This window comes from Salvelinus fontinalis, chromosome 9 (genome assembly GCF_029448725.1).
Source record: "Salvelinus fontinalis isolate EN_2023a chromosome 9, ASM2944872v1, whole genome shotgun sequence".
Classification (NCBI taxonomy): Eukaryota; Metazoa; Chordata; class Actinopteri; order Salmoniformes; family Salmonidae; genus Salvelinus; species Salvelinus fontinalis.
In genome coordinates this window covers 11,753,590-11,825,678 of record NC_074673.1, presented here as the reverse complement: position 1 = coordinate 11,825,678, position 72,089 = coordinate 11,753,590, and the positions used below count along the sequence as shown (strand labels likewise).

Here is a 72,089-nt window from a genome sequence, read left to right as displayed (position 1 = left end):
TCTGTATCCAATTTTCAAAGAAAATAGATTAAAAGCGAAACGAGTAGCTCTCGTCGTGGATAAACTATATATTGATAACCAGTTGTTCAGAGACACAAAGATTACTCCATGGTTATTTTAAAAATTACAAAGTTCTCATAGGTGAGGAAAATAAACACAATTCAAGCCCGGTTACTGATTGTAACAATACAATACAAAATATAGCTTTTCTATAAATCTTCACATATAACTAATTGAACACAAGCACTATTTCTACATAGTGAAGATAAAAACTAAGTAAACAGAAGGCACAGTATGTGTGGATGGTGTGGTGTGTGTTTATTTTTATTTGTTATGTTTGGAAAGTTGAGTGAGTGAGTAATGAAATAGTTGCATATCCCAGAGCCAGTGTATTGCTGTAGGCCGGGTATGAGAGGGCTTTCAATGTTGTTCAAATGATGGATATACTTTTATAATGAATTATACGTCTTATTTATTTATTGTCCTATCATGGGGAACTCCATTTTTAAAATAAATTATATCTAATTATTTATTATCCTATTTTAATGGTACGGTCCATGGCCCTATACCCTAGACACCCACATGAATGGCCCAGATACTAAGGAGAAGTCCCTAACTGTTTTATGTGCATGCTGTAAACGGTCTGTATGCAGCCAAAATAAGGACAGGGACCATGAGCAGCACTGCCCCCTCAAGATTCTGAGTCTGCTTGGCAGGGTTGGTCCTGCAAAGCCAAAGCCCCCTAAAGGGAGAGCATAATAAACAAGGAAATTCTCAAAGCTGCTAATGAGAACCTTGACGACCTTGTACCTAGCCGGTGGGGATTCCGGTGGGGTGCCCCCACCCAGGCAGTGGCAGTGCTGGCAACACTAGCTGCAGTAACCCATGGGGAGGGGGTCACACTCGGACATTCAGAGAGGGGGTATATTATTGTGGCCCTGGTGGCACGAAACCAATCGGACTGCATGGAGATGCTTGGGAACATGGTCAAAATGGATGACCGTATTGTGGGTGTTTCAGAAAGAAGGTGTACATTTGACCTCCATCATCTAGGATGTGACAATGGTAAATAAATCTCTACATTTATGCTCATTTTTTGCGCGGTCTTGCAGGCCTTCTCATGCAGCTGCAACTGCAAGTACATTTGTAAATCATGACCCATCTTGAGTTGGGCTCTGGGATGGTGCAATTGTTGAGAGGGTGAGCTTATGGTTGTGTGGGGGTAAGGGCTGAATGTGTGTGGGTGTATGTGTGTATCCCACAACTGTTGCGAAGGAAGAAGTAAAAGATGTTAGGGACTATAGAGGATGATTCACAGCAATATGTAATAAAAATCGAGGTGAGGGCGATGGAAATGCATTTGGCAATGGATCTGCTTCGGTTCGGTGGATGGTGCTGTGTGCACTTTTCGAAGGATGGATCCCAGTCGGTCCGGGGCTGTGCGATGCGGGGGGTCGGGGGTGGTCTGCCGGGCATTGGGATGACAACCCAACTCGAGATGGGGGCTTTTGGCGGGTGGAATAGTGGGGACCAATTGGAGGTTTGCTTAGTGGAGATGCAAATGTCATGGTACAACTATATAGACACTCAATCATTATGTTACTTTTTAATAGGACGTTTACAAACATATATTTTGATAAAAATAATTGAAAGGTGTGTCTCATTATGGTAAGTGGTGAAATAAGTATAGCCAGTTACAATTGTAATGGCTTAGCAGATAATAAGAAAAGACGATCAGTATTTACCTGGCTAAAAGAGAAGGATTATAATATCTACTGTTTACAGGAAACCCATTCGACAGTTTTAGATGAAGTTTTGTGGAAAAAGAACTGGGGGGGCAAAATATATTTCTCCCATGGGCAAAGAAATTCAAAAGGGGTGATGGTTTTAATTAATAATAACTTTGATCCAAATGTGCAACTTGTCCAAACAGATCCTCAAGGTAGATGGATTATTTTAAATATGTTATTGGACAATAAACATATATGGCTTATTAACCTATACGGTCCGAATAATGATGATCCAAGCTTCTTTGACAATATATATAAGAATGTATCAACTCTACAAGCAACACTTGTAACGGGTGACGCTCTCCTCATCCTCGGAAGAGGTGAGGAGAGAAGGATCTTCAGACCAAAACGCAGGCTCAGGGAAATAAGCCATCTTTATTATAAATTACGATGGCACACGAAACGAAACAAAACACTTTCCAAACTACAAAATAAGAAAACGACGTTGACGCAACCTGAACATAAACTTACATAATTAAACATAAACTTACGTACAGGAAAACAGACGACATCGAAACGAAACAAAACAAACAAACGCTACAGTCCCATGTGGTACGAACAGACATACGGACACAGGAGACAATCACCCACAAACAAACAGTGAGAATGCCCTACCTAAATATGACTCTTAATTAGAGGCAAACGCAAACCACCTGCCTCTAATCAAGAGCCATACCAGGCAAACCAAAACCAACATAGAAACAGATAACATAGAATGCCCACCCAACCTCACGTCCTGACCAACTAACACACAAAAACTAACATAAATAGGTCAGGAACGTGACAGTACCCCCCCCACAAGGTGCGAACTCCGGACGCACCAGCACAAAGTCTAGGGGAGGGTCTGGGTGGGCATCTAACCACGGTGGTGGTTCAGGCTCGGGGCGCGGTTCCCACCCCACCATAATCCATCCTAACTTCCTCCCTCCAAGAATGTCCACCCTCTTTTGACCCCCACAAAATTCCCTTAACAACATATCTAATAGGGACAACACCGGGACAGAGAGATAAATCAAGAAAGAGGGATAGATAAGAATATAGAGATAGATGAAGATAGAGAGGGAGATTAGGATAGAGGGGCAACTCCGGACTGAAAGGCAGCTCCGGACAGAGAGACAGCTCTGGACTGATGGGCAGTTCTGGGTATCCAGCCTTTTCAGGCTGAAGGACAGCTCATGGCTGACTGACGAATCTCGATGCTCATGGCTGGCTGACGGCTCTCGACGCTCATGGCAGGCTGACGGCTCTCGACGCTCATGGCAGGCTGACGGCTCTCGACGCTCATGGCAGGCTGACGGCTCTCGACGCTCATGGCAGGCTGACGGCTCTCGACGCTCATGGCAGGCTGACGGCTCTCGACGCTCATGGCAGGCTGACGGCTCTGGCTGCTCATGGCTCTCTGACGGCTCTGGCTGCTCATGGCGCTCTGACGGCTCTGGCTGCTCATGGCGCTCTGACGGCTCTGGCTGCTCATGGCTCGCTGGCGGCTCTGGCAGATCCTGTCTGGTTGGCGGCTCTGGCAGATCCTGTCTGGTTGGCGGCTCTGGCAGATCCTGTCTGGTTGGCGGCTCTGGCAGATCCTGTCTGGTTGGCGGCTCTGGCAGATCCTGTCTGGTTGGCGGCTCTGGCAGATCCTGTCTGGTTGGCGGCTCTGGCAGATCCTGTCTGGTTGGCGGCTCTGGCAGATCCTGTCTGGCTGACGGCTCTAGCGGCTCCTGTCTGGCTGATGGCTCTAGCGGCTCCTGTCTGGCTGACGGCTCTGTAGGCTCATGGCAGACGGGCGGCTTTGCAGGCTCATGGCAGACGGGCGGCTTTGCAGGCTCCTGGCAGACGGATGGCTCAGACGGCGCTGGGGAGACGGATGGCTCAGATGGCGCTGGGGAGACGGATGGCTCAGATGGCGCTGGGGAGACGGATGGCTCAGATGGCGCTGGGGAGACGGATGGCTCAGATGGCGCTGGGGAGACGGATGGCTCAGATGGCGCTGGGGAGACAGATGGCTCTGGCCGGATATGGCGCACTGTAGACCTGGTGCGTGGTGCCAGAACTGGAGGCACCGTGCTAATGACAAGCACCTTCCTACTAGTGCGGGGAGCAGGGACAGGGCACACTGTATTCTCAAAGCCTACTCTATCCCTGATGCGTGGTACCGGCACTGGTGACGCCGGGCTGAGGACAAGCACATCAGGATTAGTTGGGGGAGAATATACAGTGTGTACAGGGCTCTGGAGACGCACTGGTAGCTTAGTGCGTGGGGCCGGAACTGGAGGCACCGGGCTAGATACACGCACTACAGGGAGAGTGCGTGGAGGAGGAACAGGGCTCAGGATACGCACTGGTAGCCTAGTGCGTAGTGTATACACTGTAGGTACTAGGCTGGGGCGGGGAGGTGGTGCCGGAAATACCGGACCGTGGAGGCGTACTGGCACTCTTGAGCATTGAACCTGCCCAACCTTACCTGGTTGAATGCTCCCGGTTGCCCGACCAGTGCGGGGAGGTGGAATAACCCGCACCGGCCTATGTAGGCGAACCGGGGAAACCATGCGTAAGGCAGGTGCCATGTATGCCGGCCCGAGGAGACGCACTGGAGACCAGACTCGTTGAGCCGGCCTCATGACACCTGGCTCAATACCCAATCTAGCCCTCCCAGTGCGGGGAGGTGGAATAACCCGCACTGGGCTATGCACTCGTACAGGAGACACCGTGCGCTCTACTGCGTAACACGGCGCCTGCCCGTACTCCCGCTCTCCACGGCAAGCCTGGGAAGTGGGCGCAGGTCTCCTACCTGCCCTTGGCCCACTATCTCCTAGCCCCCCCCCAAGAAATTTTTGGGAATTACTCACGGGCTTTTTTGGCTTCCGTGCCAGACGCGTTCCCTCATAGCTCCGGTTCCTCTCCCCGGTAGCCTCTGCTCTCCTCCGTGCCTCCAGCTCAGCTTTGGGACGGCGATTTTCTCCTGCCTTAGCCCAGGGACCTTCTCCATTCATTATTTGCTCCCATGTCCAGAAATCCTTTCTCTCCTGTCCTTTACTCCGTTTAGTTTCCCTTTGCCGCTTGGTCTTAGCGTGTTGGTGGGTGATTCTGTAACGGGTGACGCTCTCCTCATCCTCGGAAGAGGTGAGGAGAGAAGGATCTTCAGACCAAAACGCAGGCTCAGGGAAATAAGCCATCTTTATTATAAATTACGATGGCACACGAAACGAAACAAAACACTTTCCAAACTACAAAATAAGAAAACGACGTTGACGCAACCTGAACATAAACTTACATAATTAAACATAAACTTACGTACAGGAAAACAGACGACATCGAAACGAAACGAAACGAAACAAACAAACAAACGCTACAGTCCCATGTGGTACGAACAGACATACGGACACAGGAGACAATCACCCACAAACAAACAGTGAGAATGCCCTACCTAAATATGACTCTTAATTAGAGGCAAACGCAAACCACCTGCCTCTAATCAAGAGCCATACCAGGCAAACCAAAACCAACATAGAAACAGATAACATAGAATGCCCACCCAACCTCACGTCCTGACCAACTAACACACAAAAACTAACATAAATAGGTCAGGAACGTGACAACACTAGACTCTATTATTATAGTGGGAGATTTTAATACGGTCTTAAATACCTCTATGGACCGGAAAGGAAATCACACTACAAACTATCACCCTCAGGCACTTAAGGAAATCAGGAATGTCATGGATGTATTGGAATTAGTGGATATATGGAGACTTAAATACCCTGACCTAGTGAGATATACATGGCGGAGGCTTAATCAAGCTAGTCGCCTTGACTACTTTCTTATATCATTCTCTCTGGCACCAAAAGTTAAAAAGTGTTTGATAGGGGACAGAATGCAGTCGGACCATCACATAATTGACATATATATTACTCTTACAGAATTTCCACGTGGGCGAGGATATTGGAAATTTAATCAAAGCCTACTAGATGATAAATTGTTTAGAACTAGGACAGTAGAATTTATAACTGACTTTTTTAGACATAACATAGGTACAGCAGATCCCCATATTGTATGGGACACTTTTAAGTGTGCCTTTAGAGGCCATGCAATTCAGTACTCATCTATAAAACAAAAGCAATTTCGATCAAAAGAGTCCATATTAACAAAGGAAATTGAAGGACTAACAGTACAGTTAGATAACAATAAAAACGGTACCATAGAGGCACAGAATAAGTTAGAGGAAAAACAAAAAGAAATGGAGGAACTTATTCAAGAAAGATCCAGTGTAATATATTACAAAAATAAAGCGAACTGGATGGAATATGGGGAAAAATGCACCAAATTCTTTTTCAATCGTTAATATAGAAATGCTACCAAAAAAAACGTATTAAAACTTGTTACAAATGATGGAGTCACGCATGATTCACCAAATGATATTTTGAAAGAGGAAGTAAAGTACTTTAAGAATATATTTTCGTTTCAGGCTCCTCCATCTCCACTAACTGAAACTAATTGTATGGATTTTTTCCCTAATAATAATGTAAAATTAACATCTGTACAGAAAGACTCATGTGAAGGCCTAATTACAGAGGAGGAATTACTTGATGCAATTGGGGTCTTTAAGGATGGGAAAACTCCAGGACTGGATGGCATACCAGTGGAAGTATACAAACATTTTTTTGATATACTCAAAGGACCATTATTAGCTTGTTTTAACCACTCCTATATAAATGATAGATTATCAGACACGCAACAAGAAGGTGTGATATCATTATTACTGAAACAGGACCCAAGTGGTATATATAAAGATCCAGTCCATTTAAAAAATTGGAGACATCTTACACTTCAGTGTTGTGATGCAAAAATCCTAGCAAAATCCTTGGCGCATAGAATAAAAAAAGTTTTGTCAGATATTATTCATCCTAATCAGACAGGTTTTTTACATGGACGATACATTGGAGATAATATAAGGCAAGTACTGGAAACAATGGAACACTATGAAATATCGGGGACACCAGGCCTGGTTTTCATAGCTGATTTTGAAAAGGCTTTTGATAAAGTACGACTGGAGTTTATATATAAATGCCTAGAATATTTCAATTTTGGGGAATCTCTTATAAAATGGGTAAAAATTATGTATAGTAACCCTAGGTGTAAAATAGTAAATAATGGCTACATCTCAGAAAGTTTTAAACTATCTAGAGGAGTAAAACAAGGTTGTCCACTATCGGCATATCTATTTATTATTGCCATCGAAATGTTAGCTGTTAAAATTAGATCAAACATTAATATTAAGGGATTAGAAATCCAGGGCCTAAAAACTAAGGTGTCATTGTACGCTGATGATTCATGTTTTCTTTTAAAACCACAACTAGAAACTCTCCACGGCCTCTTAGAGGATCTAGATACATTTGCTATCCTCTCTGGATTAAAACCAAATTATGATAAATGTACCATATTACGTATTGGATCACTAAAAAATACACATTTTACATTGCCATGTAGTTTACCAATTAAATGGTCTGACGGTGATGTGGACATACTCGGTATACAAATCCCAAAAGAAAGAAATGATCTCACTCCAATAAATTTTTATAGAAAGTTAGCAAAAATAGATAAGATCTTGCTACCATGGAAAGGAGAATACCTGTCTATTTGTGGGAAAATCACCCTGATTAATCATATCACAGTTTACCTATTTGCTTATGGTTTTGCCTACACCTAGTGACCTGCTTTTTAAATTATATGAACAAAAAATATTCAATTTTATTTGGAACGGCAAGCCAGATAAAATTAAAAGGGCCTATTTATATAACGAATATGAATTCGGAGGGCAGAAATTATTAAATATGAAAGCATTAGACCTCTCACTAAAGGCATCAGTCATACAAAAGTTATACTTAAATCCAAACTGGTTCTCTAGTAGATTGGTACGAATGTCTCATCCTATGTTCAAGAAGGACCTTTTTCCCTTTATTCAGATTACACCTGCTCACTGCTTGAAAAGGAAATAATTTCCAAAATATCTTTATTTTTTAAACAAGCCTTAGAAAGTTGGTTGCAATTTCAGTTTAATCCACCTGAAAGGACGGAACAAATAGTACAACAAATCTTGTGGTTAAATTAAAATATAGTAATTGATAAAACAACTGTATTTATCGAAGAAATGTTTAAAAAAGGTATAATTTTTGTGACTGATATCATAAATAGGACTGGTGGAGTAATGTCACACATGCAGCTAACACAGACATATGGAAATGTCTGCTCTACCCAAAATTACAACCAATTAATTGCGGCATTTCCACAAAAATGGAAGAGGCAGGTGGAAGGGGATAAAAGTAAGGAACTTGTATGTCGGCCTTATATTAAAGAACATAAATGGTTAAAGAAAAGTGTGATAAATGAAAACATATACCAATTTCATTTAAGGACCAAAAAACTTACAGCTGTGCCATATAAATTGCAAAATAGTTGGGAAGAGATTTTCGATGTACCCATTCCATGGCACATGGTTTATGAATTGATACGCAAAACAACGCCGGATTCAAAACTTCGAATTTTTCAATTTAAATTATTGTACAAAATTCTTGCAACTAATAGAATGTTATATATATGGGGGATACAATCTTCCCAGCTCTGTAGATTCTGCTGTGAGGAGGCAGAGTCATTAGACCATTTATTTTGGTATTGTCCGCATGTAGCTCGTTTTTGGTCACAGGTCCAGGAATGGTTGAAGAATTGCAACATTTGCGTAGAACTAACGCTACAGATAGCAATACTGGGGGATTTGAAAAGCCATAGTCAATCAATCAATAATATAATAATTATTTTAGCAAAAATGTTTATTTTTAATTTACAATCCGTGGAAGCTATGAGAATAGGAAGATTCAAATCTTTTGTGAAGCATCACAGCACAGTTGAAAAATATATGGCAAATAAAAATCCGAAATGGATGATGTTGGAAGATAGATGGGAAAGGTTGAGTGGAGCTGAAGGGTGGGACTAATAACAAGATAAACAATGTAGGGCATACGGGATCTGTGAAATGTGTATAGGTGCGGAGCTATTGTGAAATAGCACAGTTACAAGTGGAAATCAAACTGGATGGACAACAGAAATAGAGGAAGGACTAAGAACAAACAAGAGAGAACTATTATAAAGTAGACTGTGTCTGTAAAATGTGTATAAGATGTATAAATTGAAGGTAAAAACAGAAATGTTTATCAGTTTACTCCAATTGGGGGATCGGTGGTAGGGTTTGCGGGGAATAATAATAAAGGTATACTCTTTTAAAAAAGTATGTATGTCTATGTAGGTATGTGTATGTATATATGTGTATATGTATGCATACGTGAATGGATATATATATTTACCCAAAAAAATATGGGGGATTGGAAATGATGCAGACAATTACATTGGAAGCAACATTCTTTCCGCAATATTAAGCTGATCCATCCCCCCAAATAAAAAATAAAAAAATAAAAAAATTAAAAAAATGGAACTAGCCAAATCCACCACATCTCCAAGCTTACGAGATTGTGCCCTCGTTAACACACAAGCAGGAAAAACTTGTGGAAATGCTTGAACCAATTTCTCATCTGCAATTCTGATTTCTGGGTTGTCAACTACCTCTAACACAGGAGTAATGTTACCACCAGCAATATCATTCCCTAGTAGCAATGTGACTCCTTTTACTGGCAGTGTAGACACTACACCAACACGGAAACATCCTGATACCAAGTCTGACACTAAGTGGACCCAGTGTAATGGTACAGGTACTGTTTTTGTCTCTATCCCCTGTAATATGACATGCGAGCCACAATATGTTTCAGGAGACCAGGGTAAAGCATCAGTAATGTTTACTGACTGCGCCGCCATGGTGTCTCGTAAGATTTGAATGGGCTTTTTATCAGTGTCTTCTCCAGTTAAGGAAACACAACCGGCAGAGATAAATAGAGCATAGACAGGATCCGGTTTCTCAAATGCTGAATCAATACCTCGGGCCAACGAACGAGACAAATTTGACTAAACCCAAACTTTTCATTGTTGGGGACGGTGATTGGGACTGTTTATTTTTCAAAACCGGGCAGTCTGCAATCACGTGACCCTTTTGGTGACAGTAAAAACATTAACGGATTTCATGGAAAGGCTTAGGGTTGTCAGAGGAAAAGCGACCTGAACGAGGCACTGATGACGTAATCAGTCTACCTTCAAAACGAGGCGCACCAAAGACAGTCGTGTGTGTCAAAGCGTTCTCATCTGCCAACACTGCTGCCTGGGCCAATGTCGCCACTTTCTGTTCATTTAAATAAACTACAATTCTATCAGGGAGGTTGCTTTTAAAATCCTCCAACAGCATCAACTCCCGAATATCAGCAAAGGTGTTAGCTTTGCTGGCTGAACACCATCGATTAAACAGAGACTCTTTGTCCCTAGCAAACTCAACAGAAATACGGTGAGAGGGTTTCTTGTGGTTCCTGAAGCGCTGCCTTTAAGCTTCAGGCACCAACTCATAAGCCCTCAACACGGTAGTTTTAACTGTATCCTAGTGTAAACTGTCTTCCAGGGAGAGAGCAGCTACTACTTCCTGGGCTTTCTCAGACAATTTACATTGTAACAGGAGCGGCCAAACCTCGAGTGGCCAATGCAGCGCAGCAGCCACATGCTCAAACGCTGAGAAATAGGCATCAACTTCCGACTCTCAGAATAGAGGGACTAAAGCGATATCTCTACTTACATCGAAGTGTTTGACACGCTGAACTCTGTCTGAGAAGTAGTTGGTGAACCAGGCGAGGCAGTCATTTGAGAAACCAAGGCTGTTGAGTCTGCCGATAAGAATACGGTGATTGACAGAGTCGAAAGCCCTGGCCAGGTCGATGAATACGGCTGCACAGTATTGTCTTTTATCGATGGCAGTTATGATATCGTTTAGGACTTTAAGCATGGCTGAGGTGCACCCATGATCAGCTCGGAAACCAGATTGCATAGCGGAGAAGGTACGGTGGGATTCGAAATGGTCAGTGATCTGTTTTTTAACGTGGCAATCGAAGACCTTAGAAAGCCAGGGTAGGATAGATATAGGTCTGTAACAGTTTGGGTCTAGAGTGTCTCCCCCTTTGAAGAGGGGGATGACTGCAGAGGCTTTCCAATCTTTGGGGGTCTCAGACAATATGAAAGAGAGGTTGAACAGGCTAGTAATAGGGGTTGCAACAATTGTGACGGATCATTTTAGAAAGAGAGGGTCCAGATTGTCTAGCCCAGCTGATTTGTAGGGGTCCAGATTTTGCAGCTCTTTCAGAACATCAGCTATCTGGATTTGGGTGAAGGAGAAATGGGGGAGGTTTGGGCAAGTTGCTGTGGGGGGTGCAGGGCTGTTGACCGGGGTAGGGATAGCCAGGTGGAAAGCATGGCCAGCCGTAGAAAAATGCTTATTGAAATTCTCAATTATAGTGGATTTGTCGGTGGTGACAGTGTTTCCTATCTTCAGTGCAGTTGGAAGCTGGGAGGAGGTGATCTTATTCTCCATGGACTTTACAGTGTCCTATAACTTTTTGGAGTTTGTGCTACAGAATGCAAATTTCTGTTTGAAAAAGCTAGCTTTTGCTTTCCTAACTGCCTGTGTATATTGGTTCCTAACTTCCCTGAAAAGTTACATATTGTGGGGCTATTCGATGCTAATGCAGTACGCCACAGGTTGTTTTTATGCTGGTCAAGGGCAGTCAGGTCTGGAGTGAACCAAGGGCTATATCTGTTCCTAGTTCTTTTTTCTTCTTTTTGGGGCATGCTTATTTAAGATGGTGAGGAAATCACTTTTAAAGAATAACCAGGCATCCTCTACTGACAGAATGAGGTCAATATCCTTCCAGGATACCCGGGCCAGGTTGATTAGAAAAGCCTGCTCGCTGAAGTAATTTAGGGAGCGTTTGACAGTGATGAGTGGTGGTCGTTTGACCGCAGACCCATTACGGATGCAGGCAATGAGGCAGTGATCGCTGAGATCCTGGTTGAAGACAGTAGAGGTGTATTTAGAGGGCAGGTTGATATCTATGAGGGTGCCCGTGTTTACAGATTTGGGGTTGTACCTGGTAGGTTAATTGATCATTTGTGTGAGATTGAGGGCATCTAACTTAGATTGTAGGATGGCCGGGGTGTTAAGCATGTCCCAGTTTAGGTCACCTAACAGTACGAGCTCTGAAGATAGATGGGGGGCAATCATGTGTGTGTGTATGCATGTGTCTGTGCCTATGTTTGTGTTACTTCACAGTCCCCGCTGTTCCATAAGGTCTATTTTTACCTGCTTTTTAAATCTGATTCTACTGCTTGCATCAGTTACCTGACGTGGAATAGAGTTCCATGTAGTCATGCCACTATGTAGTACTGTATGCCTCCCCATAATCTGTTTTGGACTTGGGGCCTGTGAAGAGACCTCTGGTGGCATGTCTTGTGGGGTATGCATGGGTGTCTGAGCTGTGTGCTATTATTTGAAACAGACATCTCAGTACCTTCAGCTTGACAACACCTCTTATGAAAACAAGTAATGATGATGTCAATCTCTTTTCCACTTTGAGCCATGAGAGATTGACATGCATATTATTCATGTCAGCTCTCCGTGTACTTTTAAGGGCCAGCCTTGCTGCCCTGTTCTGAGCCAACTGCAATTTTCCCAAGTCCCTCTTTGTGGCACCTGACCACACTACTGAACGGTAGTCCAGATGCGACAAAACCAGGGCCCGTTGTAGTGTTGTTAAGAATGCAGAAAAACACTTTATTATGGACAGACTCCCCATTTAAGCTAGTTGTATCAATATGTTTTGGCCATGACAGTTTACAATCCAGGATAACTCCAATCAGTTTAGTCACCTCAACTTGCTCAATTTCCACATTATTCATTACAAGATGTAGTTGAGGTTTAGGGTTTAGTGAATGATTTGTCCCAAATACAAGGCTTTTAGTTTAGGAAATATTTAGGACTAACTTATTCCTTGCTACCCATTCTGAAATCAAATAAAAGACTTAATCAGTTATCTTCCTCAAATCAAGGGGATGCTGATGCAATCTTTGCAAAAAGGAGAGAATGTGGAGTTAACCGTGACTTAGCATGCCCCGGAGCAAGATTCGTTTCCATAGAAATTTAACTGGCTAAAAGGTGGAGCCACTTTTGTATGACCTGTTATCCCAAGTTGAACTCAAGAGTTGACCAAACTTACCTCGCTAACTCCTCAAACCTGCTTTTCATCATGTCCCAGAATCTGTTCCGAAGTACAATTTCAACTGTCCCAAACTGAAGATGAACCATCCCAAATTAAATACTTTGTTTATTTTTATGTTTTGATATGCCAGCATGGGTCTACTCTAGGACAGGTCAATCACAATGATTTACAAGGCTAATAGGAGTACAACAAACAGAACAATAGGGCTGTCAACTGAGCCAGAAATTCACATTCAAACATGTGCCCCTAAAAAGGCCAACATTGAAATAATATTCTAATCTATTTAGCATAAATGTACATGTAACTGAATAAAGGAAACACTTGAGTAAATTAGTTATATTAAGTATATTGAAAGGTGGTGCATCCACACAGGTGTGGTTCCTGAGTTAATTAAGCAATTAACATCCCATCATGCTTAGGGTCATGCATAAAAATGCCCAGTTGCCCATTATTTAGATTACCACGGCTAGAAGTGATTTAGATAGAGGGGTCTCAAAGGATCATAGGGTGTGTGTGTCTTAGTCACCAGATCTCAACTCAATTGAACACATATGGGAGACTCTGGAGTGGAGCCTGAGAGCGGTTTCCACTACCATCAACAAAACATCTCATGGTGTTACATCCCTCCAATAGAGTTCCAGACACTTGTAGCATCTATGTGCAGTAAAGCTGTTCTGGCTCGTGGTGCCCAACACCCTATTAAGACACTTTATGTTGGGGTTTCCTTTATTGTGTCAGTTACCTGTAATAAATAATTAGCCTACATCTCACAGTGTAGCCTAGGTGATATGTGTTTACAGCCTCTCATGTCCTAGTAGCCTAGCCAAAATCAGACCATAGACATGTTGAGGGAATTATTTTATAAACAATTCCTTATGCCATTGAAACCAGCATTCTCACATGTTCTAATAAGTGCGCATTGCTGCACTTATAATGTGAAGAAATAATAGTTTAATCAACATTTTAGGCTAAACGTTCTGATCTGTTGCATCAGCCTTATTGCTTTAGAATTTTGGGGGGGATGTACAATGGTTGTATGAAATTTGTATCTATCGTCCCAGACTGTTTTGAACCGCCACTGTGGTGCAAAGCCACATAAAGCCAGAAGCTGCTTTATGTGGAGAACGACTGCCCCCTCTCATTGACACCACGGGAGTTCATGACCGAAGACAATCATTGTACCAGTGCGCTATTGAGTCTTCATATAGGAATTAATGGTGTCACGTGATCGATGGTTTTGTCCACTCATACAGTCATAGGCTTAGATAGACTAGAGAACAAGATAACAACAGTTTGTCATCTGTTATACAAGCATTTTTCATCATGAATCTTGTTCTGGAGGCTGCCCTGCACACTAGCTGGCACAGCCACAAAGTCATAAAATCTGATTTTAAACCTAACTCTAACCTTAACCACACTGCTAACTCTATTGCCTAACCTAAACCTTAAATTAAGACCAAAAAGCACATTTTTGTTTTAATAAATTTTTACAATATAGACAATTTTGACTTTGCAGCTGGCCTAATTAAGAGGAAATCTCTCAGTTCTGCCTCCAGGATAAGACTCATAACAATAAACGTCAACCTACATATCTGGAACAGACAGACTCACATCATGATCTCTTCTCTCTCTCAACCCTCTAATGTTCTTGTCTAAATGACTAATATATGACACACTTATTTTACCACAAATGTGAGCTTGGGGTGATTACGTATAATGAAATCTATTAGGCAAACAAACGGATATAGGACCTGAAGACATTGTGTGCAGCATGGCGTTGAGGAGTGAATTCCTTCACTACTTTATAATGAAAGACAGCATACAGTCAGAATTGAACAACGTCCTGTGAAAGATAATAATGGGAGATAAACCAACTGGGACAGACACACCCAATCCTAGCAACACACGTAAGGGTATTTAGGTGAGTACACCCTGAGCATTATGAAAAGTCCTTCAAATGTGTGGCCTGAAAATGTATTGATATATTAGTCGATGTTCATGTTAATTTAAGCAAAACAACAACTAACATATGGGAAGACAGTGTTTGGTGGGCAGAGTAAACAATAGAACCCTCACCATTCCAAATATTGGCTGATAACACCATGCTATGGGCCAAAAGAGAAAATAATCACCAGGTAAAAGCCCCAGGCTTCTCCCGAGGGGGACAGGAGTTCAATCTCCCCCTGAAGGAGAACAGTGCTCTTGGGTTTCAAACCATAACAGTCCTAAGGGGCCGGGCAGGACCACCACCAGCACAACTGGCACTAGTCATGATACAGCACTGGTCCTGTCTGTAGACTAAATTCCTGATGGGCTGAATACAGTCAAAACACAACCAGAGACCAGGGAGAGAAATATGAAAGTGAAGGGAGGATTAAATAAATAGAGGGACAAGCATTTCCTGCCAGGGAGCCACTCTCCTCTCCAGCTCCAACTATTTGTTTTCACATTCATTAACAGATCATTTACATGCAACAGACAAGCGATGAACCTTCAACCCCAGGGTTAGCCGCTTTGGTAAGGCAGTGTTTGTGGTTGGATGGAATCTGAAATCCAAATTCAAATACACAGAACAAGAACCCTTGTAGTGTGGGGATGCAGCTGGTAATAAAAAATGTAAAACACAATTGTAACACCAATGTTTGCGCTTTACTCAAAGCTGCGCCTGCTCTGACAGGCTGTCTGGCAACATCTCTAGATATCCGCAACTCCAGATTTAGTTCAAATCGGGAGACTCTACTGTGTGCTGTATTTACACTGAGTGTACGAAATATTAGGAACACCTTCCCATTTGCCCTCAGAACAGCCTCAACTCGTCAGGGCATGGACTCTACAAGGTGTCGAAAGCGTTCCACAGTGATGCTGGCACATTTTGACTCCAATGCTTCCCACAGTTGTGTCAAGTTGGCTGGATATCCTTTGGGTGGTGGACCATTCATGATACACACGGGACACTGTTGAGTGTGAAAAACCCATCATTGTTGCAGTTCTTGACACACACCGGTGCGCCTGGCACCTACTACCATACCCCCCGTTCAAAGGCACTTCAATCTTTTGTCTTACCCATTCAGCCTCTGAATGACACACATACACAATCCATGTCTCAATTGTCTCAAGGCTTAAAACTCCTTCTTTAACCTGACTCCTCCCTTTCATATACACTGATTGAAGTGGATTTAACAAGTGACAAACCATAACAGTCCTAATGGGCCGGGCAGGACCACCACCAGCACAACTGGCACTAGTCATGATACAGCACTGGTCCTGTCTGTAGACTAAATTCCTGATGGGCTGAATACAGTCAAAACACAACCAGAGACCAGGGAGAGAAATATGAAAGTGAAGGGAGGATTAAAAAAATTCAATAAGGGATCAAAGCTTTCACCTGGATTCACCTATGTCAGGTGTTCCTAATGATTTGAACACTCAGTGTCTATGATAGTAAAATCAAAAAAGAAACTTGAATTTAATCATTATTTTAGAATCCCAAATGTATTTACCTTGATTATTAACAGCTGAGTAAAAGTGCCACTTCATCAACTTAATTAAGCAAGAAAAAAAAAAGAAAAAAACATTTTTTCTTAGATATGCAACATCTAAGATAAAACACCTTCTGCACGTACATTTTAGTAGCTGCTCTTATCCAGAGCGACTTACAGTAGTGAGTTCATCAATTTTCATACTGGTCCTCCGTGGGAATCAAACCCACAACCCTGGTGTTGCAAGTGCCATGCTCTACCAACTCAGCCACACGGGGCCCAATTCTAAGTTCTATATTTTCTTTTACCAAATACCACAGCAGCAGAGACCGGTCTGGAAAGCTTGTAAAATAAATCTAAATGAAATCAAAATACAAACATCCTAACAATTAGAATAGAAATGTTCTGTTTCTTATTTCCAACCATTGTCAGCATATTAAGCGTGTGATTTGTTGAGTGTTTTGGGACTTGGCTCCATGCGTTCCGGTGTTGGCCGAGGTCGCATTAAGGCAGTGATATCCATGCATAATGACCAGCATGAAAACGCCAGCAGATATTTGGGCTGGGCTTCTCCCATTGCTTTTAATTCATTTTCAGAAGACCCACAGAGGCCGAGCCCGATCTGAGAGCGAAAAGGCAGCTGCAAGGAATTTTAGCATAGGAGATTAATGACAATCAAAACTTTTGGGGGGAGGAAAGTAAAACGTTGCACATCAGAATGAAATGTCAACATAATGCATATACTGTATGGGACTGTCAAAAAGTCACTGTGAACAGAATAATGGTTGTCATGCTTACTGTTTTGGACATACAGTGAATAAAGCTAAACCAGTTTCTTGGTAATTAACACATGTCTTGTTACTTGTGCAGTTTGTCCCTTTTTTTGCCCCCTACCCAGCCACCACTCATCTGGACAGGGTTATCCCGGAAAGACATGCGCTCCTTTTTAGATGAGGCAGAGGTCACTCTTTGGGGAGAAGGTGCTTCTTTGTCTGCAGAAAAAGAGAAAGACACAAAAGAAAAATCTAACAAAATTGCATGATATATTAGCATAGCACATATCAACATTTCTCAGGATAAAGTATTTATGGCCTGATGCTCTTTGCCTGAAGAAAAATATATTGAAACATACCATTTAGTGTAGTTTTATACAACGGGTGGGTCTAATCCTGAATGCTGATTGGTTAAAAGCGCATTCCAGCTGGTGTCTATTCCACAAGTTACCACCGGCTAAATCTATGACGTTAAAATGCCTATTTACTCTGTTCCATCTGACTGCCAAATCCACTGTCTCATCAGCTCAGCCAGGTACTTTATAAACTTGATCTCCACTATAAAAAGCATCTTGACATTATCTCACATTTCTTTTAGACTAACCTTTAGTTTTCAACAGCGGAAATTTGTATAAACCTTTGAATAAACCTCTGTCTCTCCGACATTTACAACATTGTTTCAATATTCAAATTCAATCTCCAAATGTCCAATAGTAATGAACGTGTCGGGAGTCGGATGAAACAGACAGACAGGCAGGCAGCTTTTCTCAGGCAATCGAAATCATTAATCAGCATAATTTTTATGGATATATACAAAGAACTATCAATAGAAAACAGGTGAAATTAAATGAAGTGCAGCTAGTTTGAAGTCTTTCCAGCTTCAGTTTGAAGTGTGTGTTAGCTGCATTGTTGACTAGCTCTCGAACAATGGTATCCTGACGAGAGAGCACATTTTCTATGCCAGGTGAAGTGGCTCATCGTTAGCTTATTGTTATGGATGTAAAACAGCTTAAACAAATGCAAATGCAGCTACCTCATTGTTATTCTGGCTGCACTTATTCTGGCAACACCTGTGCCGATATATCCTCCAAACACCAGCGTCTCAGGCATTATCACTTAAATATATTACACTACATGACCAAAAGTATGTGGATACCTGCTTGTTCCAAAATCATTGGCATTAATATGGAGTTGGTCCCCCCTTTGCTGCTATAACAACCTCCACTCTTCTGGGAAGGCTTTCCACTAGATGTTGGAACATTGCTGTGGGGACTCCCATTCATCCACAAGAGCATTATTGAGGTAGGGCACTGATGTTGGGCGATTAGGCCTGGTTCGCATTTGGCGTTCCAATTCATCCCAAAGGTGTTCGATGGAGTTGAGGTCAGGGCTCTGTGAAGGCCAGTCAAGTTCTTCCACACCAATCTCAACAAACATTTTATATATTTTTTTACCCCCTTTTTCTCCCCAATTATAATCTTGTCTCATCGCTGCAACTCCCCAACAGGCCCGGGAGAGGCGAAGGTCGAGTCATGCGTCCTCCAAACATGACCTGCCAAACCACACTTCTTAACACCCGCCCACTTAAACCCACCCGCTTAGCCGCACCAATGTGTTGGAGGAAACACCATTTAACTGACGACCGAAGTCAGCCTGCAGGCACCCTGCCACAAGAAACAGCTAGAGTGCAATGAGCCAAGTAAAGCCCCCCGGCCAAACCCTCCCCTAACTCGGACAACGCTGGGCCAACTGTGCGCAGACCTATGGGACTCCCGGTCACGGCCGGATGTGACACAGCCTGGGATCGAACCCAGCCTGGGATCGAACCCAGGTCTGTAGTGACGCCTCAAGCACTGTAGTGCCTGACACCTCTGCGCCATTTGGGAGGCCCACAACAAACCATTCCTGTATGGACCTCCCTTTGTGCACAGGGCATTGTCATGCTGAAACAGGAACGGGCCTTCCCCAAACTATTGCCACAAAGTTGGAAGCACAGAATCGTCTAGAATGTCATTGTGTGCTGTAGCGTTAAGACTTCCCTTCGGCTTCCCGAGTGGCGCAGCAGTCTACGGCTCACTACAGACCTGGGTTCGATCCCAGCCTGTGTAGCAGCCGGCCGTGACCGGGACTGACTTCGGGACTGCACACTGACTTCGGTCGCCAGTTGTACGGTGTTTCCTCTGACACATTGTTGCGGCTGGCTTCCGGGTTAAGCGAGCAGTGTGTCAAGAGGCAGTGCGGCTTAGCAGGGTTGTGTTTCGGGGGACGCATGGCTCTCGACCTTCGCCTCTCCCGAGTCCGTACAGGAGTTGCAGCGATGGGTCAAGACTGGAACTACCAATTGGATATCACGAAATTGGGGAGAAAAAAGCGGTAGAAAGTACAAAAATAAAATATAATAATAATATTTCCCTTCAATGGAACTAAGAGGCCTAGCCCGAACCATGAAACAGCCCCAGACCATTATTACTCCTCCACCAAACTTTACAGTTGGCACTATGCATTCGGGCAGGTAGCGTTCTCCTGGCATCTGTCAGATTCATTCGTTGGACTGCCAGATGGTGAGGCGTGATTCATCACTCCAGAGAATGCGTTTCCACAGCTCAGGAGTCCAATGATGGCGAGCTTTACACCACTCAAGCCGAGCTTGTGTGACCTAACACTTCACGGCTGAGCCGTTGTTGCTCCTAGACGTTTCCACTTCACAATAATATCAATTACAGTTGACCAGGGCAGCTCTAGCAGGGCAGAAATTTTACGAACAGACAGTGGCACCTTTGCCACAATAAAGTCACTGAGCTCTTCAGTAAGGCCATTCTACTGCCAATGTTTCGCTATGGAGATTGCATGGCTGTGTGCTGGATTTTATACACCTGTCAGCAACAGATGTGGCTGAAATGGCCGAATCCACTGATTTGATGGAGTGTCCACATACCTTTGTATATATAGTGTACATATAGCGTACATTATAGCAACTACTTTGTATAGCCTAGGCTACCACACTGAAATGCATGGACAGCTCCTCATGCAAAGTGTATGTACTAAACTCTGTCAATAGTCGGCTGTAGGGGAGGCTGTTCCATTTCACCTGGGGATCAAAACTAAGCTCTCCAAACACAAGAACAAAGGGAGCGTGTCTGTGGGCATGATGTGTTCCACGTGTACCGGCCACAGTGAGCCAGACGAGCCCCACACAGGGAGCTCAGCAGTGGGGAAGATCACGAGGAGGTGGTGGGGGGCTGGAGCACAGCACACATTACAGGTACTGACCAGCTCCCAATATCTGCACGGCTGGTGTCCCATATAGTGTATCATAATCTGAATGTCTATTTTTTTATGATTCATTGTAGGGAAAATATAACTCCCTCACACACAATTTTATCTCTACACATTTATTGTCAGTCAAATACCTTTTTGAAGGTACCCTAGCGGATAAGAGCGTTGGAACAGTAACCAATATATCACTGGTTCAAATCCCAGAGCCGACTAGGTGAAAAAAATCTGTCATTATGCCCTTGAGCAAGGCACTTAACCAAAGTGACTTACTGGAGAAATTATGGTTAAGAGCTAAATTACTAAAATGTAAATGTAAATGTTAAGACTTTTTATCATTAAACCATACTAAATATAATATTGAGTATCTGTGGCCACAGCTTATTTCCATCTGAATGGTTTGATCCTTCAACATTTTATTGAAAACACTCAGCCAGCCACAGGGGTCATTTTGTGCTCTTTTGGAGAAACTATTCAGAACTTATGTGTTGAAATGTTGGTTATAAAATATTTATTTATTTGTTTGTTCCGAATCAAAAACAGAGGACAAAACAAATCTTGTCTTTATTAACACACATGTTGGTAATTTAGTTGCTATTTTCAACGGTCATGCTATTAAAAAGTAGGTAAATAAATAAACGGTCGCACATTCCCTCGACCGCTGTGACCAAACAAATCGCTTTCAGTCGTTTTACTCCCATTAGCTTTGAATGGGAACAACATTGAGGCAGTAGATAGGTAAGTTAAGTGGTTTCCTCTGCACAAGTAATGAAAATATTTAGTGGGGCTGAAAACACACTTCATGGCTCCGCCCCAGCGAGCGGTGGGTATCACATTGCAATAGGTTATAGAGTTTTTACATGGTCTTTACTGCCATGGCAAGCTAAGTGAACCCCTGACTTTAAAGCTGGACTTTGATATAGTCTCTATACTCCTTCAGAGGCTAATTAAATATTTAAATTTAGTTTTCTGATAAATAAGATATTTTTGCTGCTTTAAACTGGCATGGATTCTCCCTGCTTATACACATTTTCAAAAGAGAGCTTCCAGTCTATGGCACTACTGCTTTTCTTTGGTGAGTTACCAGCTAAGAGCTGCACCATTTATCCATTAAATAACTTTTAGATTTTTGGCTAATTAAATGCAGTTTGCCAGTTTATGAAATATCAAATTGGCTTTTGAAAAGTTCAAGACACCAGTCTTACACATACATACATATTTCAATTTACTAAGTGTTGTTTGATCACAGAGCCACACAGAAAGTCTTTCTCTTCACCCCGCTCTAAGTCCTACAACAACGTGCCTTTATCACGCAGCGAGTCACTGCCCTCGTGGATATCATTTAGTAATCATCATCGGAATCTAATTTAGCTTCGTTAGGAAGGAACAGTATTTGTCTTCTTTTTTAGATTCCTGCAGCTTGTTTAATCTGGTCATCTGTTTGTTTCCTGGCTGTATCTGTCAGAAGCATCTTTGTCACTCAAACTCCTGAGCGGAAGGCTGTCTGACAGAAGGGCCAGTCATTCTTCTCTGAAAATGACTTTTTTGCCTGTTTCTTGTCGAGGAGCAGCGCTCTGTCCCCTTCCCGACCCCGACCCAAGCTCCTGATCGACCCGGGGCACTAAGCCGGACCCGTTATCCCTGCTTTGCCACACACACACACACACACACACACACACACACACACACACACACACACACACACACACACACACACACACACACACACACACACACACACACACACATACACACACACACAACAGATGCATATACACACAACAGATGCATACACACACACACACACACACACAATGCACGCACATTGCACACACACAGACAGAAATAACACACACATGTCATATTATCATAACCTACTATTCATCAGAATTATTGACAGTAGTCTGTTTGCAACGTGTGCTGGCCAGGCAGCTCACCCCACCTTAAAGCTACAGTGATTACATTTAGATCATACAAGACTTGTGTCTTTCTAGATTGGTCCAATGCTTACATGTGCCTGATATCATACCGCCTCTCACAGACACATATCTCGGCTAGTACTTGACCTCAGCGGTTCAATTCTCTCAGGTTTTTCACTCTTACTTTTCAGTGACTTTAAGTGACAGAGAATGTTCTGTCTTTAGGGACATTTCAATGGAGGGCCGAAAAAATATTCCTGCTAACTTACACCTAAAAACCAAATCATGGAATAAGCATTGGAAAGGAACATTTTTGATTTCCAATTATGAAATCTTCGGAATATATTAACAAATTGACACATTTAATTATGTATGAAATAGTGGTAAACACACACAAAACGTGTATGTTGAACTAAATGTTTAGTGGTGCGTATATCCAGCAACAGGTAAAACAAGACAAAGCATTTGGGAAGGTAATAGGTGGGCTAAATAGTAGCTTGGTTGGGGTTAATAACATTTAAACTCATTCAATTCAGGAAATAAACAGAAATTCCAATTCCAAATATTGGTCATTAATATGCATTAAGGAAACTGTGAATTGAAAGTTTAGTTTACTTCCTGAATTGAAATGGAATTGACCCAACTCTGCTAGATAGTGAGTCTGAAGTAAAAACGTAAAACTCACTTAGTTGCTCCATAAAGTTTCTCCGAGCTTGATTGTGTTCTTTGCGAGGCGGGGAGGTTGACGTTCCGCTGGCCCGCGACATTGGGGCCTGGTCTGGACCTTCTCTGTACCCTGCTACAGCCTACAAACACACACACACACACACACACACACACACACACACACACACACACACACACACACACACCCCACACACACACACACACACACACACACACACACACACACACACACACACACACACACACACACACACACACTGTTCAAATAAGGTCAAACATGACTTTTCTCACGCAACTGGCCCCAACATTTTGAAAACATTCAACAGCTAACTACGCGCTCATGTGCTGAAAGCAGAAAGGCAGTGTGTAGCTGAGGAAAGGGAAAGGGGGTGGTTAATTCAAACTGCACAGGGAGACCTGCGGTTTTCAACTTCAAAGAGCTGACGAGCATCAATATCATTCTCTGTTCTACATAAACCACACTGCACTGACACTGGTATTTCTACAAATCAAATTAAAAAATGGCCATGAGTTGATCAAATTGAAAGTGTCGTTACACTGGAAATAAGCCTTTTGAAAAAAAAAACGTTTTAAACTCTAGGCGGAGTGGGAAACGAACTATGGAGTGAAACTTAAATATGAACTTGAAATGTAAACAATGCATTCTTCCATGGACTTTCTCCGCAACCAAGATACAGACAGAATGAGAGGCAATTACTCAGTGAAAGTGAATCAGTCGTAGGTGGAATGTAACAGCGAGTCAAAATAAATAGCTCACCACGAGCTGCACTCTGCCTCCTTTCAGTATGTCTGGGTCAATCTCTGGGAGGAAACCATCACTGGAGACAGACAGAAAGGTTTCAAAACTCTGCTATTAGTGGTCGCTCTCCAATAGCGTGGTGGTTTCACTCCAACACCTCAGATCTATCACAGCATAAACATCAGATCAGTGGCATTACTGGCTTCCATTTAACTGTTATCATAATCCCAATGTCTTATTTCATACGTTATGGCCCACCCCCCCCCCCCCTCCCCCTCACCCCCCCCATTCATTGCATTTGGTGCCGCTTCTACCAGTTACTTTTTCCCCCTGAAAATGCTGGGTATTAAAAATGAAATGAAAAAGGTCTGTATTCTTGTTTTGTATTTAAATATATTTCCTACATTATAATTTCTACATAAAGAAGTAATTTAATTGTTTTAAATGTTCTTGGGACATAATGTTCTAAAACAATTAGATTCTAGAACATTAGCCTTTATAATGGGCCAATTCTTTCTGCCACTTCTGTTCATTTTTTATGTAATAAACATGTAATATCCCTTTCATCCCCATCACCTGCATATATATATATATATATATATGCATAATCTACAATAATGTAATCTAACCTACTGTCCGTCATTGTATTTCTTCTGTATGTTGAACATGAGTTGCAGACATACAATATCATGTACTGGTGCATATCCGGTCTAGAGAACCTCACCTCTCAGGGCGTCTGCTGTCAGAGTGCACAGGCTGGGTGTGGAGCCACTGGTAAGTGAGTTCCTGGTTCACCAGTGTTTGGTCCACTCTCTCTGTTGCGTCCTGGTTCAACAGTATTTGGTCCACCCTCCCTGGTGCTTGCTGGTTTAACCGCGTTTGGTCCAATCTGCCTGTTCCCTCCAGGGCTAGTTCTGCCTGGTGAGCTGCACTTAACAGAAAATATATTTCGGTAAAACATCCCTGGTGACAACAGTTACAAGAAAATCACAGAGCTGCTTCCCTACACAGTCCTGCTGCTACCACGTCAACCAGGTGCAGAGACATCTTTACAAATGATGTGAGGCATAATTTATATAGGAGAGAGAGAGCGATTGTGTTAACACATGCACACCAACACCGTATTCCCTATATAGTGCACTACTTTTGACCAGAGCCCTACGGGCAATACACTACATAGGGAATAGGGTGCCATTTGGAACAGGGCCAAGGATAAATAAACAGAGGGAGCCTGGACTGTGACAAAGATTGACAAGTCGAGCGTTAGGCTAGGTTTTCCTCCCGAGCTGTAAGAGACAGATCAGTGCTTAGCTAAAGCTCACAGCGTTTATGTTGGGGCTTAAGGTAGCCATTTGTTTGGAGGGCTCTGGGGGCATTACTATAATACACTCGGAGTTGCTGAATGACGCAACAGCCAGGAGAGGTTGGGGGTCCTTTCATGGTGTGTGTGTCTATGTGTGTATGTGTGTATGCGTGTGTGGTTGTTTGTTCTTGTAAAGTTTTATTTAAGCAACGTATCAAATAGAGAAAGCATTCAATGATTTACGAACAACTCTGAAAATCCCATAATAAAGGCCGTAATTCAAAGTAAACATTTGCTCCCCGTTCACGGCCCGCCAACATACTGCCGACATTAATGCTGCCTAAGATGGCCGTGAATTGATAAGGAATTTTGACAGCCCGGTGCTGGAACTAATGATGCATTTATTTAACTCATTTTCATGCTTTCGCCTAGCAGTAAAAAAGGAGAAAAGGTTTCATAGCTGGCAGTCATCAAGGGTTAATTAAGAACCCACTAAAAACGTCAAGTGATGGAAGCTCCCCCGAGGCAGTAAGGCCAGGAGATGGTGTTTCACACTTCCTGGAGCAGAAAGTACAAGTGGCATGTTTTAGTAGAACATAAAAAATACAGTACTAGTGTATGTTTTACATATTTTTTAATACTGCATTGTCCTACTGTAAACAGTGCCTTCGGAAAGCCTTATTCTAAAATGTATTTAAAAAAAAAAATAATCCTCATCAATCTACACACAATACCCCATAATGACAAAGCAAAAACAGGTTGGAATTTTTGCAAATTTATAAAAGCAAATAAAAAAATGGAATATCACATTTACTTAAGTATTCAGATCCTTTACTCAGTACATTGTTGAAGCATCTTTGGCAGCGATTACAGCCTCGAGTATTCTTGGGTATGATGCTACAAGCTTGGCACACCTTTATTTGGGGAGTTTCTCCCATTCTTCTCTGTAGATCCTCTCAAGCTCTGTCAGGTTGGATGGGGAGCGTTGCCACAAAGCTATTTACAGGTCTCTCCAGAGATGTTTGATCGTGTTCAAGTCCGGACTCTGGTTGGGCCACTAAAGGACATTCAGAGACTTGTCCCGAAGCCACTCCTGCGTTGTCTTGGCTGTGTGATTAGGGTCGTTGTCCTGTTGGAAGGTTTTCATGAAGGATCTCTGTGTCCTTTGCTCTGTTTATCTTTCCCTTGTTCCTGACTAGTCTACCAGTCCCTGCCGCTGAAAAACATCCCTACAGCATGATGCTGCCATCACTATGCTTCACCGTAGGGATGGTACCAGGTTTCCTCCAGATGTGACACTTGGCATTCAGGCCAAAAAGTTAAATCTTGGATTCATCAGACCAGAGCATCTTGTTTCTCACAGGCTGATAGTCCTTTAGGTGCCTTTTGGCAAACTCCAAGTAGACTGTCATGTGCCTTTTACTGAGGAGTGGCTTCCGTCTGGCTCCTCTACCATAAAGGCCAGATTGGTGGAGTGCTGCAGAGATGGTTGTCCTTCCAGAAAGTTCACCCATCGCCACAGAGAAACTCTAGAGCTCTAGACCATCGGGTTCTTGGTCACCTCCCTAACCAAGGCCCTTCTCCCACGATTGTTCAGTTTGGCCGGGCGGCCAGCCAAACTTCTTCCATTTAAGAATGATGGTGGCCACTGTGTACTTGGGGACCTTCAATGCTGCAGAAATTATTTGGTACCCTTCCCCAGATCTGTGCCTCGACACAATCCTATCTCTACGGACAATTCCTTCGACCTCATAGCTTGGTTTTTGCTCTGACATGCACTGGGGGACCTTATATAGACTTTTATTTTATTTTATTTAACCTTTATTTAACTAGGCAAGACAGATGTGTGCCTTTCCAAATCATGTCTAATCAATTGAATTTACCACACGTGGACTCCAATCAAGTTGTAGAAACATATCAAGGATGATCAATGGAAACAGGATGCAGCTGAGCTCAATATCGAGTCTCATAGCAAAGCGTCTTAAAACTTATGCAAATAAGGTATTTCTGTTTTGAATTTTTATAAATTTACTCTGTAGATTGATGAGGGAAAAAAATAATATTATACATTTTAGAATAAGGCGTAACGTAACAAAATGTGGAAAAGTGAAGGGTTCTGAGTACTTTCTGAATGCACTGTACTAGTACTCCTTCCACCTTCCCCTTACCCCCAGGCCCATGTCAAAACATAGTGGTACTCCTTCCACCTTCCCCTCACCCCCAGGCCCATGTCAAAACATAGTGGTACTCCTTCCACCTTCCCCTCACCCCCAGGCCCATGTCAAAACATAGTGGTACTCCTTCCACCTTCCCCTCACCCCCAGGCCCATGTCAAAACATAGTGGTACTCCTTCCACCTTCCCCTCACCCCCAGGCCCATGTCAAAACATAGTGGTACTCCTTCCACCTTCCCCTCACCCCCAGGCCCATGTCAAAACATAGTGGTACTCCTTCCACCTTCCCCTCACCCCCAGGCCCATGTCAAAACATAGTGGTACTCCTTCCACCTTCCCCTCACCCCCAGGCCCATGTCAAAACATAGTGGTACTCCTTCCACCTTCCCCTCACCCCCAGGCCCATGTCAAAACATAGTGGTACTCCTTCCACCTTCCCCTCACCCCCAGGCCCATGTCAAAACATAGTGGTACTCCTTCCACCTTCCCCTCACCCCCAGGCCCATGTCAAAACATAGTGGTACTCCTTCCACCTTCCCCTCACCCCCAGGCCCATGTCAAAACATAGTGGTACTCCTTCCACCTTCCCCTCACCCCCAGGCCCATGTCAAAACATAGTGGTACTCCTTCCACCTTCCCCTCACCCCCAGGCCCATGTCAAAACATAGTGGTACTCCTTCCACCTTCCCCTCACCCCCAGGCCCATGTCAAAACATAGTGGTACTCCTTCCACCTTCCCCTCACCCCCAGGCCCATGTCAAAACATAGTGGTACTCCTTCCACCTTCCCCTCACCCCCAGGCCCATGTCAAAACATAGTGGTACTCCTTCCACCTTCCCCTCACCCCCAGGCCCATGTCAAAACATACTAGTACTCCTTCCACCTTCCCCTCACCCCCAGGCCCATGTCAAAACATACTAATACTCCTTCCACCTTCTCCTCACCTATGTCAAAACATACTAGTACTCCTTCCACCTTCCCCTCACCCCCAGGCCCATGTCAAAACATAGTGGTACTCCTTCCACCTTCCCCTCACCCCCAGGCCCATGTCAAAACATACTAGTACTCCTTCCACCTTCCCCTCACCCCCAGGCCCATGTCAAAACATACTAATACTCCTTCCACCTTCTCCTCACCTATGTCAAAACATAGTGGTACTCCTTCCACCTTCCCCTCACCCCCAGGCCCATGTCAAAACATACTAGTACTCCTTCCACCTTCCCCTCACCCCCAGGCCCATGTCAAAACATACTAGTACTCCTTCCACCTTCCCCTCACCCCCAGGCCCATGTCAAAACATACTAGTACTCCTTCCACCTTCCCCTCACCCCCAGGCCCATGTCAAAACATACTAGTACTCCGTCCACCTTCCCCCCACCCCCAGGCCCATGCAGTTCCCTGTCCTGATCCAGACATAACCCTCCTTCCACTATCCCCCTCAACCCACCCTCACACCCTGTCCTGTTCCCCTGCTCCAGGACAGGAGGAGTCACGCCTGTTAAGTGGGGCTTTTAAGCACATTATCCAATCTTTCTCTATCGAGGCGAGGGGGGCAAAAGGGAGGCAGGGGGAGCCATGTCTTAAATTATATCGAAGAGAGAATATGCTCATTCAAGGGGGTGCAAGGGGGGCCCGGAAAGGTCTGGATGGGGAGGTGGGTGTGGTCAGGGTCACGTCCTGCAGCTACCAAGTCGTAAAGGAGAGGCACGTCGTAGGCACTTTAGAGTAATTCAGAACAAGTTGTGGACGCGGGTGGTGGATGACTGTAATCCCATGGCTCTGGATCCGAAGGTCACGTGTTCAAGCCCAGTTCAATCCTTTTTCCCCTCACCTATCCCAAACCTTAACCCTTAACTTAAAAACATACCAAATTTGACATTTGGATAAATGGAACGATACTGATCAGAAGGAGCAACCCAGGGAGTCAAAAACCCTTTGAAATTTGACATTTGAAGCAACTTCGAAATTTGACGTTTGGAGAAACATGGCTAAACGTCAGAATCTTTAGTCTAATTGGTAAAACCATGAGATCTTGTTGGTTAAACTAGCCTCATGGGATCTTCATAGATTTCACCAGAAGCCAATATGAGCTTCTCTCTCTCCCTCCCTTCCCCCTCCCTCTCTGTCCCCCTCCCTCTCTGTCTCCCTCCCTCTCTTTCTAGCGCTGCCTCCTGCCCTGCCCTGTCGTGGAGATGACCCTATACGGATATGCCGTTGTGTGTTCCAGCGCCAGACTTAAAGCAGGAGTGGGGGAGAGAAGGAGGAGGTCAGCTTTTATCATAGGGCCTGTCTCCTACTTTCCTTCGCCCAGGGGTCAAGCCTTCACCTCAAGAGAGCAAACCACACACGGTCACCCAGCGGTCAACAGGCAGGCGGTGCAGGCCACAGACACACGCAGGCCACAGGCACTATGATAATAACAGTCTTTATTAAGGAAGGTGAGACGGCTGAGCTGGCTCCTGGCTTGCTCCAAGTCACGCACTAGCTACATGCTTGCACTATTTCCAGTATAACTTTGCAAATGTAGTATTTTAGGCGTGACATTTTTTTCATGTTTTCCCAATATAATACTATTTTGGATTTAACATTTAAACCCAAATTTAAACCCAAATTCCCATAAAGTGAAAATGTAGGATGTTATATCCGTACATGTAATAACAGTATTTTTTCCCATCGTCCATGTTGTTAGTTCATAGCCGTTCAGAAGGATTCTGGGTAAGTCAAGCATGTAGGAGCCGTTCGCTTGTTTCGTTTGTTCAATTGTGTTGTTTATATATTCAGAATGATATTATTGTGATTTGTGAAACTAAAACAACAATCCTTATCACTTACTAAGTCTGTGTTATTTATCCATATGCAACCGTATCAAATCTACAAAGAAAACAAAGAGAGATACAAGTTCAAACTAATAGGTTACTTCCATCTAATTGTTCATTATGAGAGCTTGATGTGAGGACTTCAATCACTGAGGTAACAGTGAGGTACACACCCAATAAACAAGTTACTAAACGATTAGACATGGTTGAAGTAACGTTAACATTGACATTGTTATCTCATAATTTCTGTATAGTTTGAAGTGCAGGTGAATTATTTCAGGATTCCTTCACCCAGATGCTAAATTCAGATGCTAAATTCCCTGTCAAGCGTGTCAGAACTTTGGATAAGCACCGAGCCAACAGGCAGCTATAACCCACACCTCCAGGCCGTCCAAACCCTGACTGCCTATTGCATTGCAACCATATTTCCACTATCGTTCCCAGTATCTTTCCTCCTCCCTGGTCCTGATCATTCATCAAACAGGCTGTACCTTGCAGAGCGCAACACATCAGCTGATAAAGTACAGGGTCAATGACTTGGGGTGCATCCAAAATGGCACACTATTCACTATACCAGTGTTTCCGCTGCAGTCATTTATATGTTGCGCTGTGCCACGGGAAAATAATTGCCGCGACAGCAAAAGAATATGGAACAGGAAAGAGCGCCTCTGCCGAGGAGCACTTTGAAGATGCTAGAACAGTCCACATTTACGTTTCCTCTGCAAACAAAACTAGTAATGAATAGAAACATATGACTACCCCATAGTAGAATCGTTTATCTGTTTACCTAGTCGGCTTATTGTGTGTTCTAGCCTATGTGAGAGAAATATTCCCTACGGCACCACTCATGTTAGGAGTGCCATAGGGACGTGCATTCTGACAAGCAGTCAATGCACAACATTCATGTAATATATCTTTTTTTAACCTTTATTTAACTAAGCAAGTCAGTTAAGAACACATTTTTATTTACAATGACAGTGTTAATTTACAATTTACAATGACAGAACAACAGATTTTGACCTTGTCAGCTCAGCAACCTTCCGGGTTATTAGTCCAACACTAACACCACTAGGCTACCTGCCGCCTCAGAGAGACATGCATTCTGACAAGCAGTCAATGCACAACATTCATGTTAGGAGTGTCATAGAGAAATGCATTCTGACAAGCAGTCAACGCACAACAATTCTTGTAATTGCGGGAAAAACAACAGTTTTAATGGCCTTTGTTAAAAAGAGGAGGATTCCAGCTTTCCATTCCTAATTTACTTTTTTCTCAACTCCTAAATATGTGTGAACTGCACCATTTTAATTCTTAAGAGTCTAAACTAAGTTGTCTAAGCTGACATATGGAATTGTTTTAAGATGGTCATACCATGAATCATTTAGCTATTTGATTAAAAATGTTAGCACCCATTTAGGTATAAAAAAGATATATACAATATTGAATTTGGCCTTTACTACTATAGCCCATAGAAACGCATTGAATAACACATTCATAAATGGCAAAATAAATAATAAGGAATAAGGTTTTGAAATATCTGTCCTATATCTAGGAGGTATAAGAATGCTCAGGAAATATATATATATATTTTTTACATATATTTAACCCCTTTTTTTGGGTAGGCACAAAACTACCACCATACTTCCATTCATTTTTTAAACCGGTGCCGGATGCCTTCAGACGAGTCCCGTGACACTTGTGGGGCAAAATGGTGAACACCATCATGTTCGTGAGAATCTCCCCTTTCCACAGTGGGGTCACATTAGTTTGTAGCATAAACAGTTCGGAAGCTACAGACAGAAGTTGGCACATTGACAGTACAGACTTCAGACGAGTCCCGTGGTGCTTGTGGGGAGTCGTAGAGCACCATCGTATTCGTGAGAGTCACATCATTCCATAGAGTGGTCATAGCTACAGACATTTTCATAAAAATTACATTTTTTGGGATGTCTCATGGTCTGACAAACACGGCTGTAGCTCAGCCACTTTTCACATCAGATGCGGGAAGCCGCCATTGGCGGATGTAGTGGATTGAGACGCAGCCCATGCAAAAAAACAGATATCTCTAGTTTAAACCCAGATTTTTTTTGTAGGGGCATGGTTAACCACGTTGCTGCTCCGCAATTCACTGTGATTGCATAGGGGAGAGTGGTGCTAAATGTAACAAATCATTTTACCAATATGCTATTGGGCTCATTTATGGAGGTAAACTCAGCAAAAAAAGAAACGTCCCCTCACTGTCAACTGTGTTAACTTTCAGCAAACTTAACATGTTCATACAAATATTTACACAAGATTCAACAACTGAGACATAAACTGAACAGGTTCCACAGACATGTGACTAACAGAAATGGAATAATGTTTCCCTGAACAAAGGGGGGTCAAAAGCAACAGTCAGTATCTGGTGTGGCCACCAGCTTCATGAAGTACTGCAGTGCATCTCCTCCTCATGGACTGCACCAGATTTGCCAGTTCTTGCTGTGAGATGTTACCCCACTCTTCCACCAAGGCACCTGCAAGTTCCCGGACATTTCTGGGGGGAATGGCCCTAGCCCTCACCCTCCGATCCAACAGGTCCCAGACGTGCTTAATGGGATTGAGATCCGGGCTCTTCGCTGGCCATGGCAGAACACTGACATTCCTGTCTTGCAGGAAATCACGCACAGAACGAGCAGTATGGCTGGTGGCATTGTCATGCTGGAGGGTCATGTCAGGATGAGCCTGCAGGAAGGGTACCACATGAGGGAGGAGGATGTCTTCCCTGTAACGCACAGCGTTGAGATTGCCTGCAATGACAACAAGCTCAGTCCGATGATGCTGTGACACCCCGCCCCAGACCATGACGGACCCTCCACCTCCAAATCGATCCCACTCCAGAGTACAGGCCTTGGTGTAACGCTCATTTCTTTGACAATAAATGCGAATCTGACTATCACCCCTGGTGAGATAAAACCGCGACTCGTCAGTGAAGAGCACTTTTGCCAGTCCTGTCTGGTCCAGCGACGGTGGGTTTGTGTCCATAGGCGACGTTGTTGCCAGTCATGTCTGGTGAGGACCTGCCTTACAACAGGCCTACAAGCCTACAGTCCAGCCTCTCTCAGCCTATTGTGCACAGTCTGAGAACTGATGGAGGGATTGTGCGTTCCTGGTGTAACTCGGGCAGTTGTTGTTGCCATCCTGTACCTGTCCCGCAGGTGTGATGTTCGGATGTACCGATCCTGTGCAGGTGTTGTTACACGTGGTCTGCCACTGCGAGTACGATCAGCTGTCCGTCCTGTCTCCCTGTAGCGTTGTCTTAGGCTTTTCACAGTATGGACATTGCAATTTATTGCCCTGGCCACATCTGCAGTCCTCATGCTTCCTTGCAGCTTGCCTAAGGCACGTTCACGCAGATAAGCAGGGACACTGGGCATCTTTCTTGTGGTGTTTTTCAGAGTCAGTAGAAAGGCCTCTTTAGTGTCCTAAGTTTTCGTAACTGTGACCTTAATTACCTACCGTATGTAAGCTGTTAGTGTCTTAACAACCTTTCAACAGGTGCATGTTCATTAATTGTTTATGGCTCATTGAACAAGCATGGGAAACAGTGTTTAAACCCTTTACAATGAAGATCTGTGAAGTTATTTCGATTTTTACGAATTATCTTTGAAGGACAGGGTCCTGAAGGACAGGGTTTAGACATTATATTTTAAATGTTGTCAGCATCATTTTATTTTCATACATTTGAGTGGAATGTCCTTTTAAAAACTCACCAGAACTGAGATTCTCAGGCCATCTACAGTATATAACAATTATCCGGGGGGGCGAGCTCACACTGCTACAACATTTTCCAGGGCCCTGGTCAAAAGTCAAAAGTAGTGCACTATATAGGAAATAAAGGGCCGTTTCAAACATAGCCTTGACTCCCCCGCTCCGACCTCCTACCCGTGCCCCTCCGCACCCCATCTCCCCCCTCCCCACCTCCTCATTGGGTTTCTGATCTGACTTAGGGGAACCCTGTAAAAAGCGTAACCCAAACCCACTGGGGTTCTGGACTGGAGCAGCTCCCGCTGCCTTTTTACAGGGGCCTGGGCTGGGCTGTTGGGCGGCTGGAGTAGAGGCGTGCTGGCCGGGGTCTGGCTCTAGGTCAGTGGGGTTTCTGGGTCTCTCTCCATCGGCTGGCTGGCCTGGGCTGGGTTGCCTCCCCTCTCCTCTGCCTCCCCTGATGCTGACCTGTGGAAAGCACCCCCTCAGATCCATCCCCATCCCCAGCTAGCGCCCCGGGCTCAGCCAGCCAGCCCAGCCGGAGCTCCCCGGCAGGGGCTAACGTTTCAGGCTTCGAGTCAAGCCCCTTCTGGAGGTGATTAGCCCCAAACCCATGACAGATTCTTTCCGAGATATCCGACGCGGCGTGTTTATTTTATCCAGGCTCTTTGTGTGGATGTGCTGGACATGAGTAACCCACTTGAAATGGGTATCGGCTTACATACCCGGAGAGAGGGGAGCAGGGCCGGGGAGCTGCCGCAAAGTGTTTCATGAAAGGAGGAGAAAATATTTCCCCTCTCTCTTTTTGGACCTATCTGTATTGTTAAAGTATATTGGCCTGGTCTGTGTGGGCAGATGGTGCATGGAGGGAGAGAGAAGTACATACAGAGTCTAGTCCACCCTGCCACCCCCCCTCCCATCTCCACTAACCACTTTTCTCCATACTTTTTACCAGCACCTTTTCTTCTCAACCCACTCACCACCAACCCACTAACCCCACCCCACCTCAACAAACCCACCCACCTCGCTTCGCTACCCCAACAAACCAACTCAACCATCTAGCCTCCCTTCCCAAACAAACCAACTCAACCATCTAGCCTCCCTTCCCAAACAAACCAACTCACCCATCTAGCCTCCCTTCCCAAACAAACCAACTCACCCACTTAGCCTCCCTTCCCAAACAAACCAACTCACCCACTTAGCCTCCCTTCCCCAAAAGACCAACTCACCCACCTAGCCTTGCTACCTTAACAAACCAACTCACCCACTTAACCTCCCTTCCCCAAAAGACCAACTCACCCACTTAACCTCCCTTCCCCAAAAGACCAACTCACCCTCCTAGCCTCACTACCCCAACAAACCCACCAACCAACCAACTCACCCAAACCAAGAGACTACTACTACCCCCCACAAAACTATTTATGTCTAAGACAAGAGGCCTTCAGTTTGTTCAGTCTGGAACCCCTCAGTGCCCTACCTCCCCAGTACTTAACTCAATTTCACACTTCAAGTCATCTACAAAGCCCTGCTGAAACACAATCATCTTGTTTATCATCCGTCATCCCAAACTACTTCATGTCCCACTATTTACCACCGTTCATGTGCCTTCAATTTGGTCACCGGTCCGTAATCTCTAAGCGTTTCTATTTAATACAGGAAGCAGTCGTACTTACTTCCTCCAGATAGTAAACGTCTCATATTGAAAGCACTAAAACACGCACATACATAAGCATGGCTCTATGAGCTGCAGTATACATTTGTGGGGGATTGAAGTATGCTGCATAAAGTACATTTTGATCCCCCAAAAAATACATACAAATTGTCACCATTTCATTTAAGGTTAACGAGGTAGCCTAAATGCATGGTAAAACACAGTACAGTTGGCTGGGCTAGGTTTGCCTCAGCTCAGTAATGTGATAAGACTATATTACTGTAGTGTCTAGTGTTGTCTGAGTCCTACCTTTAATGTAGTCTCTCCTCTCTGGAGAGGGCTTCTTTGGTGCTTCCATAGGGGCATGCTGGTTGCTATGGTTCCTGAAAAGGGCCAGGCGTACAGTTGGGTCTAGAAGAAAGAGAGAGACAGAGAGAGAGAATGAGAGAGAGAGAAAGAATGAGAGAGAAAGAGAGAGAAGGAGAGAAAGAGAGAGAGAGAGTCTAACATTAAACCCACAGCATCCAGACAAGAACCTTTGGGTTCTGGATAAACTCACAGCAGAGACCCTTCATGACATGCAGAGAGCCTAACACTATGCATTCACTACTTGGGCAGATGACAGTTGACACAAGCCTGTGTGGCAGACTGAGAGAAAGATAACTGGATCTAGTGCTCTGGTACTGTACAGTCATGCTCTAACAATCCTGATCAACGACCAGCCTCACTCTGTCTGTCTACTCTACTTGGGCGTGGCACTACTACCGACCCGACGACCGATGTTTGAGGTGAGGTCACATTTCGGTATAGCCGCGGTAACCCATGCAGAGTAATGAAAACCGTCTCCGGGACGATGGCACGGAGAGAGCGTCTGGTTGGTTGGAACTAAGGGAAGGGAAAGTCACCAGTTGGTTTGGTTAATTTCCTGTAAGGGCTCTCTGACTAGGGCCAATAGGAGATGACAGGGCCAGACCTCTGTTACCTCTGCTGTCTGTTACAGCTGATTAACATACACAAGGAGGAAAGGCTCAATGCTGCTAGCGTGGCAATATAGTTTAAAAAAATAGAGGAGAAAGGAGAGCCTAGACGAGGTAGGTTCTAGGGGGGTTTGGTTCAGTAGTAGTTGCTCAAGCCAGTTGAACATCTGTAAATAATAAATAGGTTCCAAATTTAAATAAACTTCAACTGATTTATGCAGACCCAATAGTTTTCTCTGCCTCTGCTTCTTAGACTTCATCTTCTGAGCTCTCTTCAGCATCATCAGAGCAGTGTGGCTGTCTCTGAACCCCCTGGGGAGACAATGACACACATGTCACACGCTGAATCTAAAACATCCTCACTACAACACTCACACATTGACAGTCACAAACAGCTTTTGTCCCATTAGGGTACAGCATACAGGACAGAGTTGGGGATTTTGTTCTAAATTTGGCAGAATAGGAACCAAAATATTCCCCCTCTTTGCAACTCTACTTACCACTCCTCCAGAATCTTCTCTGATCTCTCAGAAAGCCCATCGAGCCCTGACACAGAAGCAGGAGAACTCTCAGAAAGACCACTGAGCCCTGACGCAGAGACAGGAGATTTAGTTCTGAAATAAATTGGGAGGAAAAAACACACTCTCAATCTTGATCCTATTTGGAAACAATAGTTTATGAAGGCACTTTCATTGGTGATTAGTAAGGAAGCAAGCCTTCACTTGTGGCATCCATGTTGGCTTTGTGAGAACTACCTAGATGAAAATGTGTCGGCCATGACGGCTCAATCAGTATCCTACCTGCTGATACTGTCAAGGGAAACTCTATGCTCAGCAGGCTCTGCTCTCTCCCCACCCATCCAGGCCTGCTTGGGGTTCCACAGAAGAACAGGTGAGCTGGTCTGCTGGTTGGCATCTGGAAGATTCAGAGGACGCTGAAATACACAGTCAGAAGAGAGAAGGTTGTTATCATGTACTGTAGCATTATATCAAAGAAGAAACGTGTTCAGGTGTTCTTAATGTTTTGTAATGGTAAAAGGAGTGATAGTCAGCTAATCATGAAGAACAGACTACTGTTGACCCTGGCACTATGGGTGCAAGCCCAGTGCTTCCCCTAATTAACAGGAAATGTGAGGGTCGAACACCTAAAACACAACCTTGCAGAAGTTTGCCCTTTTCTAAATAGTCTAAATGAGAAAAGGAATTACAGAGTGTACATTAAGATCCAGCATTTCCATTCCCAGAAGACCCTAAAGTCAGAGTCACAACTTAAGTGATCTTAAAAACATTTGAAAAACCTCTCCCTCCTCTCTGTCGAAGTGGTAAATTGTTTAAATAGTTTATCCATCCTTTGGAGATCACGTTAGCTAGTGTTAAAACATTAAGGCCTGCCTGGCGTGGAGGCAGCTGCCCCCCTTCAGTGAGAGCCAAGCAGAGCGGCTAGCTAAGGTGATATAGAGTCCTGCCTGCAATGCTCATCCAAAGCAAAGAGCCAGGGAGAGATATCTAAGGAAAGAAAAAGGGCCCTGGCTCGTGTGAAAAATGACATCTGCTAATGCATAGGGTATTTCAGGCCTCCTAAAAGTAATTGTGTTTTTCAAGGTAATACATTTGAGGATTAATCAGTGAGAGTTGTGGTGGGTCCCGGAGGACTTTTTTCTTTTTTGGGGGTGGGGGTTCAGTGCTGTGTTACCTTTGGACCAAGCAGCTGGTCTGGGAATGGAGGAGAATGAAGGAGGGTTTTGGGAGGTGAATCGTCAGACAGCAGCGAAGTCATCATCCAGTCTCTCTCTAGTGCCATCTATTTACAAGCCAAAGGAGATGAGAATCACCTTTAGCGTGAAACAACAACATTAACAGACTACAGTACTGGACATCAATGTTTTTCTATTCCCTCCAAGGGTTTGGTGGTGAAGTGACTTCTTCAAAGTAAACAGCAGATCATCATGTGATAGAGGTTTTGTTTTGTTTAAATATTTGAGATGAGTGCTTCACGCATGCACGCACGCACACACGCGAACGAACACACACACACACACACACACACACACACACACACACACACACACACACACGACATAGACACATTCTCAAGTGGATGGCATTTGAAGAGGACAGAGGGCAAGTGAACTTGTGGATGATGAAAGAATAGCTAAAATGCCATTTATCATGTAGAATCTTCCAGTTTCCCCTGGCCTCAGTATAATGGGCAGTGTTCTTTAATAATCCTAATCCCCAGGGAATAGCCGAGTAGATGAGTGAGAGGAGTAGAGGAAAGGGGAAACGTGCCGGTCTCCATTTTTCTGGGGGGCAAGGTCAACTTGATAGGGGGTTTGAGGTTCAGACCAGTCAACCCAGAGAGAGTCAGTCTGTGAAGTTTGTACCTACTGCCTACCTCATCAAAGACAAATTCATCCACGTTCACCACCTCGAAGGCCTCGTGATCCGCGGGGTTGAAGCCCCGAGCCTGGGCCAGAGCAGCAGCCAGCCTCCTCCTCAGAGTGAAGCCTCTCCAAACCGCCTGGAGGAACGAAAGTACCAGAGGAAGAGCCATGAATCACAGACAAAGTTAAATATTGTGTGTTATCCCATTAGGAAGATAAAACATGTTAACCTCTGTTTAATTGCTGAGTGATCTGCTGTTTGAACTCTATGTGACTTGGGCACTAGGAGACAAATGGAGCGCCAGCAAGGGTTCTAAATCCTCAGAATTCCCAAAGGGATGACTTCACAAAGTGAGCGGTGCTGGAATCTGGAATCCTCACCGCTCCCACTACTGCAAAAGTCTGGAATTTGATTAATCATTTTATCCCCCCACTGCCAAAGACTCCTCAAGGGCCCATCAAGTATAGAGAGAGAGAGAGGGGAGAGAGGGATGGGAGAGGAGGAGAAAAGGGGAGAGAGAGGAGAGGGGACATTTCAAGAGAAGTGTCAGGTAGAATGTTTGATCTATTGAATCATACGATAACCAAATTAAGCCTCAATATCATATAAGATCTGGACATATGATGTTTTTATTATTAATAAAAAATATATATTCTCAGAAACATGTTACTGGACCTCTATGGCAAATGAGAAATTACATTTCTATAAAAACTGATGAACTCAAACTATCTATTTGTGGGATTGATCGAAGCAAGACAACGATTTCTGAGTAGACAGTCATGTATTTCCATAGAACCGATTGAAAAACCTGTCAGCATGGCCAGTCTAATAGTTATGATAAAGAGTTCCAGGAAGTCACTCGCAGCCCAGTTTCCTGTGACCCTGACTTACCTGGATGGCAGTTGCAGCATAATCTGGTTCCAAACGGCTGTGCTCTGACCCAGTATGGCCGGGTCCTGTGTCTACTCTTCCCCTCTCTCTTCCTCCTTGCCCCTCTCCTGGAGGTGGATGCAGCTGGATCCTCTGACGTCCTCTGTGTCCTCTCCAGTGGCGCTGGATCACTACAGCTGCCATGCTGTTCCGAAAAAAGACACAAAAAAAGATACATAATGATATCATACCCTCAATCTCTTTGACCATGGGTGCGTCTGAAATAGCACCCTATTCCCTATGGTACATAGGTTGCCATTTAGGACGCAGAACACACATTTATTTCTGTCCAAACATCTGGCTTGCAGAGACTCCAGAAGAGGAATCCAGCCTGTCTCGAACAAGCTTATATCAAAGATACAGCCCTCTTAATGATGACTGTGTGTCAGAGTGAATATGATGTTCAACATCGATCAACTGGAGGACACTCTAATGATGACAAATGCTCATTGGCAGAAACTAATAAAAGTAGAGAAACTATGAAAGAATTCATGAGTGAGAGAACACTTTACTTTTTGAGGTCCAGCTCGATGTGAGCTTTGGGGAAGGGTGAACTGCTGGGCTTGGCAGTGGCACGGGACGTTTTTTCCTCGGAGAAGGTAGAGCTGGAACTGGTGTAGCTAGCTGGCGTTGCTGGCTTCAACTCGGGCCTATTGGACACAGTCCCTAGACTGCTGAATGATCTGTATGCTGGGGGCTGAGGCTGGTTTTCACTGTTGTCATTGGCTGGGCTGATGAGGGGAACCACATGTGGCCAGGTGTTTGTGTTTCCACAGGACTTATTTTCAGGTTGCTTCCTGTTCATGACACTCGTGACACCACCATGTCTGTCCATACCCTCTACGTCAGACTTTTCGGCAGGGATCCTGCTAACCCTGGCGGTGTCACTCCTGTGACTGTCATCTTGTTTGTCGGTGATGCTGGTGTCTCCATATTCGTGAGCGTATCTGTGCTCCTCAGCCAGCTGTACAGCTTCATCATGGAGCTGGAGGGAGAGCCTCAGAGCATCCAGGGGAGGGAGAGCACCGCTGCGCACACACAAACACATGCACTCGTTCATATGAAGATCACATAAGTAGATTTTGGATGTCGTTCTAGGTTGTGTAACATACATTCCGTCCTCTCTCATACGAGGCCTACGAGATAAGCAATGGCTAACGTAGATACAAATGTCTGATGAATACCTACAAAAACAACAACACCTTTTTCATATTTGATCACCTAGTATCTGCATTGAAAAAATTGCTTACTTTTGGGCTGCAACAGGCTTGCCTTCACAGAGGGTCTATGGGTGTCAGTTCTGTAATCCCATATAATGTCTCTTTCATAGAGGGGATTAAGTTGGTACAAAGCCACCTCAATGGAAACTTAACGAGTCTATTAGCAACGCTTGGATGCGCTTCCCCCAATCTATCTAAGACCCTCAGGGCTACTCATGGCTACTGGGTACACAGTATACGACCATACACGGCCCACTAGCCCGAACAAGCCTTGCCTTCACAATGCCCCTGCTATTCAGCTAGAAGGGGGGTAAAGAGGGTGACCATATAGACAGTGACCTCGATTTCTCCTCCTCGTACCTGCCAGTTCACCACAGGGTCGAGGGGAAGGTGTATAACAGTAAAGGGAAACAGTGAATAGTCGGTAAGGGAGAAAATATGGTTTTGTATCTTAAAGTCCCATTTAAGGTTGCATAAATAATAATTTATGCTATTAAACAATGAAGTTGTGAGTGGAAGTCAAATACCTGCTGCCCTGGGGCTACTAGCTACAGCAGTTCAAGCACATGATGGAACTGGAATGATATATTTTAATGGAAACTAACTGGGATTCATTCAGAAAGGTACTTCGACCCCATTTACACTATGTGAAATGAGGACGGCAATGTAACACTGCAGAGATAGGCCTATTTTTGTGTTGAGTCCAATCTGTCAATAGACATAGAAACTTATAGAGAAAGTAAGGACATTTCAGATGAAATACCTTTAATTTCTCTCGGCAGTGTTGTAAAACTTTACACAGCAGGGTAAACCCCAGGATGTCTACATAATTTTACCAGCTTTACTAGACAGTCCTGAGCCACAGCCAGACTCTTCACCTCTCTAGACCTTGTCTGGCCCTGGGTCGAGACTTGAGCCAGGGGTTAACTGGCTGCGGTGGTCCCTGCCCTGCCCCCAGAAAGGCCCATTGTCCAACGCCCAGAGGGGGTGCATGGAGCATGGACAGGGGTGGAGAGGAGCGCACTGTGGTCCCACCCGAGCCATGGGACTCCTTGGTCTCACCCATACCACTAGACACCACTGCGTTTCATCTTTTGTGAAACATAATTATGGTGAGGTCAGAAAGATAAGCTGAGGGTTGACCACTGGTCTATATGTTGGTGGTCTTGTCTGTCTAGGGGTGTCCGTTAAGACTAGTGTCCTCAAGCTACTTACAAAAACAGCTAAACATTGCCTTTCAGCTTTGGACACCCTGTGTATCAGTTATGCTAATAATACTAATATGCAGGTTAGAGTTTGTCTGTATGATATTGCTATCCTACAGCATATGTGTAAGCTGAGCTGTCCAGCAGAAAAGCTGACAAGAGTCTGTAGTAAGCTGCATTAACCTGAGTTGTGCTGTGTGGCTGTGCTGCAGTGTGTGGAGCTGCTGGAGCTGTGCCTGACAGAAGGCTAGAAAGCTGTTCTGAGGCAGCAGGGCCAAGACTAGACCAGGACCAGGGAGCGCTGGAGAGGAGTCAACAGGCTGCCCGTCTATGGCCTGTAGACCCGGCACAGCCCTCTGCAGACTGGACCTGTGGAAGATAACATGGTGGGTTAATCAATAAAGATCATGGCTGGATGCTACAGAATACCACACTAGGGTTCATGCTACTTGGTAGCATTTCAAAAAGTCATGTCCTATACTCAAAAAAGTCTACAACTATTTAAGGTAACAATTGCAGTCAGTAAATGTATTTTAAAATACCAGCATGTAACTCCAATGTAATAAACACATAAGTTTTAGGCCCTGTCATGTAAAGTGCTCTCCATATTCTAAAACACTAAATTGATAAATGACCACCTAACACAATTACATATTCAACATTGTTAAAGTAGGAATTGTGAATGATCCTGGATTTGATTTTAACTCAAACTGATTATAAAAAATGTAAAGGGTCAACCCATTTTCTGAACTGACAAAGTTCAAATTGAATTGCCCCCAACTCGGATGTCTAAAGTGTAATATGATGTGCCAGTGGATAGCCTCAGCTTGTTGTATCCAATAGTTTGGCAGAGAAGTCCTTAGGCAGAGTAGATACACCTCCTTGAGAGAGCGAACAGGGATAAAATCCTAAAACGAGTTTGACATTTCAGGCCCAGCAGAATCAAAGCCATTTTCCTCCATGCGAAACAAGAAGTTTGGTTAGAGTCTTGATTTTCTCAAAGCAGAAGAATGTGATGACATGTTGAGCTGCAGATGAAAGACTTTGAGACTAAAGACTGGGCTTCAGGCTCTGGTTTTCTTTGTTTTTGTTGTTATTTTCCTTTTTTTCTCAACCACTAAAAGAGTGAGTGACTTAAGTTGTATCCAATGTATCCCAAATGGCACCCTATTCCCTATGTAGTGCACTGGTCGAAAGTAGTGCACTACATAGGGAATAGGGTGCCATTTGGGACGCACCTTAAGCTGAAGCAGCTGATGGTGGCCTGGCTGTGCTGTGAGGGGGATGGCTGCTGAGCTGTGTGTCTATGGGAGAGAGAGGTAACACCGGCCTGAGGCTAAGGATGTGCAAGCTGAGGAATCCCAAAAAATTTGCCAGCAGAGAAAATGGTCTCCAAAGCAAACTGCATGGCCAAATGTGGTCGATCGATACCAATGTGAAAATGTAGAAAGAAACACATTAGGAAACGCATACAGTATTACTGAGCCGTGACAATTTACAAATCGAGTAAATTTATACAGTATGAATGTTTTCTGTGATATGACAAATCTTTATCTGTAACTAATCTGTAATTATTAGTCTTTATGAAATGTTTAAATGTGAAAGTGTACTTATAAACAACAACTACTACTAACCTAAAGCAATTTATGTTCACAACAAATGTTTGGTTAGTATTTGCTTCTGGTCATTTTACCACAGGCGCTGTTGCTGTCAATATGAGCCTAAATCCAATACAAAATGTGCCAAAAGGATGGGAGCCTTTAGTTTAGTTTATCAACATCAGGCGTAAATCTGGCTTAAAATATCCTAAAGAATGATGGTGGGGCAAGAACCCGCTGAACTCCCTGTACTGTGCCACAAACATGACTCTAGGTCACTGGTTGTGCAGTCCACTGTCAGAGTAATGGGGTTTTGATGAGCCCCACCTCACCCCTCTCACACTCTCTCTCTCACTCACTCTCACACACACACACACACACACACACACACACACACACACACACACACACACACACACACACACACACACACACACACACACACACACACACACACAAACAAGGATTAGATTTCAGCCCTACAGGCTTGTCGTTTGGCTGACCGGACCCTCTTGTAACGAAGCATAACCCATAATAAAGCCTTGATCCTCACATGAGCTCATTGACGTGAGGTGGGCACACACAATGCCTTTCATGGTTAAATGTTTTTGGGTGGAAAAAAACATGCTTTGCAATTATGTGCCACTGGTTATTTGTGTTTAACGTACAAGGTTCAAATTAAAGAACTCAGGAAATTAGCTTAAAATATGTCAGAATGCTGAGCAATTTGACCTGCTTGGCTCATTTGAAAAAATGTATTTATTAAGTGGAGCCCAGAGCCATGGCCATGAAGCTCCTTCTCTCTCTAACAATACAATGTTCCCTCCTGGTCCTAGCTAGGCTCTCTAGCTGCGTCCTTCCCTCCATCCGTCTTTGTCTCTCTCCGGGTTGAACCTAACCCAACCTGGATCTATATATTTCATTTAGTGAAGACTTCCTTGAAAACACAGGCTCTTAAAAGAGGTCTGATTAATCAGGCAGAGTGCTATCTTCTTCCCCTGGCTCAGGGCTGCTGGAAGTGTATTTCTTAGCAATCTCCATTTGGTGCTTTAGTTTAGTCGGTGTTATCGCTGGACTGGGATGAAAGGGCCAGGGGGAGAGTGGGGAAATACAGGGTGCTAATTCCACTGTTGGCATTGGAGGTTAGGTAAAGTTCATTGGGAATATTTATTCTCCATTGAGGCTAACGGTGTGGCACCCCAGGTAATAGAAACCCATATGTCTGGGTGGGTGCTGACTGCCAAAATGTATGAAGATAGAATGCATAATGTGGTGTACAGTACTACTACTGGTTGATTAGAATAAATATTCAGATATACTGTAGAGGTTGAGAAAAAATAAGTGTGTTAATCATGGTTCTTTTAAGTGTTTGCTCAGTGGCACGTTTTTTACATGACTTGGGCGAAGAAAGGGTAGTAAGCTACTGGTATTATTAAATCCTGTCGTAACAGTTCTTGAGAGATCCAGGCATCATCTTTTAGGCTAATGCTATGACTAGACGGACCTTAAAATGTTTTAGAAAATATTTGTAATTTCACACTTCATAAAATATGCATGGTTTGTCGGTCATAAACTGTTAAGACCACTAATGACCATGTGTAATGCCGAAATGATGAAATCTAGCTAGGCTACCGGTAATTGAAGTTAAGTGCTCTAGCTAGCACACATTTTTCATATCAACTCATTTGGACCCCCCACTCAAATGTACATGAGGAAAATGTTTTGGCGCTGTAAGTGAATGAGCAAATTGACATTGAAAACTTAATAGATTTTTCCATTGAATAAATATTTCGGGAACTACTGACACTCAGTGCTACAGAGGTTGTGCGGTGCAGATATCGTTGGCACGTTGGCTAATCCAATAGCATTCTCAGATTGCTAGGCTAATCCTGGGATGTGGACAGGAAGCTCTTGTGTTCTGGTGGAATGTTTATTCTACCTTAGTCACCACAGCCAACATCCTCCTCAAGACTGGGCTTACGTTCTGCGACAGGAGGGATGATATGAAATGGCAGTGGCTTGGTATTCCCGTTGGTATGTAACCTAACTTCTCACATCTGCCCCAGCAGGGATATTCCAGAACAAAGCTAGAGAAGTTAATTGTGTCTGTCTGTCTCTCTACACAGCCATTTTAAAACCATTTTAATTACATTTTTCAACTAATCGTTGCAATGTTGATGACTGGGAATGTATTGTATGTACCACAGGAGGTTGGTGGCGCGTTAATTGGGGAGAACGACTCGTGGTAATGACTGGAGAGGAATTATTGGAATGGTATCAAATACATCAAACACATGGTCTCCAGGTGTTTGATGCCATTCCATTTGCTCCGTTACGGCCATTATTATGAGCCGTTCTCCCCTCAGCAGCCTCCACTGTTATGTACCTGTTATGATGCAGCGTCCAAGTACAGTGTTACCGTATAAGGTGGTGTGTGTATGACAACATTGCTTTCTACCACGTGCATGCAACCCAGGGCTTGTCGCTCATACATATTCACATATTTTGTGTTTCTCATTGGGCTTTCCCTACCTCCACATGGTCTCTTGCTGAAGGGGATTCCCAGTGAGATGGACCTCTCGAAGGAGTGGACATCCCTGCAGACTCTCACACAAGTTCTGCAGCTCTACAACAGTCAGGCAGAGCAGCAAAGGCCTGAGCTTATGGTTTTACATCGCACAGAGGCAGAGCAGCAGAGGCCTGAGCTTATGGTTTTACATCGCACAGAAGCAGAGCAGCAAAGGCCTGAGATTATGGTTTTACATCGCACAGAGGCAGAGCAGCAGAGGCCTGAGCTTATGGTTTTACATCGCACAGAGGCAGAGCAGCAGAGGCCTGAGCTTATGGTTTTACATCGCACAGAGGCAGAGCAGCAGAGGCCTGAGCTTATGGTTTTACATCGCACAGAGGCAGAGCAGCAGAGGCCTGAGCTTATGGTTTTACATCGCACAGAGGCAGAGCAGCAGAGGCCTGAGCTTATGGTTTTACATCGCACAGAAGCAGAGCAGCAAAGGCCTGAGATTATGGTTTTACATCGCACAGAGGCAGAGCAGCAGAGGCCTGAGCTTATGGTTTTACATCGCACAGAGGCAGAGCAGCAGAGGCCTGAACTTATGGTTTTACATCGCACAGAGGCAGAGCAGCAGAGGCCTGAGCTTATGGTTTTACATCGCACAGAGGCAGAGCAGCAGAGGCTTGAGCTTATGGTTTTACATTGCACAGAAGCAGAGCAGCAGAGGCCTGAGCTTATGGTTTTACATCGCACAGAAGCAGAGCAGCAAAGGCCTGAGCTTATGGTTTTACATCGCACAGAGGCAGAGCAGCAGAGGCCTGAGCTTATGGTTTTACATCGCACAGAAGCAGAGCAGCAAAGGCCTGAGCTTATGGTTTTACATCGCACAGAGGCAGAGCAGCAGAGGCCTGAGCTTATGGTTTTACATCGCACAGAGGCAGAGCAGCAGAGGCCTGAGCTTATGGTTTTACATCGCACAGAGGCAGAGCAGCAGAGGCCTGAGCTTATGGTTTTACATCGCACAGAGGCAGAGCAGCAGAGGCCTAAGCTTATGGTTTTACATCGCACAGAGGCAGAGCAGCAGAGGCCTGAGCTTATGGTTTTACATCGCACAGAGGCAGAGCAGCAGAGGCCTGAGCTTATGGTTTTACATCGCACAGAGGCAGAGCAGCAGAGGCCTGAGCTTATGGTTTTACATCGCACAGAGGCAGAGCAGCAGAGGCCTGAGCTTATGGTTTTACATCGCACAGAGGCAGAGCAGCAGAGGCCTGAGCTTATGGTTTTACATCGCACAGAGGCAGAGCAGCAGAGGCCTGAGCTTATGGTTTTCACTGTCTATATATCACTATCACTGGTACCTGATCTTGTTATGGAGACTGTATCTTTATCTACTGCTGGATCCCCTGACATTTACTGGATGGAGGTGCATCGCATTCCCCAGATGTGTGACATTATGCATATCGTAGACATAGGTATTACCATAAATCCACACTTAAAATGCTCCCTCCCACTCACATAGAGAGGCACAGAGCAGAATAATATGGATGGAATAGCATGAAACTACAGTATGTAAATGACATAAGAACATGACAACTGAAATATTTGGATCAAAAGTTTTTGGGACATCAAAAGTTACATTTTTAAAAGTAATAAACCATTACCTGAGAGGCAGTTGTCTCTGATGTCCAGCTTCTCCAGTGACACAAAATGACACAGTGATGGCAGATGGGTTATACTGCAAAACACAAATTAAGAAAATACATGTAATACACTGTAATGGAATACTGTAATTTATACAGTAATTTTAGGTATTATTAACAGTAAAAAAAGAACTTGTTACTTCAGCATACTGTATATTATAGTGCATTTTGGGAAAAGTGCTATATTTCGAATGGTAGTGTAATTCCACCCCACAGAAAACAGTATCTTTGGAGCGCCAAAAACCTTTTGACCATTAGTGGGTGAATGGTATTGCTGTTTCTGTCTCATTAACATATTTTGAGGCGTGCCTTGTAAGAGCCTATATTTGTTGCACCCATGAGTGAGAATGCTGTACCAATTTAACTCCTTGTAGGTTATAGTGCCCCGTGACATTTAAAATGTATAGGGGACAGATTTGAGTGGCATCAAGACCTAAAACCTAAATGGTTGAGCATTTTGCCATGTCCTTCAGGTCTGTTTTGCTCTGTAGTCGCTGCCAGTTTGGAAGCCTTTGTTAAGGCCTCTAGATGTGCAAATGATATTAAACACAAAATATTCATTAATGTACTGTAATGTGTAAACACTTTACCTAGCCCAATTACAGTAAAATACTGTGAAATGCAAACCCCTCATCTCAATGAATTTCAATCATTCATCAATTTATTCATTCCGATTACGATAGCATTTACTTTTTTACAGTATAATACAGTCAATTTTACACTATTGTACTGTGTATTATTACAGAGTACTTGCTTTGATACCGTATTTATATTATAGTGTGTGCACTGTAATTTGAAATAGCGAAATTTACTCGCCACCGAGCTGCCTGCAAGATACTGTTAAAATCATGGCAACCCCTTCACAGTGTATTTACCAATCATTCAGCAGCATTACATTGGTTTTCTTAAATCTTACAAATGTTATCACAAACACTGAATTACTTACATGTAGCTAGTACAATTTAAACTGGCCTAGTCATTGGCATTGGGTACACTGGATTTTTTTAAATCCTTTATTTAACCATAGAAGTCACATTGGGATTTACATATCCTTTTTTTTTTTAAGTGAGCCCAGGCCAAGAGAGCAGCATACATATAGTTACTCAACACAACATAAAACATAACAATGGCATCAGATGGAATGCCATGTGATGTTACCTGTTTTGGGCCCCAGAGAGGAGCTGCATCAGGGGGAGCCAGCAGGCTGTCAGGCCCTCCAGTGAGGAGATGCTGTTGTCCTCCAGATGGAGCTCCACCAGGAGAACCTGGTTCCTCAGACTGGGTAGCTGGGGGAAAGAGAATGGGGCAGGAGGGAGGTAGAGAGACCGACAGCGACAGCGAGAGAGATAAGGAGAGAGACACAGCGAGACATAGAGAAAGGTAAAGAAAGAAAGAAAGAAAGAAAGAAAGAAAGAAAGAAAGAAAGAAAAAAAGAAAGAAAGAAAGAAAGAAATAGAGAAAAAGAGAAAGAGAGAGTGATAGAGTGAGTTTACCTACAGTGGCAAGAAAAAGTAAGTGAACCCTTTGGAATTATCTGGATTTCTGCATAAATTAGTCATAAAATTTGATCTGATCTTCATCTTAGTCACAACAAGAGACAAACACAGTCTGCTTGAACTAATAACACACAAATTATTGTATTTTTCATGCCCATATCGAATACATAATTTAAACGTTCACAGTGTAGGTTGGAAAAAGTATGTGAACCCCTAGGCTAATGACTTTTTCAAAATATAATTGGAGTCAGGAGTCAGCTAACCTGGAGTCCAATCAATGAGACGAGATTGGAGATGTTGGTTAGAGCTGCCCTGTCCTATAAAAAACACTCACAAAATTTGAGTTTGCTATTCACAAGAAGCATTGCCTGATGTGAACCATGCCTCGAACAAAAGAGATCTCAGAAGACCTAAGATTAAGAATTTATGATTTGCATAAAGCTGGAAAGGGTTACAAAAGTATCTCTAAAAGCCTTGATGTTCATCCGTCCACAGTAAGACAAATTGTCAATAAATGGAGAAAGTTCAGCCCTGTTGCTACTTTCCCTAGGAGTGGCTGCCCTGCAAAGATGACTGCAAGAGCACAGTGCAGAATGCTCAATGAGGTTAAGAAGAATCCTAGAGTGTCAGCTAAAGACTTACAGAAATCTCTGGAACATGGTAACATCTCTGTTGACGAGTCTACAGTACGTAAAACACTAAACAAGAATGGTGTTCATGGGAGGACACCACGGAAGAAGCCACTGCTGTCCAAAAAAAACATTGGTGCACGTCTGAACACCTGGATGTTCTACAGCTCTTCTGGCAAAATATTCTGTGGACAGATGAAGTTGAGTTGTTTGGAAGGAACACACAACACTATTTGTGGAGAAAAAAATGGCACAGCACACCAACATCAAAACCTCATCCCAACTGTAAAGTATGGTGGAGGGAGCATCATGGTTTGGGGCTGCTTTGCTGCCTAAGGGCCTGGACAGCTTGCTATCATCAACGGAAAAATGAATTCCCAAGTTTATCAAGACATTTTGCAGGAGAATGTATTTAAATGATGATGTATTCAATATGGACATGAAAAATACAATAATTTGTGTGTTATTAGTTTAAGCAGACTGTGTTTGTCTATTGTTGTGACTTAGATGAAGATCAGATCAAATTTTATGACCAATTTATGCAGAAATCCAGATAATTCCAAAGGGTTCACATACTTTTTTTTGCAACAGTAACTACTAGTGCTGCTGACAGGTACTATTGGTGTTGCTGACAGGTACTATTGGTGCTGCTGACAGGTACTATTGGTGCTGCTGACAGGTACTATTGGTGCTGCTGACAGGTACTACTGGTGCTGCTGACAGGTACTATTGGTGTTGCTGACAGGTACTATTGGTGCTGCTGACAGGTACTATTGGTTCTGCTGACAGGTACTATTGGTGTTGCTGACAGGTACTACTGGTGTTGCTGACAGGTACTATTGGTGCTGCTGACAGGTACTATTGGTGTTGCTGACAGGTACTATTGGTGTTGCTGACAGGTACTATTGGTGTTGCTGACAGGTACTATTGGTGTTGCTGACAGGTACTATTGGTGCTGCTGACAGGTACTACTGGTGCTGCTGACAGGTACTACTGGTGCTGCTGACAGGTACTATTGGTGTTGCTGACAGGTACTACTGGTGCTGCTGACAGGTACTATTGGTGTTGCTGACAGGTACTACTGGTGTTGCTGACAGGTACTATTGGTGTTGCTGACAGGTACTATTGGTGTTGCTGACAGGTACTATTGGTGTTGCTGACAGGTACTACTGGTGTTGCTGACAGGTACTACTGGTGCTGCTGACAGGTACTACTGGTTCTGCTGACAGGCACTACTGGTGCTGCTGATAAATTCTATTGGTGCTGCTGACAGGTACTACTGGTGCTGCTGATAAATTCTATTGGTGCTGCTGATAGATACTACTGGTGCTGCTGATAAATTCTATTGGTGCTGCTGACAGATACTACTGGTGCTGCTGTTAGATACTATTGGTGCTGCTGACAGGCACTACTGGTGCTGCTGTTAGATACTATTGGTGCTGCTGACAGGTACTATTGGTGCTGCTGATAGATACTACTGGTGCTGCTGATAGATACAATTGGTGCTGCTGATAGATACTACTGGTGCTGCTGATAGATACAATTGGTGCTGCTGATAGATACTACTGGTGCTGCTGATAGATACTATTGGTGCTGCTGATAGATTCTATTGGTGCTGCTGATAGATACTATTGGTGCTGCTGATAGATTCTATTGGTGCTGCTGACATGTACTACTGGTGCTGCTGATAGATACAATTGGTGCTGCTGATAGATACTACTGGTGCTGCTGATAGATTCTATTGGTGCTGCTGATAGATTCTATTGGTGCTGCTGATAGATACTACTGGTGCTGCTGATAGATACTATTGGTGCTGCTGATAGATTCTATTGGTGCTGCTGATAGATTCTATTGGTGCTGCTGACAGGCACTACTGGTGCTGCTGATAGATACAATTGGTGCTGCTGATAGATACAATTGGTGCTGCTGATAGATACTACTGGTGCTGCTGATAGATACAATTGGTGCTGCTGACAGGTACTACTGGTGCTGCTGATAGATACAATTGGTGCTGCTGATAGATACAATTGGTGCTGCTGATAGATACAATTGGTGCTGCTGACAGGCACTACTGGTGCTGCTGTTAGATACTATTGGTGCTGCTGACAGGCACTACTGGTGCTGCTGATAGATACAATTGGTGCTGCTGACAGGTACTATTGGTGCTGCTGATAGATTCTATTGGTGCTGCTGACAGGCACTACTGGTGCTGCTGATAGATACAATTGGTGCTGCTGATAGATACAATTGGTGCTGCTGATAGATACTACTGGTGCTGATGATAGATATTATTGGTGCTGCTGACAGGCACTACTGGTGCTGCTGTTAGATACAATTGGTGCTGCTGATAGGCACTACTGGTGCTGATGAATGATACTACTGGTGCTGATATTCGATACTAGCGGTGCTGCTGATAGATACTATTGGTGCTGATGATAGATATTATTGGTGCTGATGATAGATATTATTGGTGCTGATGATAGATACTACCGGTGCTGATGATAGATACTACTCGTGCTGATGATAGATACTACTGGTGCTGCTGATAGCTACTACTGGTGCTGCTGATAGATATTATTGGTGCTGATGATAGAGACTACTGGTGCTGATGATAGATACTATTGGTGCTGATGATAGATATTACTGGTGCTGATGATAGATACTACTGGTGCTGCTGATAGATACTACTGGTGCTGATGATAGATACTACTGGTGCTGATGATAGATACTACTGGTGCTGATGATAGATACTACTGGTGCTGCTGATAGATACTACTCGTGCTGATGATATATATTATTGGTGCTGATGATAGATACTACTGGTGCTGATGATAGATATTATTGGTGCTGATGATAGATATTATTGGTGCTGATGATAGATACTACTGGTGCTGATGATAGATATTATTGGTGCTGATGATAGATACTACTGGTGCTGATGATAGATACTACTGGTGCTGATGATAGATATTATTGGTGCTGATGATAGATATTATTGGTGCTGATATTAGATACTACTGGTGCTGATGATAGATATTATTGGTGCTGATGATAGATACTACTGGTGCTGATGATAGATACTGATGATAGATACTACTGGTGCTAATGATAGATACTACTGGTGCTGCTGATAGATACTACTGGTGCTGATGATAGATACTAATGATAGATACTACTGGTGCTAATGATAGATACTACTGGTGCTGATGATAGATATTATTGGTGCTGATGATAGATACTACTGGTGCTGATGATAGATACTGATGATAGATACTACTGGTGCTGATGATAGATACTAATGATAGATACTACTGGTGCTAATGATAGATACTACTGGTGCTGATGATAGATACTACTGGTGCTGATGATAGATACTACTGGTGCTGCTGATAGATACTACTGGTGCTGATGATATATATTATTGGTGCTGATGATAGATACTACTGGTGCTGCTGATAGATACTACTGGTGCTGCTGATAGATATTATTGGTGCTGATGATAGATATTATTGGTGCTGATGATAGATATTATTGGTGCTGATGATAGATACTACTGGTGCTGATGATAGATACTACTGGTGCTGGTGATAGATATTATTGGTGCTGATGATAGATATTATTGGTGCTGATGATAGGAACTACTGGTGCTGATGATAGATATTATTGGTGCTGATGATAGATACTACTGGTGCTGATATTAGATACTACTGGTGCTGATGATAGGCACTACTGGTGCTGCTGATAGATACTACTGGTGCTGATATTAGATACTACTGGTGCTGATGATAGATATTATTGGTGCTGATGATAGATACTACTGGTGCTGATGATAGATACTGATGATAGATACTACTGGTGCTAATGATAGATACTACTGGTGCTGCTGATAGATACTACTGGTGCTGATGATAGATACTAATGATAGATACTACTGGTGCTAATGATAGATACTACTGGTGCTGATGATAGATACTACTGGTGCTAATGATAGATACTACTGGTGCTGATGATAGATACTACTGGTGCTGATGATAGATACTAATGATATATACTACTGGTGCTGATGATAGATACTAATGATAGATACTACTGGTGCTGATATTAGATACTACTGGTGCTGATGATAGATATTATTGGTGCTGATGATAGATACTACTGGTGCTGATGATAGATACTGATGATAGATACTACTGGTGCTGATGATAGATACTAATGATAGATACTACTGGTGCTAATGATAGATACTATTGGTGCTGATGATAGATACTATTGGTGCTGATGATAGATATTATTGGTGCTGATGATAGATATTATTGGTGCTGATGATAGATACTACTGGTGCTGATGATAGATATTATTGGTGCTGATGATAGATATTATTGGTGCTGATGATAGATACTACTGGTGCTGATGATAGATACTACTGGTGCTGATTAAGATACTACTGGTGCTGATATTAGATACTACTGGTGCTGATGATAGATATTATTGGTGCTGATGGTAGATACTACTGGTGCTACTACTGGTGCTGCTGATAGATAATACTGGTGCTGATGATAGATACTACTGGTGCTGATATTAGATACTACTGGTGCTGATGATAGATACTACTGGTGCTGATGATAGATACTACTGGTGCTGATGATAGATACTACTGGTGCTGCTGATAGATGCTGCTGATATTTTTCCTTATAATCCATCATGGAGGATTAATGTCGGTAGCACTTAGTTTAATTAGTTAGTTAATCTATTACTTTACTGGTAGTTAGGCCTACATGGTATACTATGTATTTTACCTCAGTGAGATTGTTTCCTGTCAGGTCCAGTGTGTTGAGCAGCGCACAGTTGTCCAGGCCCTCTGCACTGGACAGATGGTTGTGAGACAAGTCCAGGTGTAGCAGCGTGTACACCTCTCTCAGTCCTCTAGTACTGATCAGCTGGTTGTGGTCCAACAATAACTTTTGCAGCCTCTTCAATGGCTCCAGACCACCTTTATAGGAGAAGAAGAAAAATAAAGACAAAGAATTTTCCTTAAATTAGTATGTTTCGGTATGTAAAGGAGTAAATAATGGCATGGTTCATTTGCATAGAGTTATGGGGTAGAACAAAATCAGATTGTGGAACTGTGAGGGGTTGAAGTAGGATTCATATGAACCAAAGAAGATCTAATTTCAGTGTGTGGCCAAGGTTACCGTTTTAGTAACGTTCAAAGCTAAACTGCCAATAAAAAAGCATTCACGGTCTTCTCAGGCAGTTAATATCTATTCATGACTTGAGGCCTGGCTCCTGGTCTGTTATTCACAGTAACTAAGTCACATTTCAATATATACTGAGCAGGGGATCAAAAGAAGAGGTACACTGCTCCCTAGTGGATAGCAGTGGTTACAACTAGCCATGAAGTATACTGTAACTGTAGAGCAGGCAGGGGTGTGAGTCAAACCACACATCTGGAAGACTGCACAGTCTGTTGATTTCCATCCTTGCATTTGAATCATTGTCTAATTTAGACCTGGAAAATCAAGTATGGGGAGCTGATAAAAAAGTTTTCCACACTCTGTATAGGCCATCTATGAGCTCAGTTTACTGATGCGGTAGGGACCTGACCTCAGCTTACTGATGCGATGGGGACCTGAGCTCAGTTTACTGATGCGGTGGGGACCTGACCTCAGCTTACCGATGCGATGGGGACCTGACCTCAGCTTACCGATGCGATGGGGACCTGACCTCAGCTTACCGATGCGATGGGGACCTGACCTCAGCTTACCGATGCGATGGGGACCTGAGCTCAGTTTACCGATGCGATGGGGACCTGAGCTCAGCTTACCGATGCGATGGGGACCTGAGCTCAGCTTACCGATGCGGTGGGGACCTGACCTCAGCTTACCGATGCGATGGGGACCTGAGCTCAGCTTACCGATGCGATGGGGACCTGACCTCAGCTTACCGATGCGATGGGGACCTGACCTCAGCTTACCGATGCGATGGGGACCTGACCTCAGCTTACTGATGCGATGGGGACCTGAGCTCAGTTTACTGATGCGATGGGGACCTGACCTCAGCTTACCGATGCGATGGGGACCTGACCTCAGTTTACCGATGCGATGGGGACCTGACCTCAGCTTACCGATGCGATGGGGACCTGACCTCAGTTTACCGATGCGATGGGGATCTGACCTCAGCTTACTGATGCGGTGGGGACCTGAGCTCAGCTTACCGATGCGATGGGGACCTGACCTCAGCTTACCGATGCGATGGGGACCTGACCTCAGCTTACTGATGCGGTGGGGACCTGAGCTCAGCTTACCGATGCGATGGGGACCTGACCTCAGTTTACTGATGCGATGGGGACCTGAGCTCAGCTTACCGATGCGGTGGGGACCTGACCTCAGTTTACTGATGCGATGGGGACCTGACTTCAGTTTACTGATGCGATGGGGACCTGAGCTCAGCTTACCGATGCGATGGGGACCTGACCTCAGCTTACCGATGCGATGGGGACCTGACCTCATCTTACCGATGCGATGGGGACCTGACCTCAGCTTACCGATGCGGGTGATGGAGTTGTGCGAGAGCTCCAGAACGTCCAGATCCACAGCACCAGCCAGACCATGGATGGATGTCAGACGGTTCCGGCCAAGTCGAAGAACTCGGAGGTTAGCCAGATTCTCACAGTCCACAAACGTGATTGAGTTGTCCTATACAGACATGACAATCAAAATATGTCTGAGTTTTCAAATACCAAGGATTTTATACTTTTAAATGCTGATTTGTCTCACTATGAGAGACAGTATGCAGTGTTGTGTGTGTATATAATATAATACTATGTAGCTAAAATATACTATGTAACACATACGCTGAGCGTAGAAAACATTATGAACACCTGCTCTTTCAATGACCAGGTGAATCCAGGTAAAAGCAATGATCCCTTATTGATGTCACTTGTTAAATCCACTACAAATCAGTGTAGATGCAGGGGTGCACAGGTTAAAGAAGGAATTTTAAGCCTTGAGTCAGATGAGACATAGATTGTATATGTGTGCCATTCAGAGGGTGAATGGGCAAGACAAAATATTTAAGTGACTTTGAACAGGGTATGGTAGTAGGTGCCAGGTGCACCGGTTTGTGTAAAGAACTGCAATGCAGCTGGGATTTTCACGCTCAACAGTTTCCCATGTGTATCAAGAATGGTCTGCCACCCAAAGGACATCCAGCCAACTTGTCAGACATATAGATATACAGTTAAAGTCGGAAGTTTACATACACCTTAGCCAAATACATTTAAACTCAGTTTTCACAATTCCTGACAATTAATCCTAGTAGAAAATCCCTGTTTTAGGTCAATTACGATCACCACTTTATTTTAAGAATGTGAAATGTCAGAATAATAGTAGAGAGACACTTGGCACTCAGGCCAAAAAGTTAAATCTTGGTTTCATCAGACCAGAGAATCTTGTTTCTCATGGTCTGAGAGTCCTTTAGGTGCCTTTTGGGAAACTCCAAGCGGGCTATCATGTGCCTTTTACTGAGGAGTTTCTTCCATCTGGCCATTCTACCATAAAAGCCTGATTTGTGGAGTGCTGCAGAGATGGTTGTCCTTCTGAAAGGTTCTCCCATCTCCACAGAGAAACTCTGGAGCTCTGTCAGAGTGACCATCGGTTTCTTGGTCACCCCCCTGACCAAGGCCATTCTCACCAGATTGCTCAGTTTGGCCAGGCGGCCAGCTCTAGGAAGAGTCCTGGCGGTTCCAAACTTCTTCCATTTAAGAATGATGGAGGCCAGTGTTCTTGGGGACATTTTTTGGTACCCTTCCCCAGATCTGTGCCTCGACACAATACTGTCTCTGTGCTCTATGGACAATTCCTTCGACCTCATGGCTTGGTTTTTATATTGAAATGCACTGTCAACTGTGGAACCTTATATCTGCTTTTCCAAATCATGTCCAATCAATTGAATTTACCAATCAAGAATTAGAAACATCTCAAGGATGATCAATGGAAAAAAGATGCACATGAGCTCAATTTTGAGTCTCATAGCAAAGGGTCTGAAAACGTATGTAAATAAGCTATTTCTGTTTTTTATTTGTAATAAACTTGCAAAAATGACAAAAAATATGTTCTCTCTTTGGCAGGGGGTGTGTAGATTAACGGGGAAGAAAATGTATTTAATACATTTTTAAATAAGTCTGTCACGTAACAAAATGTGGAAAAAGGGAAGCAGTCTGAATACTTTCCTAATGCACTGTATATACTGTATACTGTAAGTCAGAAGTTTACATACACCTTAGTCAAATACATTTAAACTCCGTTTTTCACAATTCCTGACATTTAATCCTAGTAAACATTCCCTGTCTTAGGTCAGTTAGGATCACCACTTTATTTTAAGAATTTGCAATGTCAGAATAATAGTAGAGAGAATGATTTATTTCAGCTTTTATTTCTTTCATCACATTCCCAGTGGGTCAGAAGTTTACATACACTCAATTAGTATTTGGTAGCATTGCCTATAAATTGTTTAACTTGGGTCAAACGTTTTGGGTAGCCTTCCACAAGCTTCCCACAATAAGTTGGGTGAATTTTGGCCCATTCCTCCTGACAGAGCTGGTGTACCTGAATCAGGTTTGTAGGCCTCCTTGCTTGCACACTCTTTTTGAGTTCTGACAACAAATTCTCTATAGGATTGAGGTCTTTGTGATGGCCACTCCAATACCTTGACTTTGTTGTCCTTAAGCCATTTTGCCACAACTTTGGAAGTATGCTTGGGGTCATTGTTCATTTGGAAGACCCATTTGCGACCAAGCTTCAACTTCCTGACTGATGTCTTGAGATGTTGCTTCAATATATCCACATAATTTTCCTTCCTCATGATGCCATCTAATTTGTGATCTAATTTGTGAAGTGCACCAGTCCCTCCTGCAGCAAAGCACCCCCACAACATGATGCTGCCACCCCCGTGCTTCACGGTTGGGATGGTGTTCTTCAGCTTGCAAGCCTCCCCCCTTTTCCTCCAAACATACGATGGTCATTATGGCCCAACAGTTCTATTTTTGTTTCATCAGACCAGAGGACATTTCTACAAAAAGTACGATCTTCATTGTACCTAAACTGTATGTATATGCAGGGCCCAGCTGTAAAAGAGACCTTGGTCTCAGTCTGTGTTCCTTTTTGAAATAAAGGTATAATAATAATATTAATAATGTGCAGTAGTCTGGCTTTTTTATGGCGGTTTTGGAGCAGTGGCTTCTTCCTTGCTGAGCGGCCTTTCAGGTTATGTCGATATAGGACTCGTTTTACTGTGGATATAGTTACTTTTGGACCTGTTTCCTCCAGCATCTTCAGAAGGTCCTTTGCTGTTGTTCTGGGATTGATTTGCACTTTTCGCACCAAAGTACGTTCATCTCTAGGAGACAGAACGCGTCTCCTTCATGAGCGGTATGACGGCTGCGTGGTCTCATGGTGTTTATACTTGCGTACTATAGTTTGTATAGATGAACGTGGCACCTTCAGGCGTTTGGAAATTGCTCCCAAGGATGAACCAGACTTGTGGAGGTCTACAATTTCTTTCTGAGGTCTTGGCTGATTTCTTTTGATTTTCCCATGATGTCAAGCAAAGAGGCACTAAGTTTGAAGGTAGGCCTTGAAATACATCCACAGGTACATCTCCAATTGACTCAAATTCTGTAAATTAGCCTATCAGAAGCTTCTAAAGCTGTGACATCATTTTTGGCAATTTTCCAAGCTGTTTAAAGGCACAGTCAACTTAGTGTATGTAAACTTCTTACCCACTGGAATTGTGATACAGTGAATTATAAGTGAAATCATCTGTCTGTAAACAATTGTTGGGAAAAGTACCTGTTATGCACGAAGTAGATGTTCTATCCGACTTGCCAAAACTATAGTTTGCTAACAAGAAATGTGTGGAGTGGTTGAAAAACGAGTTTTATTGACTCCAACCTAAGTGTATGTAAACTTCCGATTTCAACTGTATATATACAGTGGGGCAAAAAAGTATTTAGTCAGACACCAATTGTGCAAGTTCTCCCACTTAAAAAGATGAGAGAGGCCTGTACTTTTCATCATAGGTACACTTCAACTATGACAGACAAAATGAGAAAAAAAAGTCCAGAAAATCACATTGTAGGATTTTTTATGAATTTATTTGCAAATTATGGTGGAAAATAAGTATTTGGTCAATAACTAAAGTTTATCTCAATACTTTGTTATATACCCTTTGTTGGCAATGACAGAGGCCAAACGTTTTCTGTAAGTCTTCACAAGGTTTTCACACACTGTTGCTGGTATTTTGGCCCATTCCTCCATGCAGATCTCCTCTAGAGCAGTGATATTTTGGGGCTGTTGCTGGGCAACACGGACTTTCAACTCCCTCCAAAGATTTTCTATGGTGTTGAGATCTGGAGACTGGATAGGCCACTCCAGGACCTTGAAATGCTTCTTACGAAGCCACTCCTTCGTTGCCCGGGCGGTGTGTTTGGGATCATTGTCATGCTGAAAGACCCAGCCACGTTTCATCTTCAATGCCCTTGCAGATGGAAGGAGGTTTTCACTCAAAATCTCACGATACATGGCCCCATTCATTCTTTCCTTTACACGGATCAGTCGTCCTGGTCCCTTTGCAGAAAAACAGCCCCAAAGCATGATGTTTCCACCCCCATGCTTCACAGTAGGTATGGTGTTCTTTGGATGCAACTCAGCATTCTTTCTCCTCCAAACACGACGAGTTGAGTTTTTACCAAAAAGTTATATTTTGGTTTCATCTGACCATATGACATTCTCCCAATCTTCTTCTGGATCATCCAAATGCTCTCTAGCAAACTTCAGGCGGACTTGGACATGTACTGGCCTAAGCAGGGGGAAACGTCTGGCACTGCAGGATTTGAGTCCCTGGCAGCGTAGTGTGTTACTGATGGTAGGCTTTGTTACTTTGGTCCCAGCTCTCTGCAGGTCATTCACTAGGTCCCCCGGCGTGGTTCTGGGATTTTTGCTCACCGTTCTTGTGATCATTTTGACCCCACGGGGTGAGATCTTGCGTGGAGCCCCAGATCGAGGGAGATTATCAGTGGTCTTGTATGTCTTCCATTTCCTAATAATTGCTCCCACAGTTGATTTCTTCAAACCAAGCTGCTTACCTATTGCAGATTCAGTCTTCCCAGCCTGGTGCAGGTCTACAATTTTGTTTCTGGTGTCCTTTGACAGCTCTTTGGTCTTGGCCATAGTGGAGTTTGGAGTGTGACTGTTTGAGGTTGTGGACAGGTGTCTTTTATACTGATAACAAGTTCAAACAGGTGCCATTAATACAGGTAACGAGTGGAGGACAGAGGAGCCTCTTAAAGAAGAAGTTACAGGTCTGTGAGAGCCAGAAATCTTGCTTGTTTGTAGGTGACCAAATACTTATTTTCCACCATAATTTGCAAATAAATTCCTTAAAAATCCTACAATGTGATTTTCTGGATTAATTTTTCTAATTTTGTCTGTCATAGTTGAAGTGTACCTATGATGAAAATTACAGGCCTCTCTCATCTTTTTAAGTGGGAGAACTTGCACAATTGGTGTCTGACTAAATACTTTTTTGCCCCACTGTATATATGTGTGTGTGTATGCAGTGTATGGTTGTACTATATAGTAATGTATAGGTGTAAAAAAAATGTTTGGCTAGATAAACAATTTCTGTACAGCTTACCCCACATGTAAATGGTGGTGTATTTACCTGTACATCGATGTAGCGAAGCTCTGTGCATTGACTGAGGCCCTCCAGGGATTTAAGGCCACAGCGTCTCATGGTGAGGGTCTGCAGTCTGGGGCATTGGGACAAAGTAGAGAGGCTACAGCCAGGGAGATCCTCCAGAACAACTGTGGTCACCTGCATTGGAAGGTAATGCCCAGTCAGTGAAATAATGCTTTTGGTTTTGTTATGGTTGGTTTATTGGTTATTTGAATGTGTCTGATTGACTGTTTTGCAGATATGGGTCAAATGCATCTAGGTCCAATACTTTCAAATATCCTACTTGTAGTCTAGTATAATACCTTTAGTGTTAAAAGCTAAATCAAGCGCAACTTATTTTTCTGGAAAAACCTTTATGAAATAAAGCAGGGGTAGGCAACTAGATTCAACAAAATTCATACCTTGATTACATTAAGACACAATCGCATATGTGACCAACCGGCTTGATTCTGTCTTATGTAGCAACATATTTTATTGTGTTTTTTACATTGGATAAAAGTGGAGACCCAGAGCTAGAAAATGGCATATCATACACTACAGTTGAGGAACAATGGGAAAGTAATTCTGCTTGGAAAGTTGATAAACTTGTAACCTCACTTTTGAGAAAATGTCCCTTGAATATTTTGGTACACCTACGGGAGAGCTCTTCTTTGTCTACACCCATTCAGCATCGTTCCAAACCCTATTAAGCTTTAGCCCCACCCAGCTCTTTAAGGATTCACATGTGAGGCCATGTATTAAACAACCAACGATTTCAAGACTAAAGGCTGGTTTATACTATGGATGTGTTCATAAATTCAATATGGAGTGCCAGAGTGTGCTCAGAGTGCGCTCTGGGCGTTCGTAAATTCAATATGGAGTGCCAGAGTGTGCTCAGAGTGCGCTCTGGGCGTTCGTAAATTCAGAGCATTGTCAGATTGTCCATTTGTAAATTCGGAACGTTTTTTGCTCTCGGAGCATTCAGAATGCACAATGAATGCTCTGGCCGAGGAGTAGGGTTGATCCGAGCGTTCTGAACTAACAACAGCAGTCAAGCACCAAAGCTAACTGGCTGACGTTGGCTAGCTTGCTAGCTACATCCAGACACAAATGAGGGAATAGCTCAGTCTGACCATTTTACTCGCCCTAGCAGAGCTGGTTAGGCTTTTTTTATGCTATCCAGAGTGTTAGTGACTGCAACTGTACTGCTGGCAACAATTTAATTACGCTTTTTTGCCAACCTTTACTGACACCGGCCATATTCAACGGGTGTTGAGCGTTCGTAAATTTGTCCGTTATTCTACTCTGGCACACTCAGACGAGAGTACTCTGAAACAGTTGTCGCAGTGACGTTCTATTGAAATGGATACTTGCATGCTGAAGTCTTTTGTTAAGTTTTAATACACGCTAAAAAAAATGAAAAGCCGTGTTAGACAGAATTACCCTACACATACTGACCAGCTCAAATAGACAGAAGCGTGCTATATGGCAGACCAATCCAAACTCATCTCTCGGCATGTCCAGCCCACTCATTATCTCAGCCAATCATGGCTAACTAGGCTCATAATTTAACAATTTCATTCATATTTACAAAAGGCATACAAGTTTGTTATTAAGGCACATGAAAGTTCACATGGTCGAGAAGGCATATCTGCATAAAAAAACATTTTGATAAAAAAAAAATGTGTACGTTCAAATGGCTCTCCTGTGAAGTAGTGACCCACGACATACGCCTAGTTTCCTGAAACGGGCCACATATATATCTTTTTTTATTCCTGGGCATAGTTTGGAACATATTTCCTAACTTAAACAAATGTTTTTCTTAATTCCTATTGATTTTAGTCAACAACAAAAAAATCACTCGCAGGAATGTTTTGGCCTGCAAGCTGCCTGTTACCGACCCCTGAAATAAAGAGTATCACATTGTAGATCGTATCATGCAGGTTACCTCCTGAGGGGAGTTCCAGGCCCCGGACTGAAGGAGTGTTTCTGGGCAGAGGGGTAAACCGCTCCCCTCAGCGGCCCTCCTCGCCCCCCTCCTCATCTGGGTCCTGACCCCCTGCTGCTGCTTCCTCTTGTTCTGCAGGGAGAGTTTGGACCAGGAAGTGCAGTCCCTCATCCAGGCCAGTCTCCTCTGCTCCGTCTGCTCTGGTAGAGATACACTCATACGCTCAAAGGCAGACTGAGGGGCTGAGGCGCTGGGGTCAATGGGGGGAGAGCTGGCAGTGGGGGAACATTCAGTGGCGGCTGATTTCTCCTCTCTGGCTTTTTCCTCACTCAGGTTTTGACTTTCCTCCTTCACTATTCCTGTCTCCAGCTTTTGCAGGCTCTTTGGTTTCCTCTCATCTGATTTCATCCTAATCTCTTCCTCCTCCTTGCTTTTCCTTTCATTCTCCTTTTCCTCCTCCTCATCCTCCTGTCTTTTTCTCCGCTCCTCCTCCCTTTCTTGCTTATCTTTCTCCTTCCTAATCTGCTCCTCCTTCTCTCTCCTCTTCTTCTTTCTCTTCTCCTCTTCTTTCCTTCTCTTCTCCTCTTCTTTCTTTCTCTTCTCCTCTTCTTTCTTTCTCTTCTCCTCTTCTTTCTTTCTCTTCTCCTCTTCTTCATGCTTCTTTCTCTTCTCCTCCATTTTTCTTCTCTCTCCCTCCTTTCTGTTCTCCTCCTCCTCCCTCTTTCTCCTCTCCTCCTCATCCTGTCTCTCTCTCTCCATACGGACTCGATCCTCTTCTTTGGCTCTCTCATACTCTAAGCTCCTCCTCTTCAGCGCTTGCTCCTCCAACTCTCTCCTTCTGTTTTCCTTTTCCTGCTTCAGCCGCTGCTCCTCCTGTTCCCTCCTCCACCTCTCCTCCCTCCTGCTCCTCTCCTCCTCACACCTCCTTTGTTCCTCTCTTTTGCGGTGGAGCTCGGCCCTGGTCCACCGGCGTGCCAGGACGCCTCTGAGGGCAGCCTGGATAGTGATGGCCGCCCTGCATCGAGACTGGTGGGTCTTCCTCCTCTTTTCCTCCTGCACCTTCTCAAAGGCCCTCCTCTCCTCCTCCATCTGTCTCTGGAGGCTGCTGATCAGCTCCTGGTTAGTGTGGGAGAGTAGAGGAGAGAAGTTAAACCAATAAAAACTGACAAGAAAGATGAGTCCCTTCTGAAAACACTTCCGACGTAGCCCCTCTCCATTGCCAGTGTTTCAGTGTTTGCACATCTAAAAAAATGTGATTGAATCTGGCCCACCTGCTGTTTGAGCAACTCTTGTTGAAGCTTCTCTTCTGCCTCTCTTTCTCTCATCTCCTCCATGCCTGTAGGGCGATGCTACAGACAGAAAATGACTTCTTCAATTGGTCACTCTTAGTTACGGAAAACATAGAAACGGGAAATGGGAGAAAGGGATGATATGAACTATCTCACCCTATTGCCCTCTTCTATCTGCCTCAGCTCCTCTTCAAAGTCTCTCTGTCTGCGTTTCCTCCACTCCTCCTTTTCTCTCTGCTCATTCTGCTCCTTCTTTCGCTCCACCTCGTATTCCACAATTCTCCTCTCATCCTCCTCTTTCAACTTACGCTCCAAAGTTTTCAGTTCCAAACTGAGTTGCTTTTCAGACCTTAAATATGCATCACATTCAATATCATCTGTGTCAAACAGAAAGACACAGGTCACAGCTCCATTAGTTTGAAGAATATCACCTTTTTTCTTTTCTTTATAGGGCTGGACTAAATGAGGCAAGGGTGACATCTAGTGGGCATATATATCACACACGCACACAGAAATCTACACATACCCTCACTGTTGTGTGGCACTCTGTCTGTAATGTCACTGTCAGATACAGTGTGAGGGCAGGCCTTGTTAGGGATAGTGTTCAACTTCTCATCCTCCATCTCGAACATGACCTAAATCAATCAAACATATTTAGCCTACGTCCCAGCACAAATTAAATAACACTAGTACTTTAGTGCACACAAGCCTTATTAAACTAGACTCACTTGTTCTTTTAACTTCACTGGGTCCTCGTGTAGGCCTAAGTCAGAGGCCAGTTCCATTAAAAGGTCTTCAGAATGACTTGAAATGATGGAATACACCTCAGCCGCTCCGGAATCTGAAAACAGACAATGTACAAAGACATTGAGTCACATATACACAACAATAGTATGGCATCATGTAGCCAGCAGCTAGCCTGAATGATGAATAAATGATTCATGCATTTTCTATATATCTTTATAGCTTATACATTATCCAGAGGTCCTCATTCCTACCATCATCTTCATTGTTCTCAAGGATGAGCTTTTCAAACTGACTTGCTCTGTTCTCGGAGGCTTCAAAATATTTGAGCATTGATTCTGGGATTTTATCTGAAACCTGGGGGTATTGAAAGGTGAAAAGTTAGGTTTACATGCATTTGCAACCAGTAGACATTAATTGACAAGTAGTATAAAAACATTGTGCAAACAGTAGGCTAACGTTAGACAATGGAGATTAGGCCTACACACTTAAGTACACAAACTCTCATTTCCAGTTGACAAATAATAAATCAACTCACATCATCTTCATCAGCATGGTCTTCATCAGCAGATGAGTAAAAGTCTTCCTGATAAGAATTATCTAATTCAATATCATCAGAGGAGTTGTTGATGCTCAGTTTGCTCAAGTCTTCTTGACTGACATCCATGGTCTAGCTAGCAGCTTCAGGAAACAGAGGCAGACGGGTCGTGTTTCTGTTTCAAACACTGCATGAAAACACGGAGAAGAGATATAAGACATTAAACGTTTTACATTTTATTCACACTAAATGTTTCTGTTTTAAATAAGAGGTAATTTACCTGTGTTTGTCTGTGTTTTGAATACTTTGCTAACCGGTTTTCTAACCAGGAACGTCAAACATTCCATCCGCGTCTAAATGGAACTGTGGTCGCTATGGAAACCGAGGAGAACACTACGGAACACCACTCTGGACAAACGTAACCCTGTAGGGTGTTGCCTTGCCATTTGGCAACATACCATTTCTCTACATTTTATTTACAGATAAAATGGGAAACATTAGTCACCAGTATCTTTGTTTTATTGTTAGGCTACGTCAAATCATAAACTTATAACTGTACTCAAATGAAAATAGTGCACACATAATTGCTTTATGCAGGAGGGGGGCCTTGGCGCTTCAGGTCATTTACATGACATGCAACTATTTTCTGTGACTCTCTTCTATGTGCACGGCATAATGTCCAAACATTCCCTTTATGTTTCAAAGAACTTTAGCCTACTACTACAGTAAATCATGTGGGGAAGTACATTGCAATCATGCAAGATCACAGTAAATGTTATTCTTTGGAATTGAAAAGCCTTGCATGGGCCTCAAGTGCTGTCTTTTTCCACACACTCTCTCTCTCTCTCTCTCTCTCTCTCTCTCTCTCTCTCTCTCTCTCTCTCTCTCTCTCTCTCTCTCTCTCTCTCTCTCTCTCTCTCTCTCGCTCTCCAAAGTTGAAGGTACTGTTGTGGCCAACAGCACAGACTGTAACCTACTGTACAACAATGACATTTCTGATGACAAAGGAACGGAACCTTTCCCACATGGAAAGTGCAGCGCTTGTAGTCCGTCTCTCTGAGGAGATTCCAGAGCGGCCCTCGCAGGTTTTCCCACACCCATTCCCAGGGGCTCTCAGAACTTCAGAACTTTACAACTTCCGCCACCTTGTTCAGTGTTTCACTGGAGAACATTGTGTCCTTACCTTTTTGTGTTCGGACTCAGAAGTCATTGAGTCTTCTCTCATGACTTGCCAGAATTCAAGGACAACATCAATAGCTAAATGGCGTCAGATGCACCTTATCATGTTATCTCGAAAAACCAACATCAAATTCGATAGATTCTCTCCAAAAAGACAATGTGGTCTATACATTGAGTCTACAAAACATTAAGAACACCTTCCTAATATTGAGCTGCACCCCCCCCCCCCCCCCCCTTTTTTGCTCTTAGAATAGTCTCAATTCGTCAGGGCATGGACTCTACAAGGTATTGAAAGTGTTCCACAGAGATGTTGTCCCATGTTGACTCCAATGCTTCCCACAGTTGTGTCAAGTTGGCTGGATGTCCTTTGGGTAGTGGACCATTCTTGATACACACAGGAAACTGTTGAGCGTGAAAAAACCCAACAGCATTGCAGTTCTTGACACAAACTGTTGCGCCTGGCACCTACTACCATACCTCGTTCAAAGGCACTTAAATCTTTTGTCTTGCCCATTCACCCTCTGAATGGGACACAAACACAATCCATGTCTCAATTGTCTCAAGGCTTAGAAATCCTTCTTTAACCTGTCTCCTCACCTTCATCTACACTGATTTGTAGTGGATTTAACAAGTGACATCAATAAGGGATCATTGCTTTCACCTGGATTCACCTAGTCTAGGTCATGGAAAGAGCAGTTGTTCTTATTGTTTTACATACTCAGTGTATGTATTTGCAGTCTGAAAGGTCAACAAACAGTGACACTGCCAAACGTGTTTGTATGTTTGTGTGTATACAAGCATTACAAAGGTCATTACGGGTCATGGTACCACTTCAGTCCCAGCATTTGACAGGGAGAGTTTTCAGCGGAGCCCCTGTTGTTGAAGTCAAACTGCCTGCCCCTCTGTTCCATCAGGTCCCCCTAAGAAGCATTGACAAAGTTCAATTGCTCAAAAAGGCCCCATCAGCAAGCCTTGTCCACTCTGATTCGGCCCCGGCGGCATGTGGCCCTTTGTCAGTAGGCAAGGTGAGTGCACAACACATCAGCTGTCTGTGACCAGGCAAAAAAAGCTTTCCAAGCCAAACCTTCATATTATAACCACCATTGGACAGGTCAACATTTACTGGGGGAGGGATGGTCCAAAATAGGGGAGGGTTGTCAAACTTTTTCCTTGTTGCTTTGGGGAGGGTTGTGTGTGTTTTTATTAGGCACAAGGGATGGCAGTCCTCCCCTTTCTCCTCTGAGAAGCCTCCACTGGTAGATTTCAGCCCTTCAATGTCAGTGAAGAAGATTATGGATTGAACGTCTTTGTCTGAATATTCATCAAATTTCACAGGTGCGGGGTACTGTAACTACTACAGTGCATCTTTAAACAGTGTGGGCATCCTCTCCATTGCCAATACTCCATTCAGCTGAAGCAGACTGGTCGGGCTCTCTGCTTCCAGGAGCTGTCTGAATCCCTCAAAGAATCCCAGGCAGGTTCCAAGTCTGTACACCCTGGATCCCATGACTTGGATGAGCCCCGTGACACAGGACAGTTCCCAGTGAAAGAAGGAAGGAAGGAAAGAAGTCCAAAACTGTAATTAATCCTCTCTTTGTCAAAGTATCCATCTAAAAGAACTTAAGATGACCAGCTAGTCCATTCTTAAATCCCCCACATTAGTTCCATTATCATTTTTTAAATCAACTGTATAGGCCAGGGGTTAAGGGGATGGGTTTAAAGAAAATGGAACCATGTGTGAGAGAGAGGGAGAAAGATGTCCCTTTGTCCTGATGTTATGTGTTTGCTATGCCAGTGGGTGTCATTAATAGAGCCTGTATACTATAGTCACATGTAACTGAACTGTGATGCACAGAGATCTTGAGCAGATGGGATTTAAAGGCATGGGACTGACTACCTTATACAGGGTTGACTCATTGACAACAATCCCATTTGCAAAGACCTGTTCAAGTCTGCTGTATATCAGAATGAGGATCTATACAGTTTGGATGCTATTTTACAGTTTCAGCTTGATAAAATAAAATGCTGAATCACCACAATGGCAGTCCTTTTACACACGTTTTAACCTCTGGCAATCCTATTCCACCAGGTGAATTAAACATAAATGTAAAATCACACCAATGTTGAACTTCAAGACTTGTGTCTTAAAGTTATCAGGCCATTGTACATACTGTACTCCATTTCTGACCTTTGGACAAGTGCTTGAAAGGCAAAACCTATCTATATACCTGTTGCACTCACAAACCTCTACAGATGCACAATCGAGAGCATCCTGTTGGGCTGTATCACTGCCTGGTATGGCAACTGCTCCGCCCACAACCGTAAGGCTCTCCAGAGGGTAGTGAGGTCTGCACAACGCATCACCGGGGGCAATCTACCTGCCCTCCAGGACACCTACACCACCCGATGTCACAGGAAGGCCATAAAGATCATCAAGGACAACAACCACCCGAGCCACTGCCTGTTCACCCCGCTATCATTCAGAAGGCGAGGTCAGTACAGGTGCATCAAAGCAGGGACCGAGAGACTGAAAAACAGCTTATATCTCAAGGCCATCAGACTGTTAAACAGCCACCACTAACATTTAGTGGCCGCTGCCAACATACTGACTCAACTCCAGCCACTTTAATAATGGGAATTGATGGAAATTTATGTAAAAATGTATCACTAGCCACTTTAAACAATGCCACTTAATATAATGTTTACATACCCTACATTACTCATCTCATATGTATATGTATATACTGTACTCTATATCATCTACTGCATCTTGCCATCTTTATGTAATACATGTATCACTAGCCACTTTAAACTATGCCACTTTATGTTTATATACCCTACATTACTCATCTCATATATATATACTGTACTCTATACCATCTACTGCATCTTGCCTATGCCGTTCTGTACCATCACTCATTCATATATCTTTATGTACATATTCTTTATCCCTTTACACTTGTGTGTATAAGGTAGTAGTTGTGGAATTGTTAGGTTAGATTACTCGTTGGTTATTACTGCTGTCATGACGTCGCCTGCTTGGGTATTGCAAACCCCATCCCCCTCTCCCTGCCTTTCCCTGCCCCTTCAACCCATGCTGTGGTCACAGAGAGGTCGTAAATTCCTGAGAATCTCCTCAAGGCCCAACAGCATTAGACAAAGGGTAAACTTTCAGGACAAAGGAATTTTCTCCCACCTCACAGAACTTGAGGTACAAACATATTTCATGTTCCTGCAAAAGTATAAAAGATCGGTGGAGAGTCCAGCTATTAACATGCCCATTGTTCACCACGGGGGAAACTCATGAGAGACTGTGGGACTACATTACCATACCGCTGTTTATATAATAACCTCAGATATGAGGTTTACATCTGTTTGTTGTATAAAATGAATGAATGAGTATGATACTGTTTGTATAATTGTGTAATATGATTTTGGACTGTTTAATTAAGAGAAATACAAATCCCTTTTTGATTTGAACTAAACCCGAGGACCCGCCCCTGAGCCAGTTGGGTCAGACATCCAAGGACAGCCCCTTCCTGCTATCTGAATAAAAGTCAACTCTGAGAAATTACCATTAGACCATGTTTATCCTCCATGGGGAGAACGAAGGTTGAGTACCATTGCTGAATCTTTAACCATACCACGTGGTTAAACTCTTAGCCGAATAAGAACAAGTCTTTGATATTGACTACTAGTCTGCAGCTAGGAATTCGGTTTCATTGAACGCGAAGAAAGACAACCGCCGAAACAATCATTCTATAACGAATGTCACTCTGAACTATTCACAATAACCGAGACAGAAGGAACTCCAACCAAAACGAACTTCTCTCCAACGATCAACTGTAATTAATCCTCTCTTTGTCAAAGCATCCATCCAAAAGAACTTAAGATGACCAGCTAGTCCATTCTTAAATCCCCCACATTAGTTCCATTATCATTTTTTAAATCAACTGTATAGGCCAGGGGTTAAGGGGATGGGTTTAAAGAAAATGGAACCACGTGTGAGAGAGAGGGAGAAAGATGTCCCTTTGTCCCGATGGTATGAGTACCATTGCTGAATCTTTAACCATACCACGTGGTTAAACTCTTAGCCGAATAAGAACAAGTCTTTGATATTGACTACTAGTCTGCAGCTAGGAATTCGGTATCATTGAACGCGAAGAAAGACAACCGCCGAAACAATCATTCTATAACGAATGTCACTCTGAACTATCCACAATAACCGAGACAGAAGGAACTCCAACCAAAACGAACTTCTCTCCAACGATCAAGACGACACACACCGAGCGTAACTATATATATATTGATTGAAATTGTTCCCGAATGAGTGAGCGTTCATGTGTAAGGATTAGCATGTCAATTGTTATAATTGTGAACTCTGTAGTGAATTCTTAGTCGAACGCAACTTTCCCTTTGTCTAACAAGCCGCTATGCCGGTTCAGCCCACTAGGGCATATTTCTCCCATCATT

General features: G+C 43.6%; 1 protein-coding gene across 1 annotated transcript; it reads right to left on the bottom strand.

Moving 5' to 3' along the window:
* Window positions 1–13,063: 13,063 nt before the first annotated feature.
* Window positions 13,064–66,805, bottom strand: lrriq1 (leucine-rich repeats and IQ motif containing 1). The gene is made up of 27 exons (XM_055933417.1): window positions 66,718–66,805; window positions 66,438–66,624; window positions 66,154–66,256; window positions 65,884–65,996; window positions 65,682–65,790; window positions 65,312–65,532; window positions 65,138–65,215; window positions 63,867–64,982; window positions 61,925–62,077; window positions 56,748–56,898; window positions 55,000–55,193; window positions 49,237–49,364; window positions 48,040–48,113; window positions 46,399–46,492; window positions 42,452–42,637; window positions 40,356–40,871; window positions 39,805–39,988; window positions 38,924–39,049; window positions 38,222–38,329; window positions 37,330–37,463; window positions 37,030–37,143; window positions 36,753–36,841; window positions 35,862–35,963; window positions 24,592–24,793; window positions 23,886–23,946; window positions 23,106–23,226; window positions 13,064–17,447 (listed from the first exon to the last, which is right to left on the bottom strand). The coding sequence occupies exons 2-27, from the start codon at window positions 66,564–66,566 to the stop codon at window positions 17,314–17,316; spliced, it is 4,740 nt and encodes a 1,579-aa protein (XP_055789392.1). The 5' UTR covers window positions 66,567–66,624; window positions 66,718–66,805; the 3' UTR covers window positions 13,064–17,313.
* Between the last annotated feature and the right edge of the window lie 5,284 nt (window positions 66,806–72,089).

Bases quoted from the DNA above. Each gene is read 5' to 3' on its own strand.
- lrriq1 (XM_055933417.1), bottom strand. From the start codon at position 66,566: ATGGATGTCAGTCAAGAAGACTTGAGCAAACTGAGCATCAACAACTCC. The intron at 65,997-66,153 runs GTAGGAATGAGG...GTCTGTTTTCAG, and splicing joins TGAGAACAATGAAGATGATG to ATTCCGGAGCGGCTGAGGTG. The intron at 65,216-65,311 runs GTGAGATAGTTC...TTCTGTCTGTAG, and splicing joins AGATAGAAGAGGGCAATAGG to CATCGCCCTACAGGCATGGA.